This window comes from Nelumbo nucifera, chromosome 1, assembly GCF_055504915.1.
Source record: "Nelumbo nucifera cultivar China Antique chromosome 1, China Antique-T2T, whole genome shotgun sequence".
NCBI lineage: Eukaryota > Viridiplantae > Streptophyta > Magnoliopsida > Proteales > Nelumbonaceae > Nelumbo > Nelumbo nucifera.
The window spans coordinates 158,184,770-158,256,858 of NC_142649.1; the positions used below are offsets into that span (position 1 = coordinate 158,184,770).

At 38.1% G+C, this 72,089-nt stretch overlaps 4 protein-coding genes across 4 annotated transcripts; 2 read left to right on the forward strand and 2 right to left on the reverse strand.

Moving 5' to 3' along the window:
• Positions 1-5,813: 5,813 nt before the first annotated feature.
• LOC104602831 (plastid-lipid-associated protein 6, chloroplastic-like) lies at positions 5,814-10,151 on the reverse strand. Its single transcript, XM_010266678.3, has 4 exons — positions 9,720-10,151; positions 8,885-9,124; positions 8,591-8,717; positions 5,814-6,179 (listed from the first exon to the last, which is right to left on the reverse strand). The coding sequence occupies exons 1-4, from the start codon at positions 9,999-10,001 to the stop codon at positions 5,965-5,967; spliced, it is 864 nt and encodes a 287-aa protein (XP_010264980.1). The 5' UTR covers positions 10,002-10,151; the 3' UTR covers positions 5,814-5,964.
• An 11,309-nt stretch (positions 10,152-21,460) lies between these two features.
• LOC104602832 (uncharacterized) lies at positions 21,461-29,307 on the forward strand. Its single transcript, XM_010266680.3, has 3 exons — positions 21,461-21,687; positions 21,846-23,882; positions 28,569-29,307. Exons 2-3 carry the CDS (start codon positions 22,287-22,289, stop codon positions 28,950-28,952), a joined length of 1,980 nt encoding a protein of 659 aa, XP_010264982.1. The 5' UTR covers positions 21,461-21,687; positions 21,846-22,286; the 3' UTR covers positions 28,953-29,307.
• A 10,009-nt stretch (positions 29,308-39,316) lies between these two features.
• On the reverse strand, positions 39,317-49,558 carry LOC104602890 (uncharacterized). Its single transcript, XM_088899113.1, has 5 exons — positions 49,401-49,558; positions 40,836-41,122; positions 40,576-40,670; positions 40,421-40,471; positions 39,317-39,668 (listed from the first exon to the last, which is right to left on the reverse strand). Exons 1-5 carry the CDS (start codon positions 49,556-49,558, stop codon positions 39,570-39,572), a joined length of 690 nt encoding a protein of 229 aa, XP_088755239.1. The 3' UTR covers positions 39,317-39,569.
• A 2,933-nt stretch (positions 49,559-52,491) lies between these two features.
• On the forward strand, positions 52,492-57,070 carry LOC104602833 (Transducin/WD40 repeat-like superfamily protein). The gene is made up of 3 exons (XM_010266681.3): positions 52,492-54,543; positions 55,226-55,845; positions 56,328-57,070. The coding sequence occupies exons 1-3, from the start codon at positions 52,621-52,623 to the stop codon at positions 56,857-56,859; spliced, it is 3,075 nt and encodes a 1,024-aa protein (XP_010264983.1). The 5' UTR covers positions 52,492-52,620; the 3' UTR covers positions 56,860-57,070.
• Positions 57,071-72,089: the final 15,019 nt, after the last annotated feature.

Sequence of the window (72,089 nt, forward strand, 5' to 3'; positions counted from 1 at the left end):
TCAAGTGACACAAACTAACCATTAGCTATTGGGCCATGGGTTGGTATCACATAATATGGATGATTATAGGCTGAGCCAAGTTTGGTCTAGGCTTGACCCTGGGATTGAAATATAATCCATGGCTTGGGCTGGATTTTGGGTTTAGGTCATTGAATTCATTCTTAGAAATAATCACCCCTAATTAGACCTGTTCACGGGTCAGTTTGGATTTACCTCTTTATTAACAGAAAATATCTAGGTTTGAACTTGAGTTCGTTTCAACTAGGGGTGTTCAAGGTCCAGTTAACCGAACCATAGGCCTAATTTTGAAACTGAACTGATATGACCAGTTTTTTTATAACTGGTAACAAAAACCGAACCGAAGCCGATCGATTAACTGGTTGACCGGTTTGGTTAGTCATTGGTTTGGTTCATCGATTTTTTGTTTTTTATAATTACAATATATATCATAAGATATATATATAATAAAAACTAGAAATATATATAATATTATATTTTAAATAATATTATAATATATTATACATTATATGTATTTATATAATGCATATTTATTAATTTATAATATATAGAAAATACAATATATATATATAAATATACATAAAATATATAGAAATACATGTATATCGGTCAATTCGGTTAACTGGATTGTTGGTTTAGTTTCGGTTGGTTTTTTGGTTTTTCTTGCTCATCCCTAGTTTCAACCATTGGACTTAGATCTTGAGTCCAAGCCCATCCCTTATGTAAAGCTCGAAATCTAGGCCTGAAATTAGGCAAAAATATATACAAGTCTACCACTAAACCCATGGGCGAAATTGGGCCAAAAATTAAAGAAAATGGATTAGAACTTTTAGAGGCCATAAATTCTACTCCATACAACAAAAAGACACATTTAGGGGGTGATTGACAACATGGTTGGTTTGTTATTGAAAACAAAAAAGAAAAAAAAAATCCAAAAAAACATGAATATATAGTATTGTTAAACTAGGCATGAATACGCTTTTGGCCCAATACGGAGGTATGCCAATACACATGACGCATAGGATACGTACCTAGTCGTGGCATATCCCATATCCATGGTCATGATTACGAATACGGTGCACCTCATATTGGGAGTATTGTATCAATACTTTAAACCTTGGTGGGGCCACAATACAACAATGAGTAGTACATCTGAAACCATGATTTATAGTTTTAACCCCGTTCTAAAACCATGTCATAGAAAAATTGAACTCCAAAGGGAAGGAATCCTAAAATCTCTTAATCCTCTACTCCTGATTAATCTTTTAAACCTATCTTTTTCCTTCCTCTACTAGTGGGGACTTGTGTGATGCATATATTGTTGTTAAGCGGAAGTGAAATAATACAAACACATATGAGTAAATAAATTGTTTATATTTTCACTTATTTTAGAAAGTTAAATAACAATGGTTTAATCTCCAATAATTATTGAAAATACAATAAATATTAATTTTAATATATATATATATATATATATTAGATATAAATGAAGATGTTAAAAATATTAATTTTCTAAAAATTATTTTCGAGAATATTTTTTGATAAAAGTTTTTAAACATATTACTTAATTATGTTATTTAATCTATTTTTTGTTTAAATTTAAGAATATTAATTATTTATTAAATTGAATAATTTGTCCTGTTGTTATATAAATTTTCTATTAATTTTGTAAAATATAAAATTATTATTAATTTGATAATTTTGAAATCTATTATAATTATTTTTCCGTTTGTGAGATTTTTTAAAATTTATTACTTAATTTTGTTATCTTGAATATTTAAATTTAGTTATGTTAAATATGTAAATATTATTTAAATATTTACATTATACTTAATATTATTATTTAATTTTCTTTATATCATTATTTATCTATTTTTAGTTATTGTATAATTTTGTTGTAAGTTTCATAAAAATATAAAATTATTAATAATTTGTATATTATTAAATTATTACAATTATTTTTATGTTTTTGATAAATATTTGAAAGTTATTACATAATTTTGTTATAATATTTAAATATTTTTAAAGTTTTTTAATTCAATCTTTCCTTAAACAAATATAGATGAGAAAGTGGGGGAAAGGATAAATAAGAATTAGAGAAAAATTAGGATAAAATAAAACCAAAAATAAAAGAAAAAGAGAAAAACGATGGACTTCTGTGCTTTACTATATATATAGATATGCCTCCAAAAGACTAAACCCTTTTTTGGGTCTGTATATCTGTCAGTGGCCCTGAGTTGGAAATATTGGATTTGGAAAGTTTCCATTTCAAGAGACGTTCGAAGACATAAAAAATGAACTCACTCACTTTTAGGTATGGGTGTAAACGGATCGAATTCGAATCGGATTAGGCAATATCTGAATTCGAATCCGATTAAATATTCAAATATATTCGAATTCAATTAATTAAGTACTTTAGATAATTAATAAATATAAAATATTTTATTCATATGAAGTATATAAATATATAAATTATTTATATAATTAACTACTATATATAAATTATATAAAATATTTTATGTATTATATATAAGAATTAAATAATCGGTCAAATTCATATATTTATCGAATCGAATCAGGTCATATCCAAATTCATATCCGATTAACTATTCAGTAAGAATAGGATATCCGAATTCGACCAATTAGATATTTTTTATATATATAAATTATTTATATAACTTAATTATTATATATAAATTATATAAAATATTTTATATTATATATATAGGAATTAAATAATCAGTCAACTGCGGATATTTATCGAATTGAATCAGGTCATATCTGAATTCGGCTAATTAGATATTCGTTATATATAAATTATTTATATGACTTAATTATTATATATAAATTATATAAAATATTTTATATATTATATATAAAAATTAAATAATCGGTCGACTTCGGATATTTATCGAATCAAATCAGGTCATATCCAAATTCGAATCCGATTAATTATTCGGTAAGAATAGGATATCTAAGTTCAACTGATTAAATATTTGAATTATCTGAATTCGACTCGATTATGTTGAATCATTTTAGACTTTTATATATGTTTATAAATACGAATCTGGAAAGTTTGTATTAGAGACTTAGTTGGAAACTTTTGAATTGGAGAGTTTCCAAAAAATTTTTGCTCAAATCCACTTTTTCACGGTGGATGACTCAGTCACGTATGTTGTTTTGTTGATAATTTTCAAATGTTTAAGTGATGTGGCATGAACATCCACCGTGAAAAAGTGTAAGCATGTACTTCCGCTAAGGGGTGCTCACAGTTCGGTTAACCGAACCATGGGGCATTTTTCATAACCGAACCAGTACTACTGGTTTTTGGAAAATCGATAACTGAAACCAAATTGAAACAGTTGGTTAATCGGTTGACTGGTTCGATTAAACGTCGGTTTTTCGGTCTTTTTATTTTACACTATATATTATAAAACAAATATATAAATATATAATAAAAATTTATAAATATATATAATATTATATATTATATATTATATATTTATATATATAATGCATATTTATTAACTTATAATATATATATATATAATTTATATAAAATATACATAAATATCTATAAATATCTCTCACTGAGAAGATAACTTACAATGATACTAGAAGCGGGGCAGACGGGCTTGGCTCGGAGGCGAGGGAGCAGAGACTCGTGTTCCGATTCCAGCACCACTGCTATCATCTCGACGAGTTTGGGGGCACGAGCGAGGCCATATTTGTGACAAGCTATGGATTTGAGGGCGTCCAGATCAATGTTCTCTCCTCTGCGCGAGCGCTCAGAAAAAAGGGGAGGAGAGAAAGGGGAAGGGGAAGAAAAGAGATTGGGGGAGAGAGAGAAGGACTTTGGAAGTCCGTCACTGCTGCAACAGGTTTGTGTATTGTGAGGTCGGGGAAGATGAACAGTATTTTCTCCTGATAGGTATTACAAGGGTAGAATTGGGATTAAAAATATTGTAACGACGGATTTCAATGGAAGACTAACGGAAGGGGGTCTTTGTCTCACGGTCATAGTACATGGGGTCTTTTTCGCAAAACAAAGTACAGGGGGGTCTTTTGTCACAGACCCCATAGTACAGGGGGATCTTTGTAATTTACCCAAAAAACAATTAAAGAATATACAGAAAATTATAGCAATGCCAGTTTCAACTGTCGCCAGAACTTGGTCAGTTCCCGACATTGTCGTAGCAATGGCACAGTTGTTTAGTCTCAAAGTAGAAAACAATGAATAGTGTCTTCTTTTAAGGGTAGCTTTGACATTTTAAAAGTTTTAAGTGGCACATGTCATCACGGGATACAGAAATACAAATAATTGATGGACCGTTAACAGTAGGGATCTATTAGACACATTTTGAAAGTTCAGGTACTGCATAAACACGTTTTGAAGTTTGGGGACTGACTTAACACAACCCTAAAGTACAGGATACTACTGATCAAGAACTTTCCCTTAAAATTCTTGATTAGTACCCGTGGATCTAGTGTCACTTTGGTCCCCAAACTTTAAAATGCGACAATTCAATACCCAAGCTTTCAAAATGTGCCAATTTAGTACCTGTTGTTAACCATCCCATTAACCAACTGCTAAGTGGCACTCGAAAAGAAATAAATGCCCTTCAAGTGTCATTTAATTCTCTTTATCAATCATCCAAACATTGACAAAAAATGAATAATCCCAAATCTTTGCCTCTTCTATTCAAGAAAGTTTGAGTCACGTCTCAGTGGACATTCTAGTGACTTCAACTTTCTTAAATAGAAGAGACGAGGATTTGGGATTATTTATTTTTTGTCAATGTTTGGATGGTTGATAAAGAGAATTGGATGACACTTGAAGGGCATTTGTTTTTTTTTTTTTTTTTTTTTAATGCCACTTAACGGGTTGGTTAACGATAAATACTAAATTTACATATTTTGAAAGTTCGGATACTGAATTTTTGCATTTTAAAATTCGGGGACTAAAATGGCACTAGACCTAAAGTATATGATACTAATCGAGAATTTTCCCTTTTTTTTCTATAACATAATGAAAAGACCAAAAGAGGCATTCCCAAAAAGGTCCAAAAAATCCCAAATCACCAAACGGTCTTAATCTTTAAAGACATTGACCCCAAAAGCTTAATGTCTTCAAAACCGGTATTTAAAAAGACTTGTCGACACCCCTTGGTTTATTGTGAAAGTAATGAACCACCGTAAACCATGGTTTTTAAAATTGACCCAAAGACCAAACCAGTCGGGTCCGGTTACCGGGTCAAACGGTCTGACCGTTCAAACCAAATGATCGGCCCATTCTGACAAAAAAAAATTAAAAATGAAAACCAATCAAAACTGTTCGAACGGTTAACCGCTCAAGTCAGCAGTTTGCTGACCAAAATCAACGATTTTTTTTATGGAAAATCCAGTTTTGGGAAAAACCATGCCGTAAACCACTGTGTCAGTATATATGTAAGTATACTTGGTTCGATTATCGTGAAAGTAATGAATCAGCCCTCCAGATTGGGTTCTAAGTCACCTTTTCTAACGACTCTTCAGTTGTCTTGCCTTTAGAGTCGTGTTATGACTTATGAGTTTTGTAGTTGAGTGTAGGAGCGGTGTCTTGGTTTTTCTTATTAGTGTAGTGGTATCGTGTTAGTGTAACAGTGTGTTGTCTTCTGCTGTGTTGTTTGTCTGTGGTTGTTGTTGTATTAATGAAATCAACAAAAAAAAATCTCGTTCATTTTCACTGAAGATTGTTTTCTTTTGAGTTAAAGATTAAAAAACAATATCTAGAGCTTCACAATCATAGGCAAATATTTATCAAATACAGGGGGAAACTTTTTTTCAATCACCACATTACTGTTGGGCTCCCTCTATAGTGTATACAACAACAAAGTATGTGCGGCGGTATCAAGTAGAAAAGTTTTGGGACATAAAACAAAGAACAAGAACTTCATCTACATTGAGCTACGAAATGACAAAAACCCTTAATTCACCTCTATCTCCTCTTGTTATGCGGATATCAGAGTCAAGGTATGTGACTTCAAATTCACCACTTCCTGTATTGGATGGAGGCCTTAAAGCATCTGGAATCCGCGGCAACTCCAATGGTGGCAGCTGTGACAGGTTTCCGGTTGTCTTTACAGTTGTTTTCTCAAATACAATTTTCACCTTGGAAGATCCTATACATGTCGAGCATATAAAATAATATTTTCAGTATCTTAAGAATCTAAGAATAAAGGTAAATAAAACAGATTTTACATGTATTCCATTAAATATACACTACAGCTGTTGTTATAACCATGGTTTAAAATGTTTCTAATTTCCCTAATAAAACAGATTTTACTGGAATCGACATTTCCCCAATGAACACTAACAGACCTATGTGGAGTACAAGAGATAGTAAGTATCCACGACATATTTCCATTTTCACTTCCATGTTACTAGAATTGACATATTCCTTTTCAACACTACCAGTACTAATGTGGAGTATAAGAGATAGTATTTAACATAAGTTGGTGACAATATTGTAGATATGTGAAGTAACAAGTTATTGCTTACCTAAATTACAACTTTGAGCTAGCTCAATATTCATTTCAAACATGAAGTTAAATAATAGTTTTTGTTTCTATAGTAGATTATTTGGTTGATCTGTTACAACCATTTACATTTTTTATGAGTTTAAATTTTGCTTTAACTAATTCTACTAGCGGAGGGGGCCCTGCGTTGCAAGGGGCTCGCTCATAAACTATCAGGCTCGAACTCAATTCGAATTAGAGACTTGAGCTCAAGTTTGAGTCAAAATCTCATAAGTTCAAGCTCGGCTACCTTTGATTGTAGGTCTCTCAAGCAGCCGAGGTTCCGAACTGAGGTCTCCCTCAATTACCGAGGTGCCAATTCGGGGTCTCCCTCAGTTGCTGAAGTGTCGAGTTGAGGTTTCCCTAACAGGCGAGGTGTCGAGCTAAGGTCTCCCTTAGTTGACAAGGTGCCGAGATAAGGTCTCCCTCAGTTGTCAAGGTGTTGAGCCGAGATCCCCCTCAATGACCGAGGTGCCGAGCCGAGGTCTCCCTCAGTGATCGAAGTGTCGTCAAGCTCGAGCTCGATTTGAATTAAAGACTTGAACTTGAGCTCAGAAGTTCAAGCTCAGCTCGGCTCGAACTTGACCAGAGATGCTAAGCTGAGGTTTCCCTCAATTGGAGAGAGAGTGGCATTCTTGTAATTTATAAGGGAAGAGAGAGAGAGAGAGAGTTGGTAGGAGAGAGTGGCATTCTTGTAATTTGAAAGAAAAAAAAGCAAAAGAGAGAAAGTTGGTAGAGTGGCATTCTTGTAATTTCTATGAAAAAAAGGCAAAAAATACTGTTAGATTCCATTTCCCTCATCCTCATGTCTCCTTACATACACATTTCAGCTTAATATATTTACTAGCACAGGGGCCCTACGTTGCAGGGGCTCGCTCATAAACTATCAGGCTTGAGCTCTATTTGAATTAGAGACTTGAGCTCAAGCTCGAACTTGGCTCAAGACAAAAGCTCGGAAGTTTGAGCTCAGCTATCTTTGATTGCAGGTCTCTTAAGTAGTCGAGGTCTCCCTCACTTGCCAAGGTGCCAAATCGAGGTCTCCCTCAGCTACTGATGTGTTGAACTGAGGTTTCCCTAGCAAGCGAGGTGTCAAGCTAAAGTCTCCCTTAGTTGACAAGGTACCGAGCTGAGGTCTCCCTTAGTTGTCGAGGTGCTGAGCCGAGATATTCCTCAGTGACCAAGGTGTCGAGCCAAGGTCTCCCTCAGTGGTCGAGGTGTCGTCTAGCTCAACCTCTATTCGAATTAGAGACTTGAGCTTGAGCTCAGAAGTTCGAGTGCAGTTCTACTCGAACTCGACTACCTTTGATTGCAGGTCCCTAGCAATTGAGATGCCAAGCTGAGGTATCCCTCAATTGGAGAGAGTGTGGCATTCTTGTAATTTATAAGAAGAGAGAGAGATGGCATTCTTGTAATTTGTAAGAAAAAGAGAGAGAGAAAAAGAGAGAGAGTGGCATTCTTGTAATTTGAAAGAAGAAAAAAAGCAAAAGAGAGAGAGTTTGTAGAAAGTGGCATTCTTGTAATTTCTATGAAAAAAATGCAAAAACTATGTTAGATTCCATTTCCCTCATCCTCAAGCCTTCTTACATACACATTTCAGCTTAATATATTTATATAGATATTGATATAGATATATCATGAAGTTCTAGCTTAAGGTTTACAAGGCAACTTCAGAATGTATTCTTTTGTCTATAACCCTAGTTTCTAGTTTTGTTTAATAACATGGAATAGGATAATAATTTAAAAAGGTGCGCCTATGCTTCTTTTGTCATTTCATAAAATATCATTCTATATTTTGCATATTTTATAATGTTTTCACTATGTCTACAATATTTACAATATTTCCAATATTTCCGACATGTTTCTTATATTTGGATGACCGACATTTCCACCGACATCGATATTTTAAACCTTGATTATAACAATATAGATTTTTAAAATAAAGTAATAAACACCAAGAGTTTCAGGTAGCTGTGAATGAGATAAATGACTGAGCACAATAAGTAGAGAAAACCAACCTATGAGTTCAAATTTGTGTGCTAATGTAGCTGTCACATCCACTGGCGGAAGTGGCCATGGAGCTCCTAACTGAATCTCCACTATGTTGTCAAAATCTCTGCTTAAAATATCTATCCGTTGAAAAACCTGATAAAGAAACTTAGGTCAATTTTAACATATAAGGAAACCTTTGTACATTTCAATATTATTTCTTTTATCCATTAAATAAAACTTGTCAATATGATTGCAACATTCTTCAGCTATTACTTGGTGATAATTAGGAGGGACAACAGAAACAAGCAGATTAGACAGACCTGACCAAGAGTTATGGGCAGAAGCCTCCCTACAGGAGGGCCAGGACGGCTCCCACCTAGAGTACGAGATGAGAATGCACTGCTGTAGATTAACTTCCATCTCCCTTGGAGATTATCAAGATTATTGGTTGATAGGTCAACAAACCCTCCTACAGCTTCAAGCTCCTTGGCGGCATCATCTGCTTTTTTAAGATCTTCTTCATTTGCAGCAAGACCTCTGTTCAGCCCAGAAACAGCATTCTGCATTTCATCACCTCATATGCATTGAACTAAGAAGCTTAAGATACTTCAAATGCAAAATATCCATTGAAAAACATTTGTTTATATACTTGTATAAAATGCCCAACATAAATATCTGGTGAATTAATAGAGATAAACTTATTTCACAGATGAAGATGAGTTGGGAACTCAAATCAACCTAGCTCTACTGTTCCATGGAATACTTTTAAGTTGTTAGCTCCAATTTCTTCATAAGATTTGTGCTGAATAAACCAATTCTTGGATCATGCAATCATGAAAGAGAATTTTTCAATGGTAGTGGTATGATAACCCAGACTTCTCAGGTCCCACAACAACAATGACAATATCAGAAAGGACTAGGCAGTGTTTGGACTTACTAAGAGAACACTTCAAAGACAACCTAGCTCCCATTTTTATCTTCAATAGTTCCATTTACTAGAAGAACAAATTACAGAATAAGCACTTCACAAATTGGATCAACTTGAAATTCAATAAAAACCCGCTTAGGGATTTGCCGTGATTTCCAAATTGGATCAACTTGAAGTATTAGAAAGACAAAAGGAACCAAGCCCAAGTCAGACATTTAATTGCTCACCAGTAGTTTGAGCTTCAGGGAAGCTATTAGGTCAGGCTCCGCTGGAGGGGGGTCCAGAACCGGTGATTCGTAGAGGGTTGTCCTCCGAATAAGAGTTCTCTTCAAATGATTCGACTCCGACTTCTGGAATTGGAAAGGTGTTATTGCCTGTGCCTCCGGACGAAAAGGTTTGAGAACTTGGAGACTCCAAGTTGTATTTCGGTGATGGGTGTTCGGGAGAAAAACTGCAAGAGAAGATGAAGAATTGGAAAGAAGAGACGATGACTGCAGAAGAGAAGCCATCTGCAATTTTAAACTATGGAAGAGAAGAGGAAGATAGGAATCGGAAGATCAGAATTCAGAGAAATCTGTCCGGAATCAATTTCCGTTCAAAGAAGAGGTTTTTGCATGTTTGATTGTTTGGAAATTGGAAGCTGGAACAGGTGGCCTCACGAAGATGACAGAGTAGCTCCTTGGTCCAATAGACACTAGGTGTGATCTGGGGTGTGGGACCTATAGATATGGGGCGCACATCTCAAATCAAGAAGATGGGTGCCAGATCAAGTGGCTGTGGTTAATCACTTTATCTGGTAAAGCTCGGTTTATCAGTTCTAGATCAGCCCTTGCACGGTCACCACAAGTACAAGGATTAGATTTTCTATTTTCTATGCCATTCCTATGGTCTACCATACTCGTTAGCTTTTATCTAATATCTATAAATGGTTGGACCTTAATAACCAAGAAAAAGCCGTGAGGACCGGATCTTGCTGGAGGATCCAGACCAAGCTGGGAGAACCGGCCGGGCTGATTTCGTGATGGAATCTGGCATAAGGTTTCATTGGGATCGGATTTGGTCTTCACATAACCGTCCACATACCGTTCTCACAGCCCAATGCACGGCTGCGATGGGTTGTGAGGGCGCTGTTTGGACTAGGGGTGCTCACAAACTGAACCGTGGGGATTTTTCTTGGATCGAATCGGTATTATCGGTTTTTGAAAAACCGGTAACCGAAACCAGTCGATTAATTGGTTGACCGGTTTGGTTAACCGTCGGTTTTTCAGTTTTTAAATTTTTATAATATATATAAAATATTATATTTTAATTAATAAATAATATATCATATATTATAAATATATATGTAGTGCATATTTATTAATTTATAATATATAAAAAATATATAATACACATAAATATATAAAAAATATATAGAAATATATGTATACCGATCGATTCGGTTAACCGCCGGTTTTCTATATTGGTTAACCGAAACCGAACCGGTACCTTCGGTGTTTTAAAAACACCGAACCAAAATTGAACCGATTGGTTTGATTAACCGATTTTTCATTTTGGTTTCAATCAGTTTTTTCGGTCGGTTCAGATTTGAGTTTTTTTGCTCACCCCTACTTTGAACCAAATCCAAAATTTTTAATTAAACCGCACCCAAATTCGGTTTAATTAGGCCACACCATTTTATGGAGCAAGGTTTAGCTGAATGCTTTAGTTGTTTAGCGGGCTGTGGAACCAATAATAAAGGTTCCACGTCAGTATTAAATACATAGGGCCCATTAATTTATTACTAATATGGAACCTCATCATTGGTTCCCCTGCTAAAGCGTTTCAGCTAATCCAAATTCCATTTTATGACAATAAACCATTAAACCTTGACCTGAAGGAGCATATATATATAGAGAGAGAGAGAGACTATGGTCTTACTACAGTTATATATTGAAAATATGTCTATTTATCATTCATGGAGAGATGTTCCCAATATACAACTCTAGTGTTATGTGAGTAGGATTCTTGTGAGTATAAGATCTGAATTGATTTATGATTTCAATATAAAGTTGAAGGGTTGATACAAAGAATTGAACTGTTAACATGCCATTTGAAGGGTAAAACCAATAAATGGTTTCATTTTCAAGTCAGTTTTAAAATCACTATGACTTTGGGTGAATATAGGTTCTAGGCCAAATCTGCATTGCAATCATGGAGTATGAATGGATATTTATAACACTTTAAATTTCGATATTAATATATGTTACATAATCTATTTACCTTTTCATTGAATCATGTTTTAATGCAATTCTGCATTGCAATCATTGGCTCTTTCCACCACAGCAAGGATTTCTGCTCTTAATGAATCTCCAACACCAATGGAAGCATAGAAAAGAGCCCCAATTTTGTCATTCTCATCCCTAAAAACATTTTCAATACCTAAAAGTCTGGGATTTCCTTCACTGCTACCATCAAAATTCAACTTGATGAATCCATTAGTATGGGGAGACCAAGTAGGCACAACTAACTCCTTCAGTGGCTCAAAATTAGGGGTGTAAACAGATTGAATTCGAATTGAATCAGACAATATTTGAATTTGAATCCGATTAGAAAATCTGATATCCAAATTCGGTTCAATATCTAACAGACATTGAAAATTAATATTTGAATATTCGATTCAATTCAAATTCGATCAATTAATTATTTTAGGTAATTAATAAATATATAAAATAAATATTTTATTTATATAAAGTATATAAATTATTTATATAATTTAATTATCTTATATATAAATTGTATAAACCATTTAAATATTTTATATATTATATATAAAAATTAAATAATCGATTGAACTCGGATTCTTATCGAATTGAATAAGGTCATATCCGAATTTAAATCCGATTAATTATTTGATATGAATAGGATATCCGAATTCACCGATTATATCGAATCTCAAATTTAAAATCAGATTTTCGAATACCATTGACACCTCTACTCGAAATCAGCCACTTCTCTCCAATTCTTCCTCAAGTTTACCACAGGAATTCCATCAAAAAGTTTTAAAGTTGGGACATCCCGGTTTCAGAACATTGAATTAGGAGGTAAGTGGATTTGTGAATTTGGAATTGGCATTTTGGACTTATTTCCATTGAATTGGATCCAGTGGACTTAAAATGTGTTTATTTGGAGTTGGTTTTCAATCATGTAGCTAGCAGATTGTTGGAGATAGGGCATGAATGGGTTGGATCTGAAATAGATCCAGTTGGTTCGGACTTGTTTCCAACTCTCCATACCTCTAATAGGAAAACCCATCATTGGACAAGGATTTGGACATGGATATGATATGATTTGATGCATTAGGGCATGAAATGGACAACTCAATCTAAGGCACGGCCGTGCTCACCCAGCCCAAATCTAACAATAGGAATTTCATCCATATATGGGTTCTCTTTTCGGATAAAATTCAAATGCATAAAATGGATCAGGTATGGGTCCCTATGAGATCAAATAAGGACTAAAGCAAGCATTCAAACTTATTCCCCCATCAGACCAGATCTAGGCTTGGTTACGTTGAATCACTTATATACGACCCATGTTCATGTTCATGACATATGGTTCATCTTTATCTAGTTCATTTACACATTTGGGTTTGAGTTTGAAGGAAATGCACGTATTAAAATAAGATCCAATATTACCCATGACTACACAGTCGGATCCATTTTGACATATGGATCCAGATATGTTAAACATGGGTATGGAATGGATCGAGAGAGAGAGAGAGAGGAGTGATTAGTTTTACTGAGGCCCTTTCAACATGCAATTGGAAATGAACAACAACAGACGACACCTTTCTTGTCACTTTAATTCCTGAGAACTGGTCCATTTTGATTTCATATGGGATTTGGGTCCAACTCCATTTCACTCTTCACTAAACACACACAAACAGGTAGAAAAGAAACTTCATAGCCTAATTCACACTCCTAATTCAAATTCAAAAACTGTCCAAACACAATTATGGAAACGTAGATTTGAGTGAATTCAGGAAATATATGGATCCAGCCCATATCTTTTTCTATGTTCAAAGTTGAATGTAGGTCAGCCCAGCCCAAAGAGCCCATGCATCCATGCTCACAGTAGTGTCCCCCTCCCCCCCAATTACAAGCTACAAAATTAGGGTTAACCATGAATTTAACTGTTATTATGTGGGACCAGACATGCATTAATTAAAGCAGCATTTATATTTCAAAGTCAGATATATAAAATTACAACTGGCTTGGGTGTGGAGTCTAGACTTCTAGCTTCCCTAAATGGATCCAGAAGTTACATTTATATATTTATTTCTGTGTCCAGATATTCCAATTTATTCTCTACACCCACAGCAAAACAGGTCTGACATTGAGCTCACAGTGAAAAGCATCCGAGGAGATCAGATGCTTGTTATTAATTTACTAATAAGAATGTTATTTCCATTAAGACAAGATGTATCCCTATTAAGCAAACAATCACCTTATTTTATTACTACAGACTTTTCTATCATGTGAATGATCTAGAAAAAGATGACAGAAAGGAAGTGAGCAAGGAAAAACCATGGATCTGCAACATGAATAATGTTATCATCCTCATCGACATAATCAACCATCAATTTGGATTTGGACTTTCTTGCAGTGGGCTTGTTTTCTTCCTGATCTGGGTTTGGGCCAGACCTAGAGAAACCATACTGCTATAAAATCTGGTCCAATTGATGAATGGGCTGGACTCAAGTTTTCTCATTGTTACCCACCCAATCGTTGTTTGCCTTATTCTGCTATTCATATATATTCTTCCTTTTTCACATGTTATAGCCTCCCTTGTGCAACTTATATCCATCTTTGGGTCGGCTGCCTGTAGATAAATGGGCCTTAACTTGGGCCCTTTCAACACTGCTGAGAGCATTCCTGAACACCCAATCCATAACTAAAAGCTAGAAGAGAAGTGAATTATGAAAGGTCAATCTCTAATTATTAAAAGCGGTATATCATAGAAGTACTAACTTACTAGGATTACAAATTAATAACCATTAAATCTATGACCCATTAATTACTTAATGCAACATCACAGAAAAAATAAAAGAAAAACAAATTATAAAGTGAGAATAATAAGAAATTGGGCAATGCAGATTAATGCAGTTTTGAATTTGGTATCACATGATGATCTAATTGTTGTCCCCCTTATGATGCAATAGTGAGTGACACTAGGGCATACGTGCACCACATGTGACAGATCTAATTTAAAGCCTACTTTAATTCAAGCCTTGAGGCTACCAGAGCTTTGCTATTATTATAAAGAGATCAATAAATTACTGGTTGGGTCACTGACTAAGTCTACACAGTCTAGTGATAATGATTTGTATTGAACAAAAGCTTGCACATGCAGGAAGTTGGGGCCCACCAAATGATGGTCCACATTTAAGGCTTAAGAGGGCCCCCCTTAGGTCAGAAGTTAGTATGAAAACAATTCCACAAGGTTGAATTGATCTAAAGGAAATAAACATGGTAGAGGCATTTAATATTCAAAAAGTACCTGTAAATTGTAGGGTTGGTGATGATCAGACCAGTGGTCTGGTTGGGACTTGGGATTATCCTCAGACACCAGCTAGTTGATATTTCTTCTGGTTATGGACACCAGCTTCATTGTTTCTGTGGGAGGCTAGACTGAACCATGAATGGTTCTAGTTCCTGACTCGAGTGGTTTCAATTGATTGGCCCAATCAGAACTGTAAAATCACCATCCAACTAAGTAAAATTTGGGTGCCTGGCTCAGCTATGCTTCTAAAATGTTGACAGCATTGATAGTGAAAATTATAAATAATACCTTATGATAAAGCCAAAACATCAGCCTCAGAAGAGTCTAAATAGCAGAAGGATGGGAGTTTGGATTCACAATCGCCATTAGAATGGTTGAGGTAAAGTTATTATGAGGTTGAAGTTGAACAATTCTCAACTTTTTTCTGAATAATATATTACTGGTTATGGTGCTGTTATAAAGCCTATGAATTAACCCATTTAAGTTTTCACCCTTGGGATTTGGTTCAGCGAGGATGGTGAAAGTGAAATTATGAGATCCACTCTTTGAACGTTTGGATTCTAATTCAAGTAAAACCAAAGCAAATCTTGTATTGGAATGAACCCTTCATTTGCAGTTATGGTGACCTCACTTTGAAGGTACCATTAAATAAAGCACAATCCTTAGTCCTACATGACATCATTTAATGATGGCTTGCAAACTAGACCTCCTTTGAAGGGAAATTTTAGAGCCAGAGACATTAATTCAACATTCCAATATGATCATCAGTTGGGACCATCTGGAAGATATCACCTAACCAACTCCAAAGAGGCAAAGATGGAATCTTTGGAAAAGGCAGACTGAGTCAAAAAAAAAGGTGACAGAAAAAAGGGTGAATTTTGTTTTATTTTTTTTTTCTAAGGACCCATAATCATATTTTTCTGATTCATAGTTCTCTTGTTTGTTCCTCCACCCATAAAGCTCAAGTTTGGTTTCAAAAACTACTCTGATAGGTCAAGTATATGATGCAATTATTCGATTTTCCTAAGCCCAAACAAAAAAAATGTCGGCAAATTCCAGCCTACCAACTTTGGATAGTGCTAATTACCAAAAAAAAAAAAAAAAAAAGAAAACCTTGGATAGTGATTAGTGACACCCATTTTAACTTGTTCCTTGTTACAAATTTTTATATTAATATCCATCAAAGAATATGTCTTAAAATAAATGTTGGTCAAAACATTTTATTTTCCATAAAAAAAAATATTTTAAAAATATAATAATATTGGATAATTTGTATGAGAATTAATGAAATTCCACCCAAGTCCCCAACCCCTTCTCCAAAACCAAAGGAAGGACAAAAGAAAAGGAAAAAGGAAATTTAAAAAGGAAGTGTCATTGGCATAGGGCTACAAGACCCATAAATGGGTTTGGGACCCTCTGTATTCACCAAATGCCCAAGTTAGAAGATTGGAGCCCACATCTTAATGGTCTCATTGTAGGACATTGCCTGTCCTAGAACTCAATGTGATCAGATGACTTGAAAGCTCTAATATATACACTTATCTTTTAGGATGAAAACAAGAGAAGCAAAGCTGCAAATAGATAAGGGGTAGCTGGCCCTAAACTACCACCACAAATAATCCTAGCAAGGATGGAAGGAACTTCCTGCTCACAGACCTATGCTGGATCAAAAAGATGGCCCAGCTCCAGTACTCTGCTATTTGATTCCCATTCTGCAACTACTATGTACAAATTTTCTAGAACTCTTTTGAACTTTAGCAAAAACTGTTTTTATCCTAAAAGAATCCAAATGAATGCCATAAAATAAACGGTTTCACCACCCAATTAAGCTGGCTTTTGTCTGTCTGAAAATTAGATACTAGAAAATAAAAGGGGCCTTACAACCATGGTTATTTTTGTCAAATAAATTCTTGAATTTACATATATTCAATATTCAAAGATCATAACATTTTCCTTTTTTTTAGTTTTGTTTTCTCCTAATATATATTTTTTTATCTTAAGTGTCACATCCACTTAAGCAAACAAAAACAAGATTACCTTGTCTTTTATTGAATAATTGGACAAATAATCTGCACGTGTGATGTTTAACAAGAAAAATAAATAAATAAATACCATTATTAAAGGAAATTAAAGTTTCACTATATATTAGAGAGAGAGAGAGAGAGGACATAATGAAGGGTCACCCATAAATACAAACATGGTATGTCTTGTCAAGCATAATAGTACCTAAAGTAATGTCCAACAGCCATGTTAGGAAGATTGATTTTTGAAGCTGAAGTTTTTTATTTTTTTTATCTTCTTTCTTCTTTCCTTTGGTTTCATTAATTTTGGGGGGAGCAAGTCACATCTTTCTAGCAACTTTACTTCCTTATTTCTCCCAATCACCAATGGATGTCACTACACCTAGCCTTGCTAGTTATGCCCTAGCTAATCTATATATGTAGTCTATGAAAATGCTCTATCTATAGGGCTGTCCCAAATGAAGATTTGCATAATTTCCCTCTGAATAGCATTGATTGGATTGTTTCATTCTTTTGTTGCTAATCTCTTGGAACCCTAGATTGAATAGACAGCCTTAAAATGTCCACATTAGGACAAGTAGTTTGATTTGATGAGGAGGACCATTGCTTGGTGCAATATTAAAATCCTGATAAGAATGAGAAATTGGGCTTGAGTATGAGAACAGCCATTTGCATGAGGTTGCAAAGGCATCACATCGAATCAGATATAGGCAGATATAAATTTGATTCTTTCAATATTTAAGATCATATCCATTGGATTTTTATAGAATTTGGATTGCCAACAGATTGAATTCGGGTCACCCCTAAATGAGATCCAATTTGAATTCGAATTGGAACAATCGGATACCATTTTTCAGCCCCTAAAAAAACCAAAACTAGAGGTTAGGTCTGTATCCACTCAACTCCTCCCAAAAGCCCTATATAACCGTGGCCAGCATTAGGTAAATAGCCTTTTAGTTTGACCCCAAAGCCCATTCATGTATAGAGATTTCATTAATGAATATGATAATTTTGCTTTTGCTTAAATCAAACCCATGTTGGAATTTAGGGGTGACCCACATGAATAAATGATATTAACGGCCTTAAAGCCTATTCGACCCACATGAATTAATGATATTATACTTTTTTTAAAAAATTAAACTTAAATTTTTTTTCAAAATTAAAAAAGATATATCCAAAAATTTATTAATATCATACCATATATACATGTCTTATTTATACATACATACATACATCATCTAAGCCTTGTGGTCTTGTGGCCCTTGACCCAACTATATGAGGTCAGCTGCATGAGTCCTGTTTTGGTGTTCCTTTTTGTTCAATGTCATATCATTCATCATTAAAGCATAGGCACTTAAATAATTTCTTTTTACTTCCAATCAAGTCCTTTTTTGGTATATCTCTAGCTTTTCTAGCCCTTTCACCTTGTAATATAACACTTTTCCTCATAGGTGTTGTAGGTGATTTTTTATGTAGGCGACCAAACCATCTCAATTTCCTATATCTTGTTTTATCACCTATTAGAGCTATTTATAAGTTTTTTGGCCTAAACTTCATTTCTAATCCTAGCCTTTTTAGTTTTATTATTCATCCATCTAAAGTATTTACATTTCTGCCGCATTCATTTGTTTTACTTATTGTTTCTTAATTGTCAACATCTTGATCTATATAACACTAGTGTAAGAGCATGTTCTATACATGTGTGTAAATAAGTATTATCCATATGTGATATATGGTATTTGAATTTAACTTTTTTATGAACCACGTGGAACCCAAGACAAGTAACTGCTTTATAAAGTAATTAAGAATGGCAACAGAGTCGAGGATCATATTCCCCATCCCTAACCCCAATCCCCGTTGGGTAGGGGTGTTCACGATCTGGTTTGGTGCAATTTAGAGAAGTTCCAAACCAGACCAAACTGTTTTGGCATGGAAACCAAACCATTTTATTACAGTTTGGTGCAGTTTCTGAAATGGTTTGGAGAACTTTGGACCATTATTTGATTCTATTGGACTTAACCCAATTAGAAAGCCGAGATAACACCCCTAAAAATTAAAACTTAAAACTTAAAATTTTTATATCTATTATTTTATTATAAAATAAAAGAGTTTATTTTTATAATTTTATATATAATATTTATACAATATTTTAATATAAAATAAAGGAAAGGAAAGGTAAAGAAACCTTTACAAACCTTATATAGGTTTTGATACCTTTCCCTTCCCTTCCCTACCTTTTCCTTCAAACCAAACACAGCCTTGACGATCAACCCTACTGGAATTTGATAATTTCTCATCTAATGTAGCCATGCTTCTAGTTTCAGGGAAACAACCTTTACTGTCTTTTCATGGAATCAAAGATAATATACTACCAATCCTGCTTTGGTTTGGACATGGTATTAAGATAGATTATCAAGCTCTTAATGAATTAAGAGGACATTGGCTCAACGTAAAAAAAAAGGAAAGAAAATGCTTACAGTTGTTTATAAACTGTAATCAGTTGGCTTAGCTACATAAAAGAGAACAACAAGACAACATGCATCTAATCTTTTGAGTTCTGAACCATGAATGGCCAAAAAATTCACTGAAGCCCACATGTCGCTGGGCCACACCCATGATGGCCCAGCAACCCATCATTTAATTGGGGTTCTTGGCTCAAAAAATTAAAAAAAAAAAAAGAACACCCAAAACACACTGAGAAAGAGTAGGGGGGAGAATGTTTGGCAGGATCCTGCCAACCAAGTTAACAGAGAAGAGTCAAAAGACTGCCACTCAGTTATTTCGTCTGCTGGGTCTGGTGGCTTTAACCCCACTGAAAATGATAAAAGATTGTAACTTTGTTGGCGATGGCCACATGGGAAAGCATGGGAGAGGGGACCATAGGACAGTTATGTGCAGGACAAGTGAGTAGGGCAAAAGGGGCACCGGGAGGTCTACGTGGTTGAGTAGGAAAAAGGGTAGACATATGAACATAGTCTAGCCACTAGTGAGCCCACAAGGGCCCACATCCACAGCCCAAAAGCCCAGTAAAATAGAAATCAATGTGAGAAAAGGAAAGCCTTTTTGATTGAAGCTGAGATAAAGAGAACGTAATTTATTTAAACATAAAAATCACACACACAGAGTCTCTGTCTTTCAATTATAAAATAAAACAAAACCAGCAAAAGAGGCAAGTTGGCTGGTTGTTGTAATTATTAGAGTAATGTAAGGGTGGTGAGGGACTGAGAGACACTCAGATTGAGGAATTAGAAAAAAATCCAAATCAAACAATGTGAGTAAAGGGCTAAATCAGTCACAAATCCTGTTTGATGTTACAAAAAACAGACCCAAATCTGTAGCCCCTGAACAAAAACAATTACTGATTTGATGTAACATTTGTCCTGAAATGTGGTTCAGTGGATGGATCCATTGATGAACCCAGAGAGATTTTTTAAATTAATTATATTTGGTTTATCCTTCTATGAATATATTAATCAATATATATTCAGGGAAGCTGCCTCTAGGTAGCTTAATAGATTCACCTTTTAATCTTGTTTTAACAAACAAGGTAGAAGAAAAATCCTCTGATTTGATCTCACACAGGTTTGAGTATTTTACAGCTTTGTAGGGATTGGAGGAGTTTGGGAATTCTAGAGAAACAAACAAGGATGAGAGCCAGAAGAGGTTTGGCTGTTTTTCCTTAATGGCCAAACCCTCCCCCACCTTTTCTCTCTCTCTCTCTCTCCTTGATGATTCTCTAATAAGTATATCAATCACATGGGTGGTTTTGTATTTAATGGGCTCTCACTTGGTGGATTAGGAGCAAAATGTATCCAACGATCTAGTGGGCTCACGGGCTTGATGGTGTGTATTCTAGTTGACTATCAAACATTGGATTATTTCGGTATCGTTTTTAATTTGGGGGTTTTATTGTTCAGTACATTGTGGGGCCCACTTTATCGGGTCGGAACCCAAAAATTCTGGTGATTGATGGCAATGATCTTGGCAACCCAGGATCCCTTGATGTTGATCTTACATCAAACGGCTTGCCATTGAATCTCATGGATTTTTGAATTTTCGAACTGTGGGTCCGTCCAGACTGTATTTGGAATATGTACGGTGGGCCAGTGCGGGCCGAAAGTTCAATGGGCCCACTAGAGGCCGTAAAGCCCGTCTTGTTGGGATTTGGGAAGGTAACATTGTCGGCGGTTCTCTCTATTGCTTTTACGGTTTTAACTGCAGAGGCTTACGTTGCATTAAACCGACGATGTTTGAACTTTAATTGCCTGACGTTTTGACGTTTCTGGTTACGATAACGGAAATGAGTAACAATGGCATTTTCGAAATTTTACATGAAATGAGGGGTATTTAATTATTCTCTCTCTAAGAAAGAAACAAGTACAGGAAAGGAAATGGTGTAGAGAGAGAGAGAGCGCTGTGCTGCACACAGTGAGTGACCTGTGTCATGTGTGGGGTCGAGTCCTAGCGGTCGAGTCCGGTCTGTCAGCACTAGTGGTGGAATCCGATCGAAGATCGAGAGCCGATCCTAACTCGGAAAATCTGGTACAAGAACTTCTTCGCGTGTCTCTCGGAAAGTTCATTTGGAGAACGGAGACGCAAGCAGAGGGGTTTGATAGGGCTCAGATTTCAGGTACCGTTTAACAGTTTGAATTTTAGGTTTTTATTTGATGCTTCAGAAGTGCAGAGTTCCAGCTTCATAAAAATTGTTGAAATTTAGGTCGTAGATCCGAAACTTCAAATTAAGAAAGTTCAGATGAAGTATCTCAGGTGACTTGTGGTGTGTTTCAGGTACTGGAAGTGTTACGAGCCTGCAAAATCAGAAATTAGTGCAATGGAGAAGATGCAAGGGCGAAACAGAATGTATGGTAGCTTGAATTCCAATTTTAGGTAACTATTGTTATCTCTTCAGTTTTAGTGTTTGTATGGTGATTTGGGCTCTCCATTGTGGACTGATTTAGCCATTGGAAGCGATCAAGGGTTAACAGAGAAGTTAAAGGTGATTGCAGAAGGTGGTAATTCGAACATACATTTTAAGGGGAGACGTTCTAGCTGTGCTAGTGTTTTAGGTTTATTTGTAGTGGACTAAAACCTATAAATGCTTGAGAAACTCGAGTAGGAGAAAAAGATGAATTAAATTTCAGCAATTTGTATTGATCCTTAGAAGCATCTGAGATGCAAATCCAGCAAAAATGAAAGGAACCGTAGCTTAGAGACTAGGGGACAAAAATCATGGAGGATTTGTCCAAGTATGCACACAGTCCTGCTCACTTGGCAGTTGCTCGTCGTGACCATGCCGCCCTCAAACGCATTGTAGCTTCCCTCCCACGTCTCCCAAAAGCCGGTGAGGTCACCACCGAGGTCGAATCTCTTGCCGCCGAGCTCCAGGCTGATGTTGTCTCTGCTGCCATTGATCGCCGTGATGTACCTGGCCGTGAGACCCCACTCCACCTTGCTGTCCGCCTCCGTGATCCCATCTCTGCCGAGATCCTGATGGCAGCTGGTGCCGACTGGAGCCTCCAGAATGAGAATGGATGGAGTGCTCTCCAAGAAGCTGTTTGCAGCCGTGAAGACTCCATTGCCATGATCATTGCTCGGCACTACCAGCCTCTTGCCTGGGCCAAATGGTGCCGCCGGCTGCCGCGCATTGTCTCCTCCGCTGCTCGTATTCATGATTTCTATATGGAGATAACTTTCCACTTCGAGAGCTCTGTCATCCCTTTTATTGGTCGCATTGCCCCATCTGATACTTATCGCATTTGGAAGCGTGGTTCCAATCTACGTGCTGATATGACCCTTGCTGGTTTTGATGGATTTCGCATTCAGCGGTCTGATCAGACCTTTCTGTTCCTTGGTGAAGGCTATTCTTCAGATGATGGTAATATATCTTTACCTCCTGGTTCTTTGGTTGTCCTTGCTCACAAAGAAAAAGAAATCACCAACGCTCTGGAGGGAGCAGGGGTTCAGCCCACAGAGGCTGAGGTTGCTCATGAAGTAGCTATGATGTCTCAGACTAACATGTATAGACCAGGAATTGATGTTACCCAAGCTGAGCTTGTTCCCCACTTGAATTGGAGGCGACAAGAGAGGACTGAAATGGTAGGAAGTTGGAAAGCCAAGGTCTATGATATGCTTCATGTGATGGTGAGTGTAAAATCCAGGCGGGTTCCTGGTGCAATGACTGATGAGGAACTATTTGCTGCAGAGGATGATGAGAGGTTGGCAAATGGTCCTGACAATGATGAGTATGATGATGTATTGACCGCAGAGGAAAGAATGCAATTAGATTCAGCTCTCCAGATGGGAAATTCAGGTGGCTTTGTTGAAGATGAGGAACATGGGACATTTGATTGCCAAGAAAATGGTGCAGGAGGTACTTATGAAAATTCTGAATCAAATGGTGTTACTAAAGAGAAGAAGAGTTGGCTTGGTTGGAGCAAGAAAGTGTCAAAAGATGGAGGCAAAGATCCTGAGGATTCAAAGATTCTGAAGAAGTTTTCAAAGTTGGCTCCAGAAGGTAGCAATCAGAAAGCAGTTGATTGTCAAAAGTCATCATCTGAGTTGCTAAGGGATGATTTAGGAGATGTTAAAAAGGGTAAAGAGAAAAGTAGTAAGAAGAAAAAGAAAATTGGACCAACTAGTGAGTCTAAACATGAGAGTGAGTACAAAAAGGGTCTGAGACCTGCTTTGTGGTTGACTCCTGATTTCCCTTTGAAAACAGATGAATTCTTACCCCTACTTGACATTTTAGCAAACAAAGTTAAAGCTGTTAGGAGACTCAGAGAGCTTCTGACTACTAAACTACCTCATGGCACCTTTCCTGTCAAGGTATATATTTTCTCTTGCATCTTTGATCTTGTCCAACAATAACCTTTTTTTTTACCAATTCATCTCTTATGTCTAGCTGTTTATCCATGCTTATGATACTCTGGTAGTTGTTCTGGGCGGAATTATTTGTTTCATGAACCCATAAATGACTGAAATTTAATATGCAAATTCCATCTTATCATTGTAATACAAGCTTGTCAGACAGATTCATACGCATACTTCATTCTCTGTTTTATATCCTTGTTCTTTTCAGCTCTATTTAACTGTGTTTAGTTTTTCTTTTGAACAATCAGTTAATCCTCATCCTGTCCCTAGCAAGAGTTATCACTGAAACTCACCTTTTCTTTCACATTTTTTTGGTAAATTTTTTTAAATGAGTTTTAAATTCTATTATGATCTGCTTTCCTTGTGATTTTCTATGTTAATTGGTTTCAATTTTTCTGATTTGTATTATAATACCTTAGTTATTTGGCAGTTATTTTGGGTTATTAATTACAACTTAGTTCTTTTTATAATGTTTTCATGTTTGTATATTACTTATTGACCACATGGGATTTTATCATTGTTCAATACTCCTTTTGGCAATTAAGTTGATCAGTCTTTTAGTTTAATGATTTCTGTTGTTTTTTTATCCTTATCTGTTTCTATTATGATTCCGATTCATTACATATACTCAAACTGTTTTTTTGTGTCAATTGTAAGAACTCTAGCTCAAAGCCTCAAATTCTTTTCTGTCACATCCAACTCTTGATTTACCTTAGTTCTATTTTTCTTTTTGACAGAAAGTATGGCATTACCCCTGGAATTATTTCCCTCTGGCTCTGGCCTCTGGGGTTGATCTTCTTCTAACATTAGTTTTTTGTTTTATTAACTCTATATTAGCTTTATTCTGCACTTTTCTTTCTTGGTTGGGCTGCCTTGTTATCTTGTTTTTCTTTTTTCCTGTCTTTGCTTTCTCCTTTCTGTTGCTTGTTTACAAACCATATATTGCTCTGTTTTTTAAGTGAAATCTCTGCTACCCTTGCTCAAAATATTGTGTGAGATAGGAAGTAACCTGAAAAACTATAGCCCTTCAGGGCTCTCAGTGGAAACATATGTTACAATGTAACTTGATAAGAATGAGGCCAAAAATAACTGGATCCTTGCCAATACCTTCTTCACCAGGTTGTCAGCAACTGAATTGGCTGATCTCTAAACCAATCTAAATAAGGGTTCAATGTGGCTGTCACAAACCACACCTCTATCAACTGGTAGCTCTGCATTGGCTTCTAGATCAATCTCTTATGAGATCAATTACAATATGTGAAGGAACAGCCCCCCCCCCCCTTCACACACGCACACAAAAAAAAAAAATTAATAACAATAATAATTTCAAACCGCTTGCCAACTGATAGATGAAGGAATTGCAATAAAGGGAAAAAGCTTAGAATAGCATATTGATGCTATTCTCCCACTTCATGTCTGGCAAACTGTCTTTTTGAGTGAAAGGTTGAGCATATGATTTTCCCCTTCTTCCTTTGTCTTTTTTTTTTTTTCATTGGTTTGGAGCCCACATGGGTATACCAGTAAACAACATTGCAATTTAATCACTTGTAAATTGCAGGACCTTGCTTAATCCTTTTGCTTACTAGATTTTAGGCTCCTGCCAGTATGGACATCCCATGGTTAACAATAGCTAATGTCTCTTTTAACTGGAGCATCCATTGGTATTTCTTTCATATGACCATACGATCTCAATAAATTTTCTATTGTCTCGTCACTCTTGGTACTACCCCTACATCCATTGGCATTCATTTTTTCCCTTTACTCCTCCTAGTATTGTCATTCATCTCTCACAACATACTAATTACTGTTATGCTTTTTCTATGGTTATGTATTTGTGCTCTTTCTTGATTTGTCAACACTCTTCAACATGAAGCACTGCCAGCATTATTAATAGGTATGGGCACTTGGTGCAATGATAAAATCTTGGGCTGACAAGTGTAAGAGTGTGGTTTGAGTCTGGAAGCAGCCGCTTTGTGCAAAGAAAATTCCAAAGGTTAGGTCTGTATCCAGTCTACCCCTACCAAAACCCTGAATAACCAGGATATTCTATGGATCTGCAGAGAAGATCCCTTGAGCATGGACAAATTTTAAAGGTAAATGGTACAGCAATACTGCATCAGGTTCAGGTTGAGTCTGGGTCTGGGTCTGAATGTAAAGATATTGCTAGAGTTTGTAACCTTGAACTACATAAGAATCTATTATGACTAATTATCAAAAAAATAAGATACTGTATTGACTCATGATCCACTTGTTTCATTTTTCTGGTTTTTCTCCAACGGTGTTGGTATACATCTATTTGGCGCAAGACATTGTAGAGTAGGTGCTTTGATTTTTTCTTTTAGGGCAAATCTAGTAAGTTAATATCTACTTAGGTGTGCAAACCTCTAATGAATTGGGGGTTTTTCTTGTTCAGTCCACCTCATAAACTCTTATTGGTTTGTACAGTTGGAACAGTTCCAAGTGGGGAATGAATCAAAGTTCAAGGGGGTAGTGAATCATAAGTGGAGTTGTTGGTAAATAAAATAAAAAACCAATAAAAATTTATGAAGTGGATTGAACCATAAATTTCTATATGACATTGACTTTAGATGACACACTTGGGTATTTGGATATTTCCTTGTATTCCATTCATGGTAAAAGTAAAAACCAATTATCTAGACAGTGATTGAAGGTTCTTAATATTTTCCTTCATTTTGCAACTATGTTATTGATTTCTCTCCTTGTGATCATTGTCAGTAGTGCTGATTATTGAATCTGTATAAAAATGCATTTCTCACTTTCAGCTTTGCTTTAACATTTTAACTTTGACTGTACCAGTTTTCTTTATCAAATGGGCCCAAATTGTTCTTCTATACAATTTGTAGCTTGTTTATGTGTGAGTCTATTAACTTAAAACGTGTGGTTAATTGTTATCTGTTGAATGGGTAATTAGGTAAATTGACAGCTCAAGATAACCTGCATTTTAGATGAACCCGGGCCTCAAAACCATCTCAAGTAGTTCATTATACTCATCCACCTACCAATATGCTTTTCTTTTCTCTCTTTTTGTGGATTTTGTTGATGTTTAGATTGTTAGATTACCAAATCAGTGCAGTTCTTGGGGCTTGTTATGGTAGCTACTATGACTGCATGACTTTGTTGTCATGCAAGGCTGCAAGATTTGTTGCCTGTACTATGTATTGAAATAATAGAAGATTTAGATTCTTATCTTGCATTTATGTTTTTTTTCCTGTTTTTTTCTTTTAAAAAACTTCCTTTTGGATTGTTAAACTTTAGATGTTGGTTTTTTAATACTATCTTCTGGTAGTATGTATGCTGGTTTGTTGTTAAACTTAAGATGCATGTTTTAGTTGTCCCTCTCAACTGTCCTTGTTGGCCTACCCAAAGCTTCTACTATAACAAAACCAATTCGGCAATTCTCCTCTCCATGGTTCATATTAAGATTTTTTTCTGCTTGCGATTAATTTCATAGGGTCCAACAGTGACTTAATTTGAAACTCTGCCAAACTAAACACAGATTTCAACTTTGTTTGCCCGAATTTTGTACTGACAATCCATATTGACAAAAGATGTTTATGTAAGGGACATATAAGGAGTTAGTACTTAGGGTGCGGGAGATATCATAGAATGCTTTGTAAGGAGTTGGCTTAGGGTTTTTACTTGGAATGTGAGTGTAATGAATCTTATGTACTTGAAGCTACACCTTATTTAATACTTGGAAAAGAAGAGAATTTATATGTATCCACAAAGGGAGAAAATAATATCTGGAATACTAGGGAACCTGACTTAAGTGAGCCTGATAATGGTGATTCTAAAACTTAATGTTTGATTATTAACTTACTAGGAGAAAGTTCTAAATCAGTGTTATTCGGACTGGACTGGATGTTTTAACTGGTGTCCTAGTGACCTATCAGGGTCCCACTTAATTGACAGTTTTCAGTCAGAATGAGCTAATGACTTGGTTAACTGGTAAAACCATGACTGAGTGAGCATTCCGGATTTGATATCTGATGTTTGCCAGAGGGCATGAGCAGGGTAAACTCAAATCATGCCATTTATTGGATAATTTGTAGGGTGAAAGTGACTCATGGATAGTGATCAGGTGGATGTTTTCAACCATGGACAACTCTTGGATCCTTCCTCACTGTACTGATAGATATTTAGTATCTAAATGGACAACTTCTTCATATGAACGCCCAGTTGATCTGCTACCCTCGTGCAGGGTGCAGACAGCTCATCAAGAGAGGGGTGCAGAGGTTGACTTTGTTTTAGTGCAGCTCAGGAGTAATGGTTGCAATCTTGTTACTCCATGTCTGTTATTTGATATTGTATATTGGTACTAATTGTAACAGCTTAGCAAGAGATTAGACGGTTGGACTTATTTGGGCCTTTGGGGGCACGACAGCTATTTAGGGGTAATAGTTGTAATAATGTTACTCTTCATGTCTGTTGTTTGCTGTTTTATGTTGGTACCATCAATGGGTTTTGTATTCTCCTCATCCAGACCTTTTGGATTTTGGTGGTTGTATTATTTTTGTCATATATAATAAAATCTCTTTGTTGTTATTACTGATTGATGAACTGGTATGGAACATCTTCATATACACGAGAAGTTATATATGTTTCTTTGGTTTATTGCAGGTTGCAATCCCTATTGTTCCAACTATTCGTGTCCTTGTAACTTTCACAAAATTTGAAGAGCTCCAGCCAACAGAGGAATTCTCAACTCCTCTCTCCAGCCCAGCACACTTCCAGGATGCCAAACCCAAGGAATCAGAGGGATCAACATCATGGATTTCATGGATGAAGGGAAGTCGTGGTGGGCAATCAAGTGACAGTGAAAGCCGTTGCTTTAGGGATGAGATTGATCCGTTCCACATACCGTCAGACTATTCTTGGGTTGACTCCAATGAGAGGAAGCGGCGGATGAAGGCCAAGAAGGCCAAGAACAAGAAGAGTAAGAAGCAGGCTGCAGCCAAAAGCACAGATGCAGGACACCAGTTGGGTGATGATTTGGAAGAATAATATTAACAGAAAAGAAAAAATCTCAACAAGTCGTTGCACCTCTTAGAATTCTTCTCAAGGGGAAAAGATAAAGCCTATTCCAATGAAGACAAAATCTGTTTTTTTTCCCACTCTGAAAAGTGGTGGAAGGTAAACCCTTTGGGTGTTTATAACCGAATTGGAAGAGCATTTGCTTATTCCCACTGTTGTATGTGATGTCATGTGAAATTAGAGAGAAACAGAATTTCCTTGTCCTTTTTTTTTCTTTATATAATTTGTTTTGTTCCAATTCTTGATAAAACTGATCTATGTATCTATGTTGATGATGATGATGATGATCTAATTTAAATCCTGTGGTTTGGATTCTTTTGTAGTCAAGTCATTTAATATTAGCCGAATTAACAAAGATCCAGACTTCTATGTTGTTGATGATGATAATGTAATTTAAATCCTGTGGTTTGGATTCTTTTGTAGTCAAGTCATTTACTATTAGCCGAATTAACTGATCTATCTATGTACATTGTCAAGTGGAACACGCTTGGGAGCTGCCACGAAATAGCCCTCTTGGTCATGGATCATTCTGTAACTTGTGTCTTGGCCAACTTGCTGTTGCTGAGAACATGGGGATGGATGGAGGTAATGTCTGCTGGATTTTCCACCAGCAGTTACCACTACAAGTTCATAGTTTCTAGATGATTCCTCTGCCCAACAAACCTCCTCCTAATACCAACACTGACATCAGGAGCTCCAATTCCATTGAGGGGAACGATACAAATCACCGTCGTGGAGTCGAGCACAAGCCAATGCACCTTGCTGACCACAACACATTGCTGGTCATGTTAATCTAACCGCACATTGAGACATTCAGATTTGAGAACATCTCTTGTACTATTTATCACCGATATTTCTGGTGCGTGGCGTGGCTGGATGAACGTAGCCAGCAATATATTATGGTCAGCAAATCCGGATTCTTCCATGATGGCCTCCAATCAAAATGCTACTCACATACACAGTCTCACAATCTTATCTCAAACATGATGTTAAAGACTGGGAATTGGGAAATTGGGTATGAACGAGATACCAACAAGATCAGATGAAAAGACTGAAATTGGATGAATTCGAGCCTGGTTGGTGAGTGATGACAGAAGTTTTTTCACCCAAATGGACCAAGTCCGCCTCTCTCTGGTCCTGTATCAAGTCTGCACATAATGTGGTTAAGGCTCAGTATTTAAAACCTTAAGCCCAGAAAACCCAATCTGGCCCAGATTAGCCCATGTTTGGGAGTGTTTTATTTTTTGTAAGTGTTTATTCAAATAAACACTTATTGTTAGTCAGGACCACGGCATTTATTTGTCTTATGCTTGAAAATAAACACTTATTCAAGCAGCTCAAAATTTGAACTAATTTTTAACTGTTATTGTTTCCTTTCTGGAAAAGATATGAGCTGAAATAAGTTCAAATTTCAACTATGATATGAAAAAGATATAATATCTGAAAAACTTTTGATCATTCAACTGGAATCAAATGTGGTAGCCAATCAGGTGTTATTTATCAAAATTCATGGTTGGGTTTTGATTGGTCAAAACTCTTTTAATATCATATCTTTTCCGCATCATAGATTTTTCTTTCTTTCATTATTTAAATAGTTTTTTAAAACCCATTTTCTGAAACTTTACGTTCCCCCTCTCTCTTTCTTAACCTTTCTTTCATCCCCAAACCCTAACCTACAAGTTTTATTCTAAGACTTTTGATTTCTTTCCGATTTCAGGCATAGATGTGATCTGATTGGGAAAGTAGGGAAGTATAAGTCAGCACCCTGCTTTGAGAAAACTTAATGGTGTTAAGATCATATGTAGTGTTATTTTGTCATTCAGGATTTTCATACCAGTAACAGATTTTTGCCTCTTTTCATACCAAGAACAAATTCCATAGTCTTCTTATATATATCTCATATGATATTGAGCACACAAGATTGTGTGTCGAACATGTTCAGATATTGGGGAAGGACTCGACAGTCTTAATCTCCTTGTGACCATCATCTTCCTAACTTTCACTCTAGTCACTATTTTTCATCACGGGGCGTGCAAAAAATTTAAAAAAAAATGGTAAATAAATATTTATTTCAATAATAACGGTGTATTTTGTTAACTTATCACACATAAGAAGTCTAGTTATTGGGTCTACAGCAGAATCCCACTGCTTCAAGACTACAGCTGATCCGGACTCGTATGAAACCCTTCCTGATTAATCGTTTTTGGGTCATAAATGATTCATTTGAACTTCCTTCTTTGTCCAAACAAGCAAACGGGTTCTGTCAGACCTGCATTTTCAAAACAACTCTAAGAGTATTGTTTGATTCACAGTCCGAATCAGAATCAGAATCAGAGTAGTCTAGTCCCAAAGTCTGCTTGGTTCAGACTAGAATGGAAATGGGAATTGAAATCAGCAATAATGGGATTAAATTCTTAGGGAGGGGCAAGGAATGACCATTCACTCAAATGGGAGAATGTCATTCCAGCAGAAATAAGAATGAGATTCCGATTCCGCCCAATCAAACAGTTAAAATCTGAATAGTACATTCTAATTCCAACGCTCTATTCTCACGAACCAAAGAGGGCCTAAGAGTGATGATCTTCATCGGTTTTTGGACGGTGGCCATTATGAAACAACCACTAATCACTTTTAACTAAGAGCAGAAGCAAATCCACTAATCACTTAAAACATGCATCTACAGTGTTGCAGAAATTAACACAGCTTATATAAACAACAAAAGCATTTTCACTGGTATGTAGTAATATACCTCATCTGAAAATGAGATTGACAAAGTTGTATTTTGCATTGATCGTATTCGTATCAGCCACAGTAAAAAAAATAGAATGAAAAGGCTGATATCCGCCATTGTAATATCCTCTCTTTGCACCTTTGTTTCACAAAAGAATGAAAATACTCACTTAATTGGAAGCCATCATTTGAAGCTCAAAACCATACACAAACAGATTGCAAGCCAGCTCGCACAAATAAATATGGGCTAATTTATTTTATTCGCTTTTCGTGTTCATTCTTAATAACCCCAAAAGACGCAAAAATCGGTTTTGTGAATGATTTTTCTCCGAAAAATAATCTCTAAAAAGGGAAGTTTTGCTTCAAAACTTTTTTACATAGTTTTGGGTAAGTTTTCATTAGACACACGCCTCCCTCAAATCGTTTTTTTCTTTTCTTTTCTTTTTTTTTTGGGTAAGAAGTAAAGGAAGAACTAGATTACACCATTTTTAAGGGAAGAAAAAATGGAAAATTCAAAAAAAAAAAAGGAAAAAATTGGATAGGTGGTTTGGAAAAGGGGAATAGAAGCCACGTGGCATTAAGGAGAAGGGTGAAAAGGGTAAAGGAGAAAGGAGAGAGAAGTTAAGCAGGGAAGGGGGAATTTTCAGTGGACATAAAGTGCCCCCATCTTTGTATTAATAATACAGGAGAGATTATGACCTGCTGTTGTTGAAGACAAAGAAGTCAGTCTTGTCTGGACCAGAACTGAAAAGGGTATTCTTACAACTATGGTTTTTAAAACTGAATCAGATAATGAATCGATCAGGGATCTGATTTCCAAGTGGAACGATTTATTTTCCTTAGTCAGCAGTTTGTTGACCAAATCAACAGATTTTGGCAAAGTAATGATTCTGGGGTAAAATAGAACCGATGAGTATTGAAAACCATTTCCTATCTATGTAATGGGTCAATGGTTCAATCATTTGGGTTAACATGGACCAATTCATGATTTCATAGCTAAATAATAAAGTTTTAAAATATAAAAAAATACAAAGAACTAGGAAATTCAAAAAAAAAATAGACAAATTTAAACACATCTACAATATTATATATTAGTCATAATAGAAAAAAATAAGTGTGTCAAACAATAATTCATTTTATTAAAGATGTAATGAAATATAAAATATAAAATTGATCTATAAATGAAACCATTTTCCTATCTAGATGACAAATCAATGCTCCAACCTCTAGACCAAATATGGGCTCATATCAAATATTATATATTCGTCATATTGAGAATATAAATGTGATAAATAAAAAATATTTTTAATAATGATTAAAATAGAGTATAAAAATAAAAAAAAATGAGAATTAATGTCTAACTTGGGACCCACTAACTAGGTAAAATAATAGAATGATTAAGACAGTCAAATCAATATCTTGTTGACCAATCTAATGGTTTTTTACAAGCAAGTAATTTTATGATAAAAAGACTCAAAATATTGGTTTGATGTCGGGTCAACTAGGACTGTTTGGTTTAATCAATAAATAAAAAACATTAATAAAAACCAATGTTCTAAAAATCAAATGAAACCACATTTGTTCTTAGTCAAACAAGGCAGCTTGTGATGTCATAAACTAAATAATAAAAATAAATATAGAAACATTATAAAATTTACAAAAAAAAAAATTAAGCATATCTTTAATATTATATATTTGCCATATTAAACAAAAACTATGTGTGAGAAAAATAAGAATTATTAATGATGGAAATAACTAAAATTCAAGAACAAAAAAGGGTAAAATATACAATCCTCCCTTGAGGGAGGTTTCATTTTAACAAAACCTCCCCTATATCTTTGAAAAAAAAAACATGCAGTTCATTACAAAAAAAATCATTATTGTCTCGACAATAAGGACTTTCAAGTTACAAAAATGCCTTTACTACTTGCTAAGGCACCTTTCAATATAATTAAAATGCCATATTTGCCCTTTTAGACTTCACTCGACCATAATGAGTTTACATAATGAAATTACTTTATTCTTTTTAATCTAACCTATGGATTTTTTTTAGTTAAAATTTAAAAATTGTTTTTTTGGGAGTGTTTTAGTAAATCTCCATCTCAACCAATAGATATAAGGGTAAAATGAGTATTTTCAACAAACTAATACATTAGGCCAATGGTTTTTGTCTAGGACAATGATGGAAGGGAGGTAACCGTATGATTTTTTTTTTCAAAATTATAAGGGAGGTTTCTGTTAAAACGAAACTTCAAGGGAGGTTTATATATATATATGATTTTACCAAAACAAAAAATAACACTAATATCTCATCCATAGCATGTTAACTTGATCAAATAGGTCAAAATTCCACCAACTTAGAAAAACCCAGATGTAAGGTGGTGGAGCTGATAACTAGAAAGTATATTATTGGATTCAACATCCCAACATTTGGAATTTCAACATTTTTTATCCATAAAATCGTGTAGATTCAGAAGTGCAAAGTGAGACAAGAAGTAAAAGTAGAAGACAACACCTCTGAATGGACTATAGTTTCATCCACCAGTCATCTTTGTTTCGAACAAGAATAGGCTACACCCAGATTATATATGTTCCTCATATAATGAAGGCCTCAGCACTTCAGCAGCTCATTGGGGCTTTAGGCCACTGGCCTTGGCAGTTGGCACACTCATCCTTGTACAGAAAAAATTGGCTTGGCTTGTATACCTTAATTGACTAACAATAATCAAGAAAACTAGGGGGTCTCAATTGGACTGGATTTGGTCCAATCCGATTCAGTCCAATGTGAGCCCATTACAAATGGACCAGGTCCAATTCAATCCAATGAATATTTTGGATCGGTCCAATTCAATGTTTGGACCGTCTAATCAGTTCAAATTCATTTTAATTTAGATTGGTTTCAACTCAAATTCGGTTTGTTGACACTTATATTTTTATCTTATACCAATGGACCAGATATTAGCTTAATCCAACCCAGTCCAATATAAATTTATTATGAACGGACGAGGTCCAATCCAATCTAATAAATATTTTGGATCAGATTGGTCCAATCGAATATATCTTATTAGTCCGTCTAAATTGATTTTGAATTAGACAGGGTCCAGGCCAAAACCGGTCCATTGACACCCTTACCCATCTGTAGGGAGCATTTAATCAAATTATAAAGGAGGTAAACAAAAAGAACTTATATGGAACACAGACACTTGCTCAGGAATAGAATCATCTCAAACCTCCACAGAGGCAAAGATAAAATTACCCCCTCAGGACTCAAGCATCTGTGTGACACAGTTGGAAAAGTCTGTTGAAAGTGCAATAATTCCTTAGAAATCACCAGAGTTGGTTAAATTTATGATGGATGTTGTTTGTTGTATAGTCTTTTTTTTTGCCTTCTTTTAGTTATCATTTCTTTTTCTTTTCATTTTTTTATAATAGTTCATATCAAGGTTTTAAAAATCGGACCGGATATAGAACCGTTCTAGGGTTGAACGGCCCGATCATTCGGTTCAAACAATTTTTGGTCGAAAAACGGTTTTAGGATGAAATGGAACCGGTTCAACTGTCCAATCCAGTCCGTTTTTCAAAAACATTGTTAGTATTGTTTCACACCACTACAAGAAAAATGGGCAAGAGCAACAGTCGTAGGACCGCTGGCTTAGCCCTTTAGACCGCTGCCTTAGAGGTAAGGCAGCGATAATGAGTCTGCCCCCTAAACCACTACCGGCCTAGGTCAAGATCGCCAACTTAGACAAAAAAGACCACCACCTTTGAGAACCGGTCCAATGCGGTTCTATCATTCCTAAAGTGGCGATATATCAAAATCACCGGCTCAGAGTTGATAAAGGTGGCGGTTTGGACCGCTGGCTTAGAACTCTTTAGACCGTTGCCTTAAGTCGGCCAAATTGTTGTTTCTGTTTTTAGGTGGCGGTCTAGACCGTCGGCTTAGGATTCTTTAGACTGCCGCCTTAGGTCGGCCAAATTGTTGTTTCTGTTTTTAAGTGGCGGTCTAGACCGCCGGCTTAGGATTCTTTAGACTGTTGCCTTAGGTCGACCAAATTGTTGTTTCTGTTTTTAGGTAGCGATCTAGATCGCCGGCTTAGGATTCTTTAAATCGTCGCCTTAGGTCGTCCAAATTGTTGTTTCTGTTTTTAGGTGGCGGTCTGGACCGTCGGCTTAGGACTCTTTAGACTGCTACCTTAGGTCGGTTTTTATGTCTAAGGCAGCAGTTGTATGACCACCGGCTTTGTTTTTTTATTTTTTATTATTTATGTCAATTTGATTTCAACATTTTTTGGTACATGTTTAATGACAAATAATACATAAAAATCAATTTAAATAAAAAATGCAAATTATAAATAAAAAAACTTTTAATTAAATTATTAATTATTATAATATCCAAAACAAATTGCTTAAATACAATATCCAATTGACATATAAAAAATTACAAGGCATTTAAAAAAAAATCTTCTTGAATAAAATAACACATCTTCCAATGCAAATTTGCAAACAACCATCAACAATAGGGACAGCCATCAAACTGGTCATGTGTTTTATGAAGTCACTAGATAGTGAGACTGGATTCCAAGGAAACTACAAGGTATAATTTAGATCCGCCCCTAGTTTTATAATGTATATCAATCATGCATTACACATAAAAGTATTTTCTGCAAGTATAGCTTTTTTTTTTTTTTTTTGAAGAGTAAAGAGAAATTTTCATTAAAACAAAAAAAAAATGTACAAGTACAATATAGGGTGATAAGATATCACCACAAGGAGAGAGTCCCACTAATCTTTGTTAAAGATCAGAAGGGCAATTCATTGAGATTAGGAGAACTTGTGAAGCTAAAGAGATCTATAGCAATTGGGGTAAAGGTTAATACTCACTTTATCCTGATCAGTACTGCTCCTTCATTTTTTTAATAATAGTTTATAAGGTTTTGTTGGTCTCTCCTGATAGGCTAAAGGAAGTGCCATTAATAAAGTTATTCATAAGTTCTTCAAATTTATCCTGATCCTGGTTGCTTTTCAAACTTTCTAATATGCTTTGCATGCAAGAATGGAAGGCAGAAGCTGAGCCAACCAAATCGGGGATGATTCAATGAACCAAAAACATAAGCATAAATTTCAGAGTTCTAATGTTGTATATTTTTTTAAAGCACCCAAGTGCCAAGTTTGCATCAGTGCATTACCATGCGCTTCCCTGTTAAGGTATGGGATAGACTTTCCATGCTTGTATCGAACTTTCCATGCTTACTTTTCTAAATTCCTAGTGTCTATATTAAATTGGAAAACAAATGTTAATGGGATTAATTGGATAACAAACATTAATGGTTAAGAAACATGAGTGTATAAAGATGTGAGTAATGGTTGACAGTTCACTTGGTTTCTACTCTGAATTGCTCTGCTCTACAGCTCTAGTTCTCCTCATTTAACAAAGTACTGTCATGAAATTCACTAATAAAGTCAAAAAGGGAGCTCCAGTGTATGCTAGAAATCTGGTTCTCCTGAATTGCTCTGCTCTACAGCTCTAGTTCTCCTCATTTAACAAATACTTTGCTCCTAAGACCACCATTAGACAAGAAACAACTTTACAATAGATCTACATCCTTTCCTAGTTTGACAAGGTTGAGAACTCAAAAGAACAATGAAGTAATAAATAGTTGTTTTGATGCAGAATGATCAGAGGATTAGGATATTAGCTAACAATGTCTATATATAGAAACAAATCAAGAAACAAGTGGGTTGAATAATTGGGGCTTTCTCTACTGTTATGTATGGTGCATCATATTAGCTCATTATTCTTGAAGGCTTCTAACTTTTATTGTTTGAACTTTCAACACAATTTCTTGGTTAATTTCAAAATCTTTTTCATCTGACTACATGGTTATTTAGTAATTAGTATGATTTAAGTACAAGTGACCTAATTCTAAGAAATGAAGAATTTTAGTATATGGGATCCTTATATCCCAGGAGATATAAAAGAAATCAATATGGAGGGTAAAGTGAAACCATAAAGTGAAATCACTGTTAGTATTTTCTCTCCTCGAAAAGTGGAAGGATTATGGGATGATGTATGAGGGCTGCTATCCTTTGGAGTAGGTGGGATGAAAGAAGCATAAGAGTTTTACCTAATGTGATCAAACCTCCTGTGGGGTTACCCTAGGGATAAAAGACTTTATCACCATCCAAGCAGCCCTTTAGATATTGACTAGTGAATTTAATTATTTATCAAAAAAAAAAAAAAGACAACTTCCAATCCCCTCCTGACCCCCATCCCTTATGTTCCAAAGAACGTAATAGACAGCAGGGTGGTTCAATATTATATAGTTTAAAACATATTATGTTTACATATATGTGTACATGTAATTCTCAATTTATTACATGTGTGCCTCCGTGTCTAGATTTTAGGGAATTGCCACGTCAAACTGACACTACATGTCTGTGTCAATATAGAACTCATGTCCATCAATTTATGTCTTGAGTTGAACCAGTCCAAATTAATCAAACCGACTTCTTTTTTGGGTCGAGCCATATCAGATTGGGTTTAAAACCAAACTACAAAAAAGTTTGTTAGATACATTTGTTATTTATTTATTCTCTTCTCTTCAAACAAAAGTGCATGATCAAACAACTCAGTCCAACTTAATGAAGCCGGGGAGGGGGGGTCTCCATGTTTTCTTCTTTGATTGACAATTAGGGCATTTGACTGCACTAACCTCTTCCTACTGCATTTAATAGAGTGGGCCTTGATTGATGAATTCAATTTTCAATTCGAAATTCCAAAGTAAGAGCAGGCTTGCTTTTATATTTTATTTTATTTTATTTTAATCTCCAAACAGGACAAACAATGGACCCCCACCATGTGCAAGGATTCCATCACACTCCAACAACACTCTTGCCTAATTCCTTCTTTCTTTTCTCAAGTCATCTCCAACCCATCTGGCGAGATGAACCAACAAACAAAATTCCACTTAATTTAATCCAACAACACCCATGAATCAACTCCAACTTTTCCATCCACTAGGTTGTTAATTCATCCCAACCAATTAATCCATTTTGTCCTTTGTACAATGATTAGAGCTTCTTCAATTGATTAGAGAAACTTAATACACAAATGATCTTTTGATGATGACACTTTAAATTGTTCCTCAATTAAATTAGTTCAGCTCCGCCCCAGAAAACCTGATTATGATATGTGAATCTAGATTTTATACTGCAGAGCTATTCCTTAACACAAAAGCTAAATGATATCATAGTTGGGCTAAATGACACAGAAGCTCAAAATCTTAAATTCAATCATGTATGTCAAAACAATAGGGTGCAAGTCTGAACTCAACCAACAAACCCTACAAACCTTTCCTGATTTTCTGCTTCATTAAACCCTAATTTGATTGATTAGTAGACAGTTTCATAACCTAGATTTATTAAACCATATAATCAAATAAACAAAACCATTTAATAAACACATGTATATGGCATTTAAACCTATTAAAACTCACATGTTAGGCCCCAGCATTGAGACTGAACATTTAAATTTGAAGGTAATTATATTAGAAGAAGACTTAATTCCAAATTAAAAAATTTTACTGCATTTTGGCCTAGGTGTGAACTGTGAACCCAAGACCAAATGCTGATGCCCTTCAATGACTCCATTTTCCATATCTATTATGTTGGTGTCCATGGTGGTTCTCAGATACACATCAAGAGTAGGTATTTCCTGGAAACATTGATATAGATAGTAAACACTCCAAATCCACACAATGAAGGTACATAAGATGAACACACTTATGGAGTACAGCTTGATGCATCCAATTCTACTCTAGGGAACGTTAAAGATAATTAATTACACTGGTCTTAATCCTATACAAAATACATCTCAAGAAGATATTTTAGCTGGATGTAACTAGCTCCAAATAAAGCACCATTCCCCAGTTGAAATTGAGTCCTGAAGTCCTTACCCTGTATAAAATTTGAGGAAATATTTGCATTATGGAAGGTGGAACGGCACCAGCAATAAGAAGTACCATTTCATATCAAAAAGCCATTAGTGTAAACATCATTACATCAAATTTAAAGCATCTTCTTCATCCATCTATTTACATCTAAATATAATAAATGAAATTTCAATGCAAGGAGGCATTCAGTAAGACTGATGGGAATAACGAGCACCATTCAAACAATTGTTAGAAAGAACAACATATGACACAGAAGCAGGGAAACCCTTAAAATCACATGATAAAATAACTAATGTTAGGAAGATAGGTTTCATGGGATGTAGGCTTCTAGAAACTTAATATTATAAGGTGTGGTGACCCTGTGCTAAAATTAAAAGAGATTAGGTCCATATTCAATCTACCCCTCCCAACTCCCAACACCCCAGATTGCTGGAACCAGCATCAAATAATGGCATTTTCTTAGGTGTGGTTTAAACTACTGATCTTAGCTAACTTATAGAACTGTATACCAACTCATGCAGTTCACACGAAGCTGCATTTCAAGTAAAAAGGCTAATTTACTGACCAGAAAAAAAGGAGATGAGCCTACTCCCAACAAAAATATGATCTTTAGTTATGATTCTGTAGGTCTGGTTGAAGAGTTATTACAGACTAACAACCATTAAAAAATAAAAATGTATATCCTCGAATACTCTAAGATTTAAAACATGTTAAGTATAGCAAAAGAATCGGAGTGAACAAGTAAGGGTGCTTGACCTTGTAAACAAAATTGACCATACCATGTGACATATGGGGCTCATTTGTAAGCTGTACAAAACAGATGGAAGATATTAAGTTAGCATTAGATAGCCACATAATACGACATCCAAATATTAAAATTAAAGCTTAAAAAAAAAAAAAAAGTTGAACACCTGAGCATTCGCCTTTAATGAAAGATTGTCAGTCAAATCACATTTCATTCTTGCATTAAGCTTCCCATCTTTAATATCCTCCCAAAAAGCATCAACTGTGGAACAAGACGACCGAAGGATTTTTCATTGGGCTACTAACTTGATGACCGAACGGTTTTTCATCGAAAACCCTTCGACCTCCTGTCCCGAACCCCTTATACCCTTTGACCTCCTACTTTAAAAGTACAAATGTTAAACCAAGAAGGATTATATGGCATTACCTTCTCTTCTCTTGCTCGAACGAACAAGGGTCGATGCTGGCTTGGCTCCAAATGAAAAAAAATCAAAAATCTTCTCCCTTCTCAAGCAAAGTCGATGCTGGATTTGGAGTCGCACAACACTTGTAACTCTAGATTTCCTTCTCAATCTCCATTTCAACAATGATTCTCCCTCTCCAATATTCTTTTTCGTCAAAAAACTATTCTCCTTCGTCAAAAGGTTCTCTACAAGGTTCTCGTCGAAAAGGAAGCAGAGAGCGCGCGGGAGAAGTATTTTTGGCTTCCCCGCCCTGCGTCCTTTGTTTGACCGGTTCAAATTTGATTTATATTTAAAACCGTCGTATCTATTCTCTTAGACCGTCGCGCCGGTTCTCGAGTTAAATTGGTACGCTTATAACGGCGGTCAAAAGGACCGCCGGCTTAGGCCTTTTTTTTTTTGTATAAATCTTCACAAGATAAATGGGTGGAGACAAGCATCGCAATTTACTATTGAATATCTAATTAATTTGGATTTGATGAAGGGTGATTTGACGTGAGGGACATGTAGACACAACCTGACTAAGAGATGATAGCTCAGCCCGGCAAGCCTAGTTCGCAACAATTAGTTCGGAACTAGAAGACCGAAGTATCAACTCGGGGCTACCAACCTGGACCCCCAAGTAACGATCCCAGAAGTCTCTCCAACAGACTCTGAACCTCACGAGATCATGCCACGTAATGGCAAGCCTAATCCTCTCCCCGCCCGGATCTGGCGGAATTGATAATCTTTATTAATTGATAACGTTACTCCCCAATTAAAGCAAAAATGGATCCCATCAGGACGAATATCCCATAACCGATCCGCAAAACCCACGAGCACTCAACTATATAAAGGCACCAACCCCAATGACACAAGGTACGTGTGATTTTTCTATTCTCTAGCTCTCTAGCTCTCTAAGCTCTAAAAGCTCTCAAAGTTTTTCAACTCACATCAGTTTATTGACTTAAGCATCGGAGCAACCTCGTTGGGTTAGCCACCCCGAATTCACTAATCTTGTCTTGCAAATTCACCTAGCTCACTGCCCGACTAGAAACCAGATCATCCTCCAGCAAAGGAGTAGTCAAATCGCGCAACATCAATTGGCGCCATCTGTGGGAACACGACCAAAAAGCTTCTTTACAGTCAACCTTCCTCTGAATCAATGGCATCTTCCAGTCACGCCAGATAGAGCAGCAAGATGAACGTCTCCGGGGGGCAACCCCAACTTCCTTCAGTGTGCATCGGCCAGTTCACCATCCTGCTTATTGCGGCTAGGGTTCTAACACTGACCATGCCACCAAACACCACACAGGTAAACGCCCCACTTCCCCCAGTGGTAGGCGCAACCTTTTCTGAACCGTCTGTGGTTCCCCCCGGAGTTGGACAGTCACAGTTTGACGACCTGGTGCAGTGTGTACGGGCCACCCAGGTCCAAATGCAACAGGTTCAGCAATTCCAGCAACACTTCCCCCCACTGCCACAGAGCCAGTAGTCGGTTCCGCCTCGGCACCCAGGGGCCCAGCAAAATCAGAATAGACCTTGCGTGAACCAAGACATCATTCGATCTCCCCACCGAGGCGAAGAGACTTCGCAAGTCCCAATTCCTCCTAGGAGTCTGGTCTCACCCCGCGGGAGGAGAGGCTGCCAGTTCACCCCACCTGCTTCGCAAGGGAACCTCGAAAACAGATCCAGGGATACTCAACCTAACAGGGCCAATCTTCCTCGGCGTTCGCAGCAAGAAGGCGGGTCGCTCGCAGGTAACTGGTTCGGGGTTCTGGGTGCGAACTCAAGGCAAGGCCTCTCTGTCCATGATAGCCAGCCCTAGAATCCCACGAGGAACCAGGAGTTACCTCGTGGCAAAATAGTATCGGAGCATACCGATATTAGCAGGATCAATGCCAAGCCGATAAAGAAGTAGCAACGAAAGCGTCGCAAGGCACGCCGTACTTCAACTCAGAACAGCCAGCCAGTGAGACCGAACCAACAAGAACAGGCTAAAGGTAAGGAGGAGGCGAGCTCGGAAGCTACAAAGGCCGCTCCTCCCCTACTTTTCCGGGTCATCTCCCCTATCTCCTGAGCTCTTGGCGACCCCGATGCCCAAAGATTTCAAGATGCCTCCCTTGGACAAATATGATGGGTCTTTTGATCCTAATGATCATGTGGACTCCTTACAGTCCCAGATGAACCTAGCTGGGGCTGACGAGTCTTACATGTGTGTGGCTTTCTCCACCACTTTCAAGGGGGTAGTTCGGACATGGTACCAGAACCTCGCGCCAGGATCGATCAAAAGTTGGGCGCAGTTCGCAGAGTTGTTTACCTCGCATTTCATCACCAGCAAGAAGTGCTTGAGGTCATAGGAGAGCCTCCTCAACGTGGTTCAGAGAGAGAGGGAGTTGATTAGAAGCTACATCAAATGCTTCAACGACACCTGACTGCAGATCCTCGACTTAAACCCGGCGGTAAGACTTACGACAGCCAAGAAGGGAATAACTCACAAAGAGTTCAAATGGCATGTGGGGGCCAATAAACCAAAAGACATCACAGAATTTCCTCAAGCTAGCTGACCAGTTCATTGGAACTGAAGAAAATATGAACCAGAAGACTAACAACCCGGCCGAAAAAAGAAAAAGAGACAGTGACAACGCAGGTAATGATGGGCACAAAAGAAGTAAGAGTAAGTCCCCGAGCAGGGGAAGAAACAAATCTGGGAGTTGATCTCCCTCATGAAGGTAATGACGGGCAAAAAAAAGTAAGAGTAAGTCCCCAAGCAGGGGAAGAAACAAATCTGGGAGTTGATCTCCTTCGCGATCTCGCAAATCAGGTCAGTGCTCCAGGACCCCACCTGTTGAAAGGACGAACTACACACCTCTCAATGCTAAGCGAGGAGAAATCCTAATGGCCATCAAGGATTCCTTCGTCAAGTGGCCTCCTAGGTTGAGGGGAGATCCCGCAACAAGAAACAGGAATATCTACTGTCACTTTCATAGAGACCACATGCATAGTATGGAGAACTGCAGAAACCTCCGCGACGAGATTGAGGAGCTCATCCGCCGTGAGTACTTAAAAAACTTTGTACAGCGAGAAGAAAGAAGTCAGGCAGATTGGCAGGCAGACCGGCAGGGGGGCCAGATAAGGAATGCCCCCGAGCCCAGCAACAGGCAGAACGAGCAACCGCCACGGCAATTGCCCGAGGAAGACCGATCCACGGGGATGTACTTCGGCAGCAGGACAAACCTCAATCCACGAACTAGAAAACGAGGAGCAAAACCCGCCAAAGCGACCTCAACTTGAAAAACCAATCTACTTCATGGAGGATGATGCATGCAGGATCCAATATCCTCACGATGATGCTCTGGTAATAAAGCTGAGGCTCAACGACTTCGAAGTCAAGCGCATCCTAGTGGACTCAGGTAGTTCGGCAAACATATTGTTCAAGGACACCTTCGACAAGCTGCAGCTCCAGAAAAGTGACCTAAAGCCGACAAATACTCCCCTGGTAGGCTTCAACGGCGAGGAAGTCAGACCTCTAGGGCGAGTCTCAGTACCCATAGAGGCCGGCACGTGGTCGAATATCGTGAGATTTGAGCACACGTTTCTGGTGGTCGCAACTCCCTCTCCTTAGAATGCCATAGTAGATCGACCCATTACGCACGCCCTACGTGTGGTAGTATCCACCTACTACCTGGCAATGAAGTTCCCAATGGATTATGGAGTAGGGGTTGTGCGAGGTGACCAGCTTGAGTCTCGCAAGTGCAATGTAGCCGCCCTCAAGGGGAAAGCAAAGTTCGCAATTGACAACAAGCTCGAGCGACCAATGGAGTATGCCGACGAGCGAGGTGCACCAACAAAGGAGACAGTCCACATCCCGGTCTCAACCGATGACCCAAGACTCTCCAAATCGGCACTTTGATCGAGGAGCCACTTCGCTCTCATCTGGTAAGCTTTTTTTAATAAGAAATTTGCTTGTTCCGCGGTAGAGATGCTTGGAATAGATTGTAAGATTGTAACTCATAAGTTAAATATCGATCCCTTAGTCATGCCAGTTAGACAGAAAAAGCGCAACCTTGCCCCAGAACGTTGGAGGATAGTCAATGAAGAGGTTGGGAAGCTCTTAGCTGTAGACTTCATCAGGGAAGTCCATTACCCGAGCTAGGTAGCTAACCCAGTCCTGTTAAAAAAGGCTAACGGAAAGTGGCGCATGTGCGTCGATTACATCGACCTGAATAGAGCCTGCCCGAAAGACTGCTTCCCGCTGCCCAAGATCGACCACCTAGTGGATGCGACCTCAGGGCATGAGTTGCTGAGCTTCTTGGACGCCTATTCCAGTTACAACCTGATTAGGATGGACCACACTGATGAAGAAAATATTGCCTTTATAACCGAGCCCGGGTTGTATTGCTACAAGGTCATGCCCTTCGGACTAAAAAATGTCGGGGCAACCTTTCAAAGACTTGTAAACAAAATTTTTGAGCCGTTAATCGGCAATAAAATTGAATGCTATGTTGATGACATGGTCGTGAAGACCCAGTATTCAAATTTTTTATTAGATGATTTGCAAAATGTTTTCCAAATTTTATGAAAATATAATATAAAATTAAATCCCAACAAGTGCGTCTTTGGGGTCATGTCAGGTAAATTTTTGGGTTATATAGTCAACTGACGTGGCATCGAAGCCAACCCGGAAAAAATAAAGGCCATCTTAGATATGAAACCACCCCACAAAATAAAAGAGGTTCAGAGGCTGAATGGCCGGATAGCCGCCCAGAGCCGTTGTATGTTCAAATCAGCAGAACGCTGCCTACCCTTTTTAAAGTCATAAAAAAGAGTAAAGACTTCGAGTGGACTACAGAGTGTTAGCTCACATTCGACGAGCTAAAAAGATACTTAGCTAGCACCCCGGTTCTGACCCGACCCAAGGAAGGGGATGTATTAAAGTTGTACCTCTCCGCGAGTGACGAGGTGGTCAGCTTGGTACTAATCAAAGAGGTAGATCGGGTCCAATGACCCATCTACTATGTTAGCAAAGTTTTGCAGGATGCGGAAATCAAGTACCTGGAGATTGAGAAACTAGCATACGCGCAAATCATAGCAGCTCGCAAGTTTCGTCCATACTTCCAAGCCCACACCATCATCATCCTCACTAACAAGCCTTTGAGACAGATCATGCTTAAGCCTGAGGTGTCTGGTAGATTGACGAAGTGGGCTATCGAACTAAGTGAGTACGACATCCGGTATGAACCTCGGACGGCTATCAAAGCACAAGCCTTGCCCGACTTTGTGGCAGAATGTACATTCAGTACCGCAACTCCCGAGCTGACCGAGCTTGAACAAACGATGGAAGCATCAACCAATGCGGCGCTGGTCCCGGTCAAAGCAGGTCCAACCTGGGATGAGGAGCCCTGGATTCTCCACGTCGACGGCTCGTCCAACCAACACGGAAGGTGTGCAGGAATAATTCAGTACGGCCCAAGTGAGGTGAAGTTGGAATATGCACTTCGGTTTGGGTTCGCGGCATTGAACAACGAAGCAGAGTATGAAGCATTGGTTGTCGGGCTCACCCTAACAGGGAAATGAAGGCAAAACACCTCGTCATATGCAACGATTCTTAGCTCGTAGTTAGCCAAGTCAGCGACGAGTATGAAGCCCGCGACCCCACCATGGCTGCTTACTTGGCCAAAGTTAGGGAGATACTACGCGGTTTCATTTCTTACTTCATAAGGCAGATCCGGAGGTCCGAGAACGCTGAGGCCGACGCCTTGTCCCGATTAGACAGCACAAGCAGCAACACCATGCGGACCGTGTATATCGAGGACTTACCTCGGCCTAACATTCTCGGGGGGGGGGGGGGGGAGGAGAGGTCGCTCCTGTAGAGCAAGCAAAATCGAGCTGGATCGACCCACTCGTGAGTTACCTGCTTCCTAGGACCCTCCCTACAGAACGCAATGCGGCCCGAAGGGTAGAGCGCCATTCAGCTAAGTACGTCATTATAGATAGACAACTATACAGAAGGTCCTTCACGCTCCCCTACTTGTGTTGCTTGCGACCCTTAGAGGCCAAGTACGTAATCCGCGACACCCATGAAAGCTTGTGCGGCGGATACTTGGGGGGCAGGGCTTTCGCACAAAAGGCGTTACGGCAGGGCTAATACTGTCCCACGGTGAAGGCAAACGCACTCGAGCTCGTCAAGAAGTGCGATAAGTGTCAGAGGCACACTAACATCCACCATTAACCTACTATCGATCTGAAATACCTCACTAGCCCGTGGCCCTTCGCACAGTGACAGGACAGATGAAGTTTATGGTCGTAACCGTAGACTATTTTACGAAATGGGTGGAAACTGAACCTCTAGCAACAATCATAGCTCGCAACATACAAAACTTCTTTTGGAAGAACATAGTGTGTTGCTTTGGGCTACCTCGGGTACTCATCTTCGACAACGGGAAGCAATTCGAGGATATCAAGTTTCAGAATTGGTGTGCCGAAATGGGAATTTAGCAAAATTTCACCTTGGTGGCACACCCCCAGGCAAACGGGCAAGCGGAAGTCACCAACAGAGCCATACTTCGCGGACTGAAAGCTCGCTTAGCTCGAGCCAAAGGATTGTGGGTAGACGAACTGCCCAGTGTACTTTGGGCCTACCGGACTACCATCAAGACTACCACAGGTGAGACTCCTTTTAACCTCACTTACGGATCCTAAGCGGTGATTACAGCAGAAACCGAGGTGCCTACACTACGCTTGGAGGCCTACGACGAAGAGACGAATGATGACGAGCTTCGTACCAACCTAGACCTGGTGGAAGAAGTATGATACCTGGCATACATCCGGACTACAGCTTACCAACAGAGAGTAGCTCAGTACTATAACACTCGGGTCAAGAAGCGACACTTCCGCGTCGGCGACTTGGTTCTTCGGAAGGTTATGGTACCTGAACCCGGTGTCAGTAAGCTCGGACTGAATTGGGAAGGTTCGTACCGAGTAAGATGGGTATATAGGGAAGGTACGTACGAGCTCGAGACTCTGGAGGGGAAGCAAGTACCTTGAGCGTGGAACATCGACAACCTAAGAAGATATTACTTGTGACCACCAAACTAGAGAGAGGACTGCGAGTCACTCCTAGAAGCCCAAGGGCCATAGTGCCGAGCTGACATAAGACCTCAACACTACGAAAAGTCCTAGTCGCCTCTTCGGCATAGGCAAATCAGTTCTCATGCCTAAGGCATAGACAGTTCGGGTACAAACCCTACTATGTCTACCTACCTCGACATATAACGACAAGTCAATCCCATTTGAAGTTAGGCCCGACGGCTTAGCACTAAGGGATAACCGACACCTAAGCAAGTAGCCCGTGTGCAGACAAGTCGGGTATATACCCTACAATGTCCGCCCACTTCGGCGTACAATAATGTGAAGTTACCACTACTCGGAGTCCAGCTCGTTAGCTCGACAGTTCGGGGTAACCAACACTTCGCCAATTCGGGAGTTATTTACACTTAGAAAGTTATTTTGCACAGAGATGGCCAAAATACTTGTATTTCATTGAAGTAAAGTTTTGAGTATAGAAAGAAGAAGAAAAAAGAAAAACTTTCACTATGAACCGAGCTCGGAGGCTCAGGGTATACATCATAAAGACCCAAGAAAAAAGACAAGAATCATGTATCCGAACTACTGGGCAAGTCAGTCTCCATGCGATCCTCCTCCGCGTCCTCTCGACCTGATGGGCCCACCTTGGGGACTTCATCATCGCTTTCCTTTTCGGAGGAGCCAGGTTCTTCGTTGGCCGCCTTCGCCACCTCGAGAGTGAGGTCAGACATAGAAACAACTCTGAGGTCCAGTTCGGGAAACTTTTGCCGCATCAGATATTTGCATAGCTTGAAGCCAGACTGGTAAGAGCTCGATCCTTACTCAACCTGGAGATTGTGGAACTCCGGAGACTCCTTGAAGCTTTCGATGGTGTGCTCTCTCTCCTCAGCCGGCGCCTCTTTAATGGCGGTCTCGAAGATCTCGGTACGCTCTTTGATCATTGCATCGAGGTTCTCGTTCTCGCGTTGGAGCTTCTCCTTCTCCTCAGTCAATGCTAGGATCAACTCCTGTTGACTCCGAGCTCCCTTCTTAGCTCGAAGAACCTCACCCCGAGTTAAATCCAACTCGCGGTAAAGTTTTTGAGAGTTCTCCTCGACTTCCTAAGCTTGCTTCAGGCGGACCTCGGACTGGTAGAGCAATGAGTGAATGGCAGAATTCACCTGGCAAAAAGAAAGCAGAGGTAAGTACCCTTAAAAAGCAAACAGGGAAATAAAGGAAATGAAGTATAAAGCTAAAATACTCACCACCATACAGTAGCTAGCAGCTCGACCTCCGAGCTGGCTTGTGGGCATGTTAGCCCACTCCGCGACTTCAGCGGGAAATACAACATCCTTACTCTTGAGGAGCCCGAGCTGAGGGGTCATTATGCTCTCTTTTGAGAGTTGAGGCTCAGGCGCGGAGGTGCTCTCCGGTTTGCGAGGTGGAACTTCTTCATCCAGGTCCATGATAGGAGGCTCAGGACGAACCTCCTCTTCTGGAAGCTCAGCAGAGATCGGTTCCGGCGTAGCGACCTCAGCGGGATGGGGGCAGAAGGACCAGCCTCCCGATGAGACTTCTTTGAGGACTTCCTCTTTTTCCCTCTCTGGAAGCTCTTCAGAAGGTTCTCCGCATCGACCTTCGGCATGGCTACTGCAAGAGAAAAAGAAAAGGTTAGTCGCGAACTAAAGAAAATTCAAAGTAAAAAATAATATGTGCACCGAGGTGGAAGCCTACCAGGAGGGCTCAGCCTAGCTCGCACAAGCTTCTCCTCGAACAAGAAATCTCTCATCTCCAGGCCAAGGTCCCTCCAAGAGTTAACTACCGCCCTGGTCTCCACATCTAGCCTCACTCCGGGGTCTTTAATATCTACCCACTAGTGAGTCGGGAAGGGCCACCCCTCAGGGTTCCGGACAAAAAAGTATCTCCTCTTCCAAGCCGATATCTTGTTCGGGCTGCCAAACATGATTTTGAACCCGGGGCGAGGAGAGATGTAGTAACTCTGTCAGACGTCCCCGCGCAAGCAAGCGGATTTCTCTTTGATTGAGCAGATCGAGCTAAAAACGTCTAAGGACAGAGGTCGATTATACTCGTGGAATAGGGAGATTGTACCTACTATAGTTCGGATGGAGTTCGGGTGTAATTGGTCGATGGTGATGTCAAAGAACTTAATTATTTCTATAATAAATGGGTGGAGCGGGAAGCGCAACCCAGCTACGAGCTGCTCTTCGAAAACCGTGAGCTCATGGTGACCATGAACCCAAGGATACCGACCCAAGGGAATACTGAAAACTAAGTTATTGGGAAGACAATAACGAGCTACTAAGGACAGTAGCCTGTTCGAGGTCATAGTGGAGGGCCGAAGTCATCTGGATCCCGACCCTGAGAAGAAGACGAGACCCCCTCTCGGGAGGTTGGTCTCTCCTCTCGAGCTACAGGCTCCTTAGGCCGAGATGGCCCGATTTCGGGTAAAGAGGTTTCTCCTAAAGGGCGAGGGGGGGAACTACCTAGCGAGGAGCTGATCTCGCCAGCGGGAGCCGAGGACTGCACCTCGGCACCCTCAAGTCCACTAGAGTCACTAAGAACCCTATCTATGCTAGACATATTGAAACAGGAATAGGAAAGGAGAACAAACTAAGGAAGAAAAGATGAACTCACCAAAAAAAGACGAAAACGACCTCGGAACACAAGGGGAGAAGTGGCGAGCTAAAGGACTCTGACGCGACCTCGAGGGAGCTCAATCACAAGATTTTTGGTGAAGAAGAGGGCCCCCTCGGCCCCCTATTTATAGCTCATTGCGTGGCGATCAACGGCCGAGACCTGCTCGATCCAACGACTCTCATGAAAATCAGTTGCACAACACCTGAGGATGAAATCGGTTGAGCGCGCTCTTTGACGTCCGCGGAGTTTATAAACAACGTGATGTCCGCGTGTACCTGGGACGCGATCTGGGTCATTTCGTGGTTGAGCCAGACGGTTGAACAGGCCCGACCAGCGGTTCGCGCTTCAGATTGTCATAACCCACGCCAAATCCACCTAGATCGTCCATGAACTCCTCGCACCGGGTTGGGACCCCTGGCACGAGGAATGGGGGGCAATTGATGAAGGGTGATTTGGCGCGACCTAGCGAGAAGGGGACACGTTGACACGACCTGACTAAGAGATGACAACTCAGCCCAACAAGCCTAGTCCGCAACAATTGAGCTCGAGTATTCAATCACCTCGGCACAGGGTCACCTCGGCATCAAGGCACCTCGGTATTCAATCCAGTTCGGAACTAGAAGACTGAAGTATCAGCTCAGGGCTAGTCAGATCACGCAACATCAGGATTAAAGAATTAAAGCTATATTTGATTTGAAGGAAAAGACAGAGAAAGGAATGGAAATGTGGGAAAACCTTTACAAACCTAAATGATGCAAAAATGTTTGTTTTTCCTTCAAACCAAATACAACTTAAATGATGCAAAAATGGTAATTTAATTTTAGATACATGTTATACAGTCAAATGTTGATTGAACAAAAAAAAAGGAACAAACTTCTTTAGGCTCAGTTTGAAAAGAGTATAAATACAAATATGTATAGTACAGATTTTGCTCTCTACATATTTGTATTTGCACTCCTTCCAAATTGAGCTTTAGGTTTTTATAAGTTGATGTTTAATGTTTTAATATTCTAGGTGGACATTGAATTCCAGCCCATGACACCTTTTGTTAAAACCCGTCGACTTCATTCTTGACATGTCCAAGGGAAATTATACGCCAACACATGGATTTTGGTTATTGATATATCATATGACCATTTTCATCTTGATCCAACAACTCATTATGGAGGAATAGGATGAGCCTACCAAACTTGTGGTCATGGGCATGGGATGAGAAAACTGAGAGTTTGTTTGGTTCGCAATTGATATTGGAATTGGAATCAAAATCCTCCCGAATTGAAATAGCCTATTCCTATAGTTTGTTTGGTTCAGATAAGAAGGGAAATTAGAATAAAATTTTCTCCACCTTTTACACTTGTTTTTACAACAAAATAATGTGATTTAACTTTCCAACCATAATTCCACCTTTTTATTGCATCCCACAAATCAAACATGAGAAAGGAAGAATATTCGAAAATATTCTTTTTTTTTCTTCCCATTCTAGAAATTTTCTAACGGACCTAAGAAAATTTACTTCCCTATTTTATTTATTTTTTGTTTTAAATTTAAATTTTATCATTTTCTTCCATAGAAAGTACATTTTTATTTGTAAAAGAAACATTTGAAATAATGAGAGATGGAGAGAGCCCATGGCCATGATTTAAGAATGATATGGCAATAATGGGATATCAAAACATGGTTTATTTTGCTGGCCCCATGGGCTTAGTTAAGTAGATATCTATCTTCTGTCTTTTTATTTTGTTCTCATGTGTATAGCTAACGTGGTGTATCATGATTGGGCTATGATTACGTGTAGAACTTGTAGATGATTGGAAAGCCAAGTGTATCACCAAATGTTCAAAATTTGAAATTCGGACAATTTTCCCGCCGGAGAAAAGCCACCATTTCTCATTATTTGATTATTATATTCTTCTTTCACACTTCATACTTGAGAGAGCTCCAGCGTTCGGACAGTCCTCTTCTCAATCTCTCCCCTTTCGTTATCATCTCTAACTCGAACTCGAAGGGAGGTAAAAAGAAGAAAGAGAAGAAAACAGACACAGGGAAGGCATGTCGTCGTCGACGGCGGTCAGCCGGCTGAAACAACGAGGTGGCGCCGGCGGGAAGGTGACGGCGTTAAAGCCGCAGAAAACCCTAACGCCGGTCTCAGAGAAAAGAAACGGTGCGAGCTGCAAAAAGTTCAGCGGGAAGGAAAACCCTAGACCCCCTTCCGTCTCCAGGATTCCGTCCGTATGCCAGAAGCCGGCTATTCGGCCTATTCCCATGTCGCAGGTTGATAAGCCGTCGGGGCCTGCCAAAGATGGAGAGTCCCGTGTTCGATGGTCGACCTCGTCGGTTCCGAGAGGTAAGAGCTCTAACCCTTCTGATTTTGCTCGGTTCCTGTCTGATCTCCGAAAAGAGCGCATTTCAAAGGTTTCTGAGTCGGGGAAATCGGAGAAAACCCTACAACGTAGTTCTCTGGGTGGAACCCAACTTGCTGTGTCGAAAGGGGGGGACTGCATGGATGGTTTTAAGGTCCTTGAAAAATGTCAACAGAGTAGAGCTCGTTTGGATTCGAATCCAAAGGCAAATGAAGGAATTGAGGATGGTTCTACAGTTATAGGAGATTCCAAGGATAAAGGTGATCTCTGTGTGGATTTGGGGAAAAATAGCGGGAGTGGGTCGAATTATCTTAATGTTGTACCAGGAAAATGTAATGAGAAAGCAATTTTGGATTCAAAGGCTAATCCAAGTGAAAAGCGTTTGAATGGTGTTAGGATCTCCGCTGAATGTAAGGGGGATGTTAAGTTAAACTTAAATTCAACTAGATCAGCTAAAAACGATGTGGATGGTAATTTACAGTCTTGTAACAATAATAATTATTTATATTCAAATAAGAGAGTTGCAAATGATAAGAAACCGAATGGTCATGGGGTTTCCGATGATTGTAAGGGGAAGGCGGATTTAAATTCATATTCAGAAGTTGCAACTGAAGAATCTGCCGATGGGCTTGCTGTTCTTGAAAAATCTAATGGCGCGGGTAATCTCAACTCAAGTTGGAAAGGGCCCAGTGGAAAAGTTTCGGATGATTTCAAGGTTTTAGAAAATTCAAAAGACAAGGACTCCACAGAAGAAAAAAGTGTTGTAACTGTTAAGAAGTACCCTAGCAAGCTTCACGAGAAGCTCGCCTTTCTAGAAAGCAAGGTTAAGAGAATTGCATCTGATATAAAGCGGACAAAGGAGATGCTGGACTTGAACAATCCAGATGCATCCAAGGTGATACTGTCTGATATCCAGGAGAAAATTTCAGGGGTTGAAAAGGCTATGGGTCATGTAATGGATGATAACAACAATAATCCAGGTTCTGTGAAAGCTGTTGAAGCCGATGCTCAAAATAAACAAGTCAATCATTTGAAGCATTCGGTTAAAGATTTGAATCCTGAGGAATTAGAAGCCAGGCTCTTTCCTCATCATAAATTGCTTAGAAACCGGACATCATTGAACACAACATCAGGAAGCAGTCAAAAACATCCACCACATGAACCAGAAAATGGTGCCAACTCAAATCCAGAAGAAGGATCGCTTAGCCCCATTGATGAGAACTCCATTGCTATGGAATTTTTAGCTTCACTTGATACCAACCAATCCAAGGTCATCCCACGGGATGGGAATGTTAACTTGGAGTTTTGTGAAATCCAGGAAACAGAAGGTTCTACAAGTTCGACAGCGCAGGAAATAACAAGTAGGTTGGTTGATGGAATGACCAATGGTGAAATGGAGCTCACTTCTGATGAAAACTTTGAGGACTTTGATGATCAGGAGAATAGACCAGTAATGATCATCCAAGAGGACACTGAGGATATTTGCATGGAGCAGTTACATGAGATAGGGAGCAAGATCTCGACTGGTGGATGGTTTGTTTCTGAGGGAGAGTCAGTTCTTCTTGCTCATGATGATGGATCATGCTCCTTTTATGATATCACAAACACTGAGGTATGCTTTCTGGGTACCTTTCCAAAGTTTTCCCTTCCCTCTTTACCTGTACTCCACAATAAATTGTTAATCATTTGTTAGGAGAAAGTAGGTCTATAATTTGTATATTTATCATTGTCATAGAACATAACCATATGCTGGTTTACTACTATTTGATAATGGCTTAACTGAATGACAGATTGATTTGCCCTTTAGTTGATAAAATATTTAAATAATAAAAAAATGAAGGATAGAGTAACCAACCCAGCTTCAACTTCAACAATTGTGTGTGTGTGTGTGTGTATATATATATATGCAAATTTTATCCTGGTTGAGCCTCTGACCCGTGATCCTCTCCCTTTTTCGGTTCTCTGCCTGGTCCGGTTCTCTGAACATTGATCACAACCTCCTTAAAATTTATTCACTAAAAGTTGAAACAATGTGATTCAATATATCTATTTCAGCTTTTATTAAACATCCCCTCTGTTTTAGTCAAATGATTGCTTACTTAATTCTGCTATTAAGGCAAGATAATGTAGTATTCTCGGCCTTCACATCTTTGAAAACTTTTTAGGCAACACATTGATATTTGTATTCTTTTGTATGTTCTAATTGATGTTTTTGTAGATAGGTAGAGTTAATGTAATGCACTTATTCAAGTCATGACTTGATTTCATCAACCGATGGTTTATTTTCATTGTAGGAGAAGTCTGAATACAAGCCTCCTGCTGGAGTCTCACCCAACATATGGGGAGACTGTTGGTTGATCCGTGCTCCTGGTGCAGATGGTTGCTCAGGAAAATATGTTGTTGCTGCATCAGCTGGAAATGCCTTGGATTCAGGTTTTTGTTCATGGGACTTCTATACCAAAGATGTTCGAGCTTTTCATATTGAGGATGGAACAATGACATCTTCTTCAAGAACAGTACTTGGTCCCTTACCCAATAATGGTGTGTACAGAAGAAATGCTTTATCTGCAGTCCTGGCCACTGAAAACCAACAATGGTGGTATAAGCCATGTGGACCACTCATTGTCTCAACTGCCAGCTCTCAGAGGGTTGTCAAAATCTATGATGTCCGTGATGGAGAGCAAGTTATGAAATGGGAGGTACAGAGGCCAGTTTTATCAATGGATTACTCAAGCCCGTTACATTGGAGGAATCGAGGGAAAGTGGTTCTGGCTGAAACAGAAGCCATTAGTCTTTGGGATGTGAGCTCTCTCAATCCTCAGTCACTACTAACTATTACTTCTTCTGGTCGGAAGATCTCAGCACTTCATGTCAATAACACAGATGCTGAATTAGGTGGCGGGGTTCGTCATAGGTAAGTTTTGTTCTACTATTTTTTGTCATTTTTATTATTCTTTATATGCTCTCTTCTATTTGTTGGTTTCCTTGTCTCTACCCTTTTGCATTGGTGTAACTGGGTGCACCTAGATCACAAAGCATTCTTGTTCAAAGCTGACATTCAAACCTTTGGCAATTTATTATTTCTAATGGAGAGCATTGATCATGTTCTTGTTTTATTGTTATGCCATCAATCATCTTTATTTTCAATCTATGGTAATTGTGCCATGCGTAGGGATAATACTTCACTATGTAGGAGAAAGATTGGAGTTTGGAAATATTATTTATGTTTTTCAAACGTTTTTTTTCTTTCAAATGTGAAATTTGAACGTCTAGAACAAAAGGAGACATACAATTAGTGAAGATAGAAATCCCAGTATGAATAAGAGAAGCTAATGCAAAGTTAACTTTTCTGTCAAAGCGTACTTATAATTGCTGAATGTTTTCTTTGAAATGCAGAGTAAGTTCATCAGAAGCAGAGGGAAATGATGGTGTATTCTGTACACAGGATACAATTAATGTGTTAGACTTTCGTCTTCCATCTGGTGTGGGACTCAGGATATCTAAACTCGGTGTGAGTGTCCAGTCTGTCTTCTCTCGTGGGGATACTGTCTTTCTTGGATGTACCAATTGGAGATCAGTAGCGAAAGAGATGCCCCGCCCACGAGTACAACAGTTCTCATTGCGCAAAGGAAGGCTTGTCAGCACTTTTGTACTTCCAGAACTCAATGCTCACTCCCACTACTCAGCCATAACACAAGTGTGGGGGAATTCAAACTTTGTGATGGGTGTATGTTCCTTGGGGCTCTATGTGTTTGATGCCTTAAAGGATGATGGAATGCAACCACTCACTGTCAGTCATGAGAATACTCAAAAAGTTAAAGACATCATTGGCCCAGATGACTTGTACTCTCCTTCATTTGATTACATGACATCTCGGGTGCTCCTTATATCAAGAGATCGCCCTGCACTTTGGAGGCACTTGTCATAGTTATAGTGTCATGCTTGGATACCACTTTGATATCCTTTTAGTGCTGTTTACATTTTATTACCTCTTATGTAATACATGAAAAAGAATATTGTTAGTTATTTAAATACAGCCCTTTGTTATATAATGAAATCAATTCTCTTGAATGTGATAATGAAAGTACTTAGCTACGGGATCAAGAAAGTTTCTGTGGTTCAAGTTTATATTTGATGTCTATTCCTTCTCTGATCATTTGCTTCGTATGATTCGTTTGTCTCCTTTCTTTTGGTTGCAGTTTCATGCAGATGCTTCGTTTTGGAAAACTTCTCTAGTCCATCTGCTGGTGTTTAATGCACATAACTAGTTTTCATTTGATGCAGGCTATCATACAAGTAACAGTGCATGGTGGGATTCATGGCAGTTTAACCGAAAATTGCTTTGATATCTTCAGCCAATAAGTGGATTTTCACATTTCAGCACTTGAATAATCCATATCCAGTATGTATATCTAGTCATTGTAGGTAGTGGCTAGATTCATAATTCTGACTTGTGATTTCAGCTATCATGATCTGAAATCTACCAAGACAATGATTTTCATTATAAACAAAGCATTCAATATCTCTGGAATGTCATGAGCACCTCGGACATGAACCATCTGTCATGTTCTTTTTGTAGCTTTGTTGGCTAGACTACACCCTTACAAAAAGGATAAAGATTCGCTTCATAGTACGAGAAAAATGGGTGAACGTGAATCGACTCAGAGGTTGCCAAGACAGCCTGGTTCTTGAATCCAGAGGCATTGTGTCTCATTCCGGATCCATTGCTTTTGGATTCAAAAAGATTATGGTTGTTTTGGCATCTGCGGGAAAATTTGACAGCTGGGGTTTTACATAAGGATATTGAGTATTAACGGCCCATAAACTGTTTGGTTGAAGGTGCATTTTTTTTTGTGTGAAGACGAGACAAAAAAAGGTTAAAAACTTTCATTTGAAGTTTCTCAAAAATAGTCTGAAACGGGTTTCTTGCATCTTTTTGGACAGGAGTGTTTTGGTGGTTAGATCTTCCCCCAATCAAATGAGGAAAAACAAAATCACGGTCTACCAGGCTTTTCTAAACAGGTGACAGTCCACATGAAAAGATACACCAAACGGGGTTTATAACTTTTTTAATCCAACCCGAATTTAGGTTTATATTTTTCAACTCCAACCCTAACCCGACCTTCAAGCTTCAGCTTAAATTAAACCTTTTGGGTTTGGTTCGACTTGGATTTGGGCTAAATTGACCCCCCAAGTTGTACTCCTATGTATTGGGACCTACAATTATTTGAAGAATCCGCAACTACTCTCTCTAACTTTAATGATGGAAATGAGGGTCAGAACTCAGAAGGTATAAGTTCATGCACGGTAAGGAAAAAAACAAAAGAAGTCAGACAAACAAGCTCACTCTTAAGACAGTGTCGATGAACATTTATAATACTGAACGGGAGCTTGTAGGTGATTGCTCTAGCCTCTAGTTATAGATCATTTGCTTTCCGGATTTTTGGGGCATGATGGAGAGAGATCCAGAGAGGTAGACTTTGTCTTGAGCAACCCTTAACGGCTAAAAAAGGCAAAGAGGCAAGATAAAAGTAACCATAGGAGTTAGGACAAGGTTTCAGAAAGCACCCGAATGTGTTAAAAGGTAAGGGCAATTGAAAGCCGCAAGTTCTGACCATTGCCACCTGACTACTAGAGATATCTCAACTGTCTATCCAAAAGAGCACATTTTAATCATGAATCATTTCATTGCCACTCGTCAAAATACTTCTAAAAGGAAGTAGGGGTGATCATTTGTAGGCCAGGTAGGAAGCCCACCTTGGACTGGCCTGGAAATTTTAAGATCGGTCTGGGCCCAAAACCTCTGCCTATGATTCATAATCTACCCAACCCATTTTATCGCCCATTTGTAAGCCAAACCTATATTTTTTTCGGTCAATGATTTTGGGCCTGTTTAGTTTGTGGAAATAGAGGTCTGGAATTGGAATGAGAAAGGGTTATTTCCATTCCAATTGTTTGGTTGGGTGGAATCAGAATCTCATTCTCATTCCTGGTGGAATGACATTTCCCATCCCTTATTTGAGGGAGTGGTCATTCCCTTCTCCTCCCTTAGGAATGAAATTCCATTTCATCTGATTCTAATTTTCATTCCTATTTCTATCTGCACCAAACAGACTATAGGAATAGTTCATTATGATTCTGATTCTGATTCCAATTTGGACTGTGAACCAACCTCATAATGTGCTCTACCATATTAGTGGCTCATTTGAGAGGGCTGAGCTGAAAATAAGCTTCTGTTCAGCTGCATAAACAATATAAGCTTTTTTTTTTTTTGGGTATTACGAATTATGAGGATCAAGGGGTGGGGACATAGCAGGGTGTATGTGACGAATTCCGATGAGCTGAACGCGATGGCTGTTCGGCTGGCTGTGGAACCAATGGTGAGGTTCCAAGCTAGTAATAAATTCAAGGTCCCATTATAATTGGTGCGGGCCCCATGTATTTTATTACTGGCATGAAACTTTAGCATTGGTTCCACTGCCAGCGGAACATCCACCCCGTTCAGCCAAACTTTGCTCGTATCAGACCTTGCTACAAAATACAAATAGCTTGAAGCTACACGGATTTGTTACCATGCCTCCTTTAACTTTTTATTTTGGTAGAAAGGACGCCTCTTTAATTGGATGGATGCCAAATGACCAGCATTTGCCAAGCAATCAGCAGCTTTATTAGCCTCCCGGAAAACGTGCTTGTATTGAACACTTAGACTCCATCCCTCAGGCATATAATAGTATTAGTGGGAACCCGTGTGATCTACAGGTTTTGTTAATTAGGAAAGAAACAATAAAGACTTATAAACAAATTGAAAGAATCAAAATAATGGTTTAATTACATTACTAAATACTAAAATAAACTATAATTAGAATTGATAAAATAAGGTCAGCTTATTATTTAAAATAAATTATTATTACTATTATTACTTTGATTTATGATTTATTATTAAATAAATATTTTTATTATATTTGATTTATGATTATTATTATTATTATTATTATTTAAGTAATTTATTATTTAAATAGTTTATTCATAATATATTTATTATTATTTAATAACAATAATCATTTAAGTTATTTAATAATTTATATTTATTTTATTAATTTAAGAGAAAATTCCCAATAGATACCTTGTACTTTAAACCGAGTGTCAATTTAGTAGTCAAACTTTAAAATGTGATAACGTAATACCTCAACTTTCATTCCCAATAGGTACCTGGTACTTAGTGTTAATTCACCGTCAACTAGAAGATAAAAAGACCTAAATACCCTTCAGATATTTCGAAGTGGGAATCACTGTTCACTAGTGACATTCGGAAAACCAACTCCCTCACGAATGCACCGCCAGAAAAGTTGAAATCGACTCCAAAAAAGTTAAGTCGAAGAATCCAGTGCCGTTGCCGAAGAGACGACTCTTATTGCCGATTTTAGATTAGACTGATTGACGGATCTCCGCTGTTTTATTTGTTATCGTGGAGCGGTGGAAGGAAGTTTCCTGTTCAGATACAGACGCAACCATCTAGTCATCCTCCTCTTTCTTCACAACTTCACCTTTCCAATTAAGCAAGCTGAAGAGCTTAGCAAAACTAGAGCTTGAATGCACGATGAACAACCTGTGACTATGAAGACCTTTTAAATTTCATACTATTTTTTTCCGATCTAAATTTTAACTTTCAAGGGAAGGAATAAAAATAGAGTACTTTATTATGATATGGGTTTTATTTTTATATTTTGTTAAGTAATGTGATGCGGGTATCCTTTCTATTCTCGATGTGGGTTCCTCTGTTTCAATCGGTTATTAAGAGAAACTGAGCAAGTGACGTATTTGGTTTGGATTCTCTCTTCTGGAGAGAAGATGAGGGAAAAGCTACGATTTTTCATCAGTGTTTTGTTCCTGTCTCGGTAGATTTGTGGTGGAAAAGAATAGCTTACGGGTGACTTCACCACAGTCATTGAAAGGTGTTTACAAATTCGGAGAGGTTTAGAGAAATCAGTTCCTCGGTTTGTGTTCTCCTTCGTAAGAATCAGTTCACGCTAGCGACTCGCAGTCGCAGCTGAATGTGCTCTCCTTCGTATCGTGGTCCTCAGTTTGTAAATTGCATTACAAATTCGGAGAGGTTTAGAGAAATCAGGAGCTCCACACTACTGTAGAGGGGAGAACTGGAGATGGGCCTGATCGGAATTCGACGTTCTCAAAGGTGAATACAGGAATGGTGAAACTCCGCCTCAACTCATTGATCGATGATGTGGTTGCAGCATTGCAGGCGGTGAACTCTTGGCGTTGTCTAATGATTCTGATACGATTTTGATGAAGAAACTGGTTCGAATTTCGAATGGAGAAGAATAGATGCGGAACACATTCGGATTGAGTTATGTAATCTCCTAACCTCCCCCAGGAGGTACTGAAGATTCGACGTGCTAACCTTTGACACGACGTATTGGAGGTTGTTGGCCAGGAAGAGATATGATAGAGTGACATCCTTATACAACTCGGCCTTACCATCGAGTTTTCAAAGGACGACCAGTATGATCCATACCAATCGGACGGAAATCGCCGATGACTGGTTATCCACCCAGCTTGGGCTCGAGTAGTAAGACTTTGGAAGTGGAGATTGCATCGGCACAGGTCCATTGGCAATGATATCGGAAAGATTTCCACTGTAATCGACCAATAAGCTCAAGCAGTTCATCACGTATCGATTAAGAGGGTGCAGTCCACCACTAGGAACAGAGGATTTCGACGGATCCTTCTGAATTGCCGATTCGAAGTCCGATAACATCGTTCTCACCGTGTCACCGAGTCTGACGAGTGAGGAGAGGGCTTGTGATGTTACCGCGCTTGAGTTTTCATCATGAAACGATGGTTTGGACTGTTAAAGAGGTTGAGTTCCGTTTCATTTTCTTGAGAAAGAAGACGATGAACTGTTTTATTTTCAAGAGTAATTTTGATATATTCACATGTCTTAAATCGCACATGAGGTCACGTCATATACATAATTGACAATCCACTAACCGTAAATACTATATTGTCACGTTTCCAAAGTTTGGGTATTAGATTTTTGCATTTTAAAGTTTAGGTACTAAATTAGCACGCGAGCCAATGTACAGGGTAGCTACTGGGAATTTTTCCTTAATTTAATAATTTAACAATTTATTACTTAAAATACATGATTATTATTACATAAATTAATTTTTTTATTATTAATATAATTATATTATTATTATTACTATTATTATTATTATTACTACCTGTATAGCATATAGGTCTTAATGGAACCATTTTAAGTGGAAGTTTAATGGATTTTTAAATTAATATTTTTATTTTTGTTGTTTTATGTTTGATTGTTTAAACCTCACCTATTTATATTATTTACTTATTAATATTTTACTTTATTATGTTGTATTTCTATTCTCTCTCCTTCTTTCTCTTAAAATCATTTTTAAATGTAATAATAACATGCCTTAAAATAAGAGGCCTTGTAAAACCCAAAGGTCTCACTCTCTCTCTCTCTCTCTCTCTCTCTATATATATATATATATATATAAATATATATATAATAGTGTACAATTTTATTGATCTAATAAAAATATACACAATGATTACTTTTTATATTTTTAAAATAAAATAAAATAAAAAATGGAGAAAATGGATAAATGCCAAGAAGAAACCAGGAAGCAGGCAAGTGCCAGCTTGGAACATTACCTTTTAGTATGTCTATACTACTTTATTTAAAAAGCACGAATAGCCTCAAGAATATTTCAAGAATTTTTTGAGGACAAAATTTACCCCCCTACATTTAAATTTATTGATAAAAAAATGATGGACTTTCAATGAATCTTTTATGTAAGTTATTTTTGTTTCTTCTCATCATTAAGTTCTATTAATTAAATTCATACTTAATAATTCCAATAACAAAAAAGCTTATACTTTTAAAATCTACCTAGAAAAAATAAAGTTCTCATATAGGTGGTGGTAAGAAATTAAATCATTTTGGGTCAAATGGGTTAATCTATGTTGCCACGATTAAATAATAAAATTCAAAAAAAAGACAAAATAAAAAATTAGAAATTAAAAAAACTAGGAACATTTTTAACATACATATTAAACAATAATAAGTATAATAAATAATAAATGTTTTTATTAATGATGGAAATTGAATGTAAAATTTAAAACCAATTGGAAATAAAAATATTTTCCTATTCTCACTCACTAAATCCTATATTTAAGATATATTTTTCTCATCATTAAATTCTTGTAATAAAATCCACAATATTAATTTTAATAGTATGAAAATAAATATTTTGAAAAGTAATTTGAAAACAAAACCATATTCTTCCCAACCGGTGGTGGGCAAGCAATTCAATCATTTGGAATCAAGTGGATTAATAAATAATTCCATAATTAAATAATAAAAATTTTAAAATAAATAAGTATGATGCAATAAGTATTTTTATTAATGATGAAAATGGAATGCCAAATTTAAAATCTACCTAGAAATGAAATGATGTCATAGTCAAATAATAAAAAATTTAAAAATAGAAAATACAAAGAATCACAAAAAAAAGATAGAGAAAATTTTGGGTACATATCTAATATTATGCATTCACTATATTGAACAAAAATAAGTATTATACATAATAATTTTTTTTTCAATGATAGAAATGTAATACAAAATTTAATGTCAACTTAGAAATCAAACTATTTTTCTTTTTGGGTGGTGGGTTAGTGGTTTGGGTCAAATGATATCATAGACAAATAAAACTTAAGTGTGACAAGTAAAAATTATTTATATAATGTAAATGAAATATATAATTTAACGGGAAACTATAGTCAAAGCCAACTAGTTATACATTTAAAATTAGGTTGTAGGTTGGCCCAGAAACCAAAAAACTCTGACAACTGGATCTACGTTTCAAATTATAAAAACCCCTTCCATGTCATCAGAGGCTTTTTTTTTTAACCCCAAAATTTACTCCCGATGGTGGGGTGGCCATCACAAATTTATTAATATGCAAGAAAAACCTCGGAGGGGGGGGACGTAAGGCCTTACCCCTCAATTCTATATAATGGAAACCCGACTCATATATAGCATCAGATGTCCGAGAAACTTAAAGTCAATGAATTCTTAGAAAAGGAAGCCCAAGACCATCTGCATTAACCAAATTTTGGACGTGGGAAGGAAGATTCTTTATGCAATCATGAACAATTTTCTATGAAGCTAAACAACCAAGCTTTGCAAGAGCATCCATTGGTTAATTAGCTTCTCTATAGGTATGTACACAAAAGAATTCCAAACTACTCCTAAGCTCCTGTACTTGTAAAAACCAAAACCAAAGCTTCCAGGGTGCTGTACAAACTCCGTCGAGAATATCAACTAGAATTTTGTAATTTGACTCAACCATGTCATTAGAGTTTTATGTGGTTGTTGACAATACAAGATTCTTAATCCATGTTGGACACAAAAAAAGCTTATACTGAAAATAGGTTTTCAATTTCTCTCACGTTCCCTCTGTTTCTCGATCTCTTTCCCTTCTCTCTCACTCTCGCAGTCATCTCTCGATCTCTCACTCTCTCAACTTTGGTTTGTAGCCAAATCAGAACCTCGATTTCTCTCACATTCTCTCTCTCTCTCTCTCATTCTTCTTCCTCACTCTCCCTCTCGGTTAATATCTCCTTCTCCCTCAGTCTTTCTCCCGCTACCTCTCTCATTTTTTATTTTTCTTACAAACTTTTATAATATTAATCAGACAATATAAAAGAACTAAAGGGACCAACCACTTGTACAATCAAGTTATAAATTTCTATCAAGTTGGTGTAAATTTCATGGCCAAGAGTTTCTTGTGAACTTTTATCAAATTGGTGTAATGATTTTTGAACTATACCAAGTTGGACTTGTGTTCTTTTATATGGTCTGATTAATAATATATAAGTGTATAAGAAAATAAAAAAGAGAACAAGAGAAGGATTGAGAGAGATGGAGAGAGAGAGAGAAACTAAAAACCATCTTCTTATTTTCCAATCACCCAGTATTATAGGGCAATTTTAGTATAAGCTTTTTGTTGTGTCCAACATGGATTAAGAATCCCATGTTGGTAATTGCCACATAAGCCTTCGATGATATACCAGGGTTTTTAATAATTTGAAAAGTAAAGTCCATTGTCAAAGTTTTGTTGATTCCTAGACCAACTTGTAGCCTAATTCAAAAGCAAAGCTATTTTCTTATCTAGATGGTGGGTCAATGATACAACTTTTCTAAGAAACCCATGGTGTCATAATTGAATAATAAATATTTAAAAAAAGATAGAACACCAAAAATGAAAATGTACAGAATTTTGTCAAAAATATATGAGAACATTTCTAATGCTATATATTCATCATATTAAATAAAAATAATTGTTAAAATAAAATTTATTTTTATTTACGATAAAAACTTGAACACAAAATATAATAATAATAATAATAATTTTATTATTATTATTATTATTATTATTATTATTTGGAAAATGTAATGTAATTTTATTCAACTCAAAACACATACAAGCTGGGTTCAAACCTAGAAGGGCAGCTTGAAAACTGCAACAATTACACTCTCTACCAGGAATTAGAGCAAGGGAAAGAAGACAAATTCAGACTCTTGAATTCCTCAGATACAAATACCCAAGAAATTAGCTTGCCCACAACTCTTTGAATGACATCTTTAGGACTTTTAGCTTTATTACAGAAAATTCTATTGTTCCTCTCAGCCCAAATGGACCATAAGATAGCATCAGGAATAGTCCTCCACACCAGGCTCCCTTTCTTGCTTAGGTCTCTCACAATCCAACAACAGAGAAGATCCTTAACCGATCTAGGCATTACCCAACTGAAACCCAAGGCTTTGAGAAAGTGTCCCCAAATCTGGGAGGAAAATGGGCAATGAATACTTAAATGATCTGCCGATTCAGCATGGTGCCTTCAAAGACTACATGAAAGATCCATAACCTGGATGCCCCTCCTCACCAGATTAGCTCTGGAAAGACATTTGTCAAGGGCCATTGTCCAAATCAGAAAGTTAGCTTTTGAAGGACTTATAGGATTCCAGATCTGTGTAGCAGGAAAATCAGTGAGACCTAAATTGCACATTTTAGAGGCAATGGACTTGATAGTAAATTCACCATTCGAATTCCATTTCCAACTCTATTTGTCTTTTGACTGTTGATCAATCTTCTGATTCTGAAGAAGTGTCATCAGACCCACAATCTCTTCTAATTCCTAGGGGTGATCATGGGCCGGGCCAGGCTTTGCACTTATGATAAGGGCTATAGCTTAGGCCCAAGCTTGGCCCAACCCGGGGTTCCGGGCCTGAAACATAAGCCCTAGCCCAGGTCTACATGGGCACGGGCTGGGCTGGGCCTAATTCTGGGCCAATGTCTTTCATATATATTAAACATTACATATTTATAATCTTTTATATTAAATGACATAACATGCATATAAACTTATTTTATACATTATATAATATAAAATATTACATATAATATAAATTATACATGTCATGCTATAATATTTATATATAAAATATATAATATAATGTAAAATAACTTGTATACCTATGTATACATTATACACAAAATGTGTAAGTTTAAATATATGCAGACCGGGCTGGACCCGGGCCGAGCTTGAAGTATTAAGCCCAAGCTCGACCCTAAAATTTGTGGGCCTGATGTGGGCCCGGGCCTGGGCCGGGCTAGGCTGAAATGATCACCCCTACTAAATCCCAATCAAATAGATCCCTCCTAAAAATAGAAGTCCAAGTTAGAGACCCACTAGTCAAATAGCAATACTCAGCCACAAAAGCTTCTTGGTTAGAAGCACACTAAAAAAGTAGAGGAAAAGACTCAGCTAGAGTCACATCCAAACACCAAGGGTCCTTCCAGAATTTTGTTCTATCCCCTTTACCATTCTTAACAGAGATCCCTTCCATGAACACGGAGAAATTTTTCATGATAGCTTTCCAAGGGGAACTACCCCAACTTAGGGGGGGGATCCCTAGATAACTAGTTACCCCACTCCACCCCATACTTATCTGCAATGTGATATCTCCACCAGGCCTCCCTTTTGGCTGAGAACCTCCAAATCCACTTACTAAGCAGGGCAGAATTGAAACTCTTCAATTTCCCTTCCATGAACACAGAGAAATTTTTCATGATAGCTTTCCAAAGGGAACTACCCCAACTTAGGGGGGGATCCCTAGATCACCAGTTACCCCACTCCACCCCATACTTATTTGCAATGTGATATCTCCACCAGGCCTCCCTTTTGGATGAGAACCTCCAAATCCACTTACTAAGCAGGGCAGAATTGAAACTCTTCAATTTCCTAATGCCTAAATCACCTTCAGCCTTAGGAAGACAAACTTGATCCCAGCTTACAAGGTGTACTTTTCTCTCCTCATCCCAATCCCTCCAAAGAAAACATCTCTGGAACTGCTCCAATCTTTTGGCAACTTTGTTGGGGATGGGGAAGAGAGAAAGAAAATAAGTAGGTAAATTGGAAAGAGTGCTTTTTAACAGAGTAACCCTACCCCCAAATGAGAGATATCTAGCCTTCTAGGCAGCCAATTTCCTTTCCATTCTTTCAATAACTGGATCCCAAATCGAGGAGGCAAGACAATTTCCACCCAAAGGCAATCCTAAATATTTCACCGGGAGGAATTCAGTCTAACATGCCAAAACCTCCGCACAATCAACTAAGTTTGATACATGGCCCACTGGAATGATTTGACTTTTGTTCTAGTTGACTTTCAGTTCAGAGATCACCTTAAACCATGATAGTATTCCGTGGATAGTATCTAACTAGGAAGGAAAGACATCTACAAAGCATAAAGTATCATCTACAAATTTGAGAATGCAAAACCTTCCCGCTCACCAGATTCAATAGCCTTTCTACAAAGCAAAGTGAGAATATCCATAACACAAATAAATAGCAAGGGGGACATGGGATCACCTTGTCTTAAACCCCGAGAGCTATCAAAAAACCTTGTTGACTGACCATTAATGAAAACTGAGAATTTGAGAGTGGATACACAAACTTTTATCTAGTTTCTCCATTTCTGCCCAAACTTCATATGCTACAACACCAAATCAATACACCTCCATGATCATAGGCTTTCTCAATGTCCAGTTTGCAAATCAAACCAGGGGTACCCTCTCTTCTTCTTGAGTGAATCAATTCATTTGCAATAAGAACAGAATCAAGAATGGAAAGGAAATAACATTCCTTAACACTCCTTTCATTCTCTCGGCTAGTACTTTAGCTAAGATCTTGTAAAAATTGCGCAAGAGACTAATTGGCCTGAAATCTTTAATATTAACCGCCCCTTCAATTTTTGGTATAAGGGTGATAAAGGTAGTATTTAAACTTCTTTAAAGGGAAGCATTATCATAAAATGCTTGAAATACATGCAAAACATCTTGCTTCACAAAATCCCAACATTTGACATAAAATAGGTTGGTAAATACCATCCGGCCCTAGTGACTTATCAGTCGCCAACATAGTTATGGAAGCTTTAATTTCCTCATCTGTAAAGGGTCTCTCAATGAAAGAATGATTGGTCTTCACTCAACTATTTAAAAGGAAGGTCTCTTGGAAAGGGTTTGATAGGCCAAATCTCTTTATAAAGGTTTTTATAGAAGTTAGTTGCCACTACCTTCAATTCTGCATCAGATTCCCCCAATCTGCCCTCCCACTCTAGCTTACTAATTGAAGAAACTCTTGCTCTAGCATTTTCCATTCTATGAAAAAAATGAATGTTTCTATCCCCCTCTTTTAATCAAGCCACTTTAGCTCTTTGCCTCCACTTGATTTCTTTTTTTACTGCCAACTTATCATATTTGATTTTTGTTTGAGACCTCTTCATTCTGCTTTCCTCAATTAAATGACCTACTTCTACTGAATCAATTTCCTTAATGAGACTCAACAAAGCTTCCTTTTTCAGTTTCAGAAGTCAAGTTATTCTCCACTTTCTAGATTTTCAACCTCTTTTTAATGGCACCAAGTTTGTTTGACAAAACGAAAGAGCTAGTACCCACCACCTGTAAATCATTCCACACAGTCTTCAACAAAGGATAATCTTCTCATCTATAAACCAGGCATTCTCAACTTTGAAAGGTGCACTAATTTTCCCTCTAAAGCCACAAACCAGTTGAATTAAGCAATGGTCTGAGACTGGCCTAGGAAGGGCAATCTGCCTAAAGTCAAGAATAAGCTCTTCCCAATTTGAGGACACCAAGAACCTGTCCAATCTCACAAGGGTGAGAGTGTCTTGATTATTAGTCCAAGTAAGTCGACTACCCTAAAGAGGGAAGTCAATCAAATCAAATCTGTTGATGAAATCAGCAAATTGAAGCATCCCTCTTGACCTCATTCCTCTGGTGTTTTTTTCTGCAGCAACCAGAGTGACATTGAAATCTCCACTAATGACCCATGGATAAGACATATTATCCCTCACTTCAACCAATTTTTTCCAAAAATCCTCCTAAAGATTTCCATCTATTGGGCCATAAACATTTGTGACTTGACAAATATTACATTTGAAAAATTTCAGAATTAATGAGACTGAGAAGCTCCCAATATGGGAAGAAATTAAATTACAGATAGAAGGATCCTAAAGGCTCATCAACCCCCTGCACTACCCACTGCCAATTTAGCTTTCCATCTGACCTCTCCCTCCCCCCAGATACTTCTTAGAATTGCAGCATCTATGGAGTCCAATTTAGTTTCTTAAAGCATGATAACCTTCGAACCTGACCTCTTCAGAGAAGCACACACCACAAATCTCCTCCTTCCCGACCCCAACCCTCTTACATTCCAAGACAGAAATTTTAAATCCATGAGGAAAACACAAAGTAGAACAACAACCCCCTCAAACTTAAGTTCCCCCCCTCACCGATCCCTTATTGCTACCAGCCTTATCATTTAATCCCCAAGTCAGCCTTATCATCTCTCTACTCCTCTTTGAGTTCTAACTTCCTTTCTTTGCCGCCAATTTCCCTCTCTCCAAAATAATTTGTTGTTTAATTCCCTCCAAGTATTTAATTGTCTCCTCCTCCATCCCCTCCATTGAAACTCCTAAAAATTTTTCTAACTCCAAGAGCTTCGATGAAACCCAAGAAGAGGAACCAGAAAGATTGGATGGCGTACCTCCCTGAAACAGTGAATGAAGATTCTTCCCTTTGGTATTACCCAACTGCACTGGACTACCATCCACTTTCCTAAAGTCGACCTCACTTCCCCTCCTCTTGTGGAAAAAGGTGATGAGGATTCTCTCTCCTTTCTTTAAACTACTTGTTGGATTCCACCATCGCAATTGGATCAACTTCAACCAACGTATCTTCCATCCTCACCAATGCAAGATGAGACACTTCTGGACAACTTCCCTCCGTGAAAGTTGAAGCAGACATTCGTTGAGGGCTAGATGGTTGACGCTAGACGAATCATACACCAGCACCACCATTCGACTCCACTAGCGAGGGAGCCTGCATACGAACTTGGTTGTCCCAACTGATTCTGGTTCTCTTTGGAGGCTTACTGAACCAACCGGGTCTGTTTTGGTTTGGGTAACTTAGGTCGTCCCTATGGAGGAGGGTCCTGGGCTCACTATTTTCTCTAGGCCTACCCCTGTGAGTTACCCCTATCCGGGGTTGGATGATCCAGGCTATGCTTCTGAAACTCCATTAACTTTTCCTGGCCCAAACACTACTCAAGACCTTGGGACTGTCTATTTGCCTTGTGACATTCTTGCGCGCTTTGCTCCATGGGTGCCACGTGCATCTCCACTAAGCATTGTTTAATTATCTCCTTTAATTCAACAATTCCCAAGCTCCGCCCAAAAGAATATGGAACGCCTCCTTCAAGCTTCTCCCTAACCCACCCCTGACCCTCCAAATCCTTCAAGATTAGATGGCTAGGATTAGAGATAATTCTATCTCCTTCCCCACCTTTGCCAACAGTTGGGGAAGTCACCGGTGACCGAAAGCTTGGAAGACGACCACTATAATTCATTTGCTGTTGCAGGTTTTCTCCAACATCCTCTAGGACTAGGGTTTTTTGATATCTCCAACTTCATTTCTCTTTCTCTTTGGGACTTATCTCTTCCCCAATCTCCCTGCTTCCATCGACTCACAGACGGTAGAACCTCAGGCCATATTTGAACTAAAAATAGTGCTTCTCCCGTAATGATCTACGCCTTATTCAGAATAGAATCTCCCATACGCACCTTCACTCTAACCCATTCACAAGTTGCTACCTTTGAAGGGGAATCATCAGTCTCAATGAAACTCCCACACACATCTCCTATAGCTCTAATCACACTTGGACACCAGAGCAGAAGGGGAAGGCTAAACACCCTTATCCAAATTGAATCTTGATGAACCAACTATGAGTCAGGCTCCAGGTTGATGCATCCTGCACTTGCACCCCACCAGTTCAACAAGAGGACATTACTCCCCATCTGCCATGAACCATTACGCAAGATCCATTCCACTTCAGTTCTTAAGGGGCATATGAATAGGAACGAGTTGTCATCCATTTTCTTCACCCTTACTCCCCCACCTCCCTCCATACTCTGCTCGCCCAAGTTTTCACCTCTTTATCTCCCAACCCCCACCTAAATCTTCCCACCAAACAATTACGTAGGAAGTTCCTTCTTTCTTCAACCACTTGGGTCTCTGTCACTACTATCACTCTATCTTCCATCTTTTTCAACTCCGAAGAGCCAAAACCAGGCCATGCTCCTGTAGACACTGCTTTGATGTAAGAAAAATTAGCTCTCACCCTCGCATCCTCCCCTTCTCTTCGATACCAGTTATTCGCTTCCTATCTCGTCTTCCCTTTAGAAGATTTCCTGGAATGGGATTTACGAAACATCAGGACCAACAAGCTTCCTCCAAACCACCTCCAAGAAAAGTCAAAAATCTTCGACTAACTTTTTGACCAACTCTCCGGCTAGAACACTACCTCTTCCGACCATGAAAATGATTTTTTATCAATACATGAAAATGAAAATGAAGAAGATGTTCTTATAGATTAAACTTGTGAAATTGAAAGATCGATTCATGTAAAGATAGTGGTGAATATTGATGTGGAGGTGAGCATATCAAGGAGGTGAGCATATCCTTGGGCCTA

Bases quoted from the DNA above. Each gene is read 5' to 3' on its own strand.
- LOC104602831 (XM_010266678.3), bottom strand. From the start codon at position 10,001: ATGGCTTCTCTTCTGCAGTCATCGTCTCTTCTTTCCAATTCTTCATCT. The intron at 8,718-8,884 runs GTCTGTCTAATC...TTTCTTTATCAG, and splicing joins TGCCCATAACTCTTGGTCAG to GTTTTTCAACGGATAGATAT. The intron at 6,180-8,590 runs GTTGGTTTTCTC...CGACATGTATAG, and splicing joins ACACAAATTTGAACTCATAG to GATCTTCCAAGGTGAAAATT.
- LOC104602832 (XM_010266680.3), top strand. From the start codon at position 22,287: ATGGAGGATTTGTCCAAGTATGCACACAGTCCTGCTCACTTGGCAGTT. The intron at 23,883-28,568 runs GTATATATTTTC...GGTTTATTGCAG, and splicing joins ATGGCACCTTTCCTGTCAAG to GTTGCAATCCCTATTGTTCC.
- LOC104602890 (XM_088899113.1), bottom strand. From the start codon at position 49,558: ATGCCGAAGGTCGATGCGGAGAACCTTCTGAAGAGCTTCCAGAGAGGG. The intron at 41,123-49,400 runs GTTCGTCCTGAG...CAAAGGACGCAG, and splicing joins CTGAGCTTCCAGAAGAGGAG to GGCGGGGAAGCCAAAAATAC. The intron at 40,472-40,575 runs GTGTTCAACTTT...TGTTTTGTACAG, and splicing joins CATTAAAGGCGAATGCTCAG to CTTACAAATGAGCCCCATAT.
- LOC104602833 (XM_010266681.3), top strand. From the start codon at position 52,621: ATGTCGTCGTCGACGGCGGTCAGCCGGCTGAAACAACGAGGTGGCGCC. The intron at 54,544-55,225 runs GTATGCTTTCTG...TTTTCATTGTAG, and splicing joins ATGATATCACAAACACTGAG to GAGAAGTCTGAATACAAGCC. The intron at 55,846-56,327 runs GTAAGTTTTGTT...TTTGAAATGCAG, and splicing joins GGTGGCGGGGTTCGTCATAG to AGTAAGTTCATCAGAAGCAG.